Genomic DNA, 72,089 nt, shown 5'->3' with positions numbered 1-72,089 from the left:
TGCCTGCTTAACTTTGTAGATCCATCTCGAACCCACCACTGATTTCCCTTCCGGTCTAGGAACAATCTCCCATGCACTGTTTCTGACAATAGAATTATACTCTTCCACCATGGCGTCTACCCATGCGGGATCCTCCACAGCTTCCTCGAAAGAGGATGGCTCAGTCACAACACACTTGCTCATAAGAGCCATGTATCCAGTGTACCGATCAGGTGACTGTCTCTACCTGCATTGGGTTGTAGGTGGTCCTACAAATTTCTCTTCATATTGAACCAGTTTCTCAGCTTCTGTCAAGCGCTTTTGCCCTTTGATGGTTGGCGCTGCATGAGTGGTCTCTTCCACTCCATGAACCTCGTCCTATGGCTGATCCACATCCTGAAGCTCATCCTTAGGAACTAATAGCTCCTCATCTGCATGCAAGTGTAGCTCCCTCTCAAGTGAACACTTCATGGCTTTCTCCTCCTGAAATTTTATATCCCATCGCACGACAGTATTACCACTGTCTGGCAAATACACACGATAGTTGTAGGGCGTATCAGTGTACCCCACAAATATCCCAACCTCTGCGGTCGGCTCCAACTTCTTCCTAGCATCCTTCATCACATGCATGTAAACGTTAGCACCAAAAATCCTCAAATGAGAAAGATCAGGCTTCTTACCAGAATAAGCCTCCTCGGGTGTACTCATGCCAAGTATCTTATGAAGACAACGGTTCTACACATAAACTGCTGTATTGCATGCTTCCAACCACAAGTGAAGGGGTAGGCCCTGATCATGCAACATTGCCCATGCAGCACCCACAATCGTTCTGTTCTTCCGCTCAGCTACCCCGTTCGGCTGTGGGTTATGGGGATCTATGAGCTCTCTTCGAATCCCTTCTGCCTTGCAGAAATCCTTGAACTCGTCCGAGATGTATTCACCACCATTATCGCTCCTAAGAGCCTTCATCTTCTTCCTCGACTCCTTCTCGACCAGTGCTTTGAATTCACAGAACTTTGAATATGTCTTGCTCTTCTTCTGCACGAAGAAGATCCAGCACTTACGAGAGAAATCATCAACAAAAATCACATAATACCTGTGTTTTGCTGTCGAAGCAATTGAGAAAGGTCCACACACGTCTGTGTGAATTCTCTCAAGGATCGTCGTGGCACGACTATCCTTCTCGTGAAAGGTGGCTTTCACAAACTTCCCCAAAGTACACCCCTTGCACTGATCTGACTGTGCAAGTGTGCCTTTAGGAAGCCTTGTAGTGATCTGCTGCAGTATCTTCAAGGCTCCATGGTGAAGGTGACCCAATCTCCTATGCCAAAACTCGCCATCATCCCGGCTCACCAATCCTTCTGCCTTGCCCGCCATTGTTGCGCATCCATCTACATGCAACTGATAAAGGTTCCTCACTCGAACCCCTATCTTCCAGGTCTCACCAGTTGTCTTGTTGCGCAGGAAAGCCTTTCCCTCGCTGAAAACAACATCATACCCCTTGTCTTCTAACATCGCCACTGAGATAAGATTCTTCTTCAATCCTGGAACATGCATGACTTCCTTCAATACGAAGGGTTTACCAGACTCCCTCTCAAAGGAAATGGTACCGATACCGGTCGCACTGTATCTACCATCATCGCCCATCTCGATGTGCACTCCAAGATCTCTGTCCTCCAAATCAGAGAACAAATATTTATCTCCCCTCGTGTGAAAAGGTGCACCACTGTCCAAGAACCACACTGATCCCATCACACTTGAAACCAAGCATGCGATCAATGAAAAATCAAGCTCAAACTATGAGGCTAGAGCCTCTCCTGCTGAAGATCCAGCAGCCTGCTTGTTCTTCTTCTTCTGCGGACAATTAGTGGCATAGTGTCCGTGCTAGTGATAGTGAAAACACTTCACCTTAGACATATCCTGCTTCTTGCCTTTCGCACCAGATTGAGAAGCTTTCTTGCTCTTCCTGGTGGGCTCTAGTATTGTAGCAATAATGCTACAACTCCTGGGGCTTCCTATCTCTAATTTTATCAACCCGGTAGTTCGTACAAACTTGGAAGCGACGGTGCTGTATGCACAAGTACTAGCTCTTGTCGCAGCTGTCACTTGGTCAGCTGGCACAAGTCCGCTAGGGCTCAAGCCAACTTCTATATGCTCTCAGAAGAAGCTTTCTAAATGATGGACGAAGGCTATCTCAAAGGAAATTAATCTACTTTGCAAAAATGAACTGAAAGCCAATCAAAACATGGAAACCCTAGTAAACCCTAATCTGACTAGCTTAATCTCTATGATGCCATGGTGGGAGTGCAAATGTCTAAGAATGCTGCCACTACCTCTAGTAATATGAAATGCATGAACTTAAACTACTTCTATTGAAAAGAACATTGTTTTTGTGTTTTTGCTTAAGTGGTTGGAGTGATTATGATTTTGTTTCTTATTAGGGTTTGGCTATGCAGAGGTGGTGCGAAGGGAAGGAAAGCTTGGGAAAGGTTAGGGGGGCTAGGAGAGGTCCCAGGGGATCCCTAACATCATTCCACAGGAGTCCACAACGTTCAGATGCTCGGCAACCAAGTTTGCAGGCTTCTACAGGATGTCTGCAGGGGATCCTACAGGAAACTCAGGAATTCTACAGGAAGTCTGCTAACTTCTACAGGATGTTCTACCGTGGGAGTTTTGGGTGATGGTGAAGTGATGGAGCGGTATGGGTGGATAGGTAAGATGGAGATGGAGCTTGTGATGGCTCAGGGGCAGAGAAATAAGATGGAGAAAGAGTGCATGAAGTTGGTTGGTGGATAGAAGGATGGAAGCAACGAAAGGTCAAGAAAATGGAGCTATGTGGACAATGGAAGAGTTAGAAGGTAAACGAGATGAACAGAGGTCGAGTAGGTGGTTTTAGGCGTGGTTGAGAAGAAGAAGAAGGAAATGGAATGATGCTGAGCAGTGTAAATAAAACAAATTGCTTATGTCTTGCACCTAAAACGAGAATTCATTAACCTGTGCTACCAGCGCTATTAAACAAATGAACAGCAATGTCAATCGTGAAGAGAAGTTGTGCGTGGAGTTGGAATGCAGAAGTATGGTTCAAGATCAAAGTGCATGGATGGATCTATAATTAAAATGACTGTGTTGCAGCTTGCATGAAAGTAAAAAGACTGCGTTTTTTTGGTGGTTGGTACAGACTGCACCCCAATCTCTAAACAGAGATGGCAGTGAAGGCACTATCAACCTTTTCTTCGAGCTCCAATGGATTACAATCCTCCTATTCTAATCTAAGCAACTGAAAGCGTTTTACCCATAAGCTAATCCTACTCAATCTCATTAAAGAAACCAAATCAGCAGACTGTAAATTCTAAATGCATGTCAAACAGAGAAAATAAAGTGCTGCAAAGAAAGGCAAATAACACTACAAAGAAGAGGACGTCTATTGCTCTTAGGTTGGGCCCTAACCTGAGAGCTATAGCTCCCGTAAAAACTCAGAATTAGATCCAAATCTGCTTGCCTTTATTCATAATCAAGAGTCTAATGTCATGCCAAAAATGGCTTACAAAAACAAACACCGAGCTGTAACTCGTGCTCAGAAATTACAATAGTACTTCAAAAGTTCAAAAAGCTCCTATCAAAGGCTACGGCCTTCATATTTATACACAATGGAGATCAAGCTGGCTTCCTCCATTCGTGGAGCTTGGCTGTCCAACTGAAAGTTAAACTGTTGATCCTGTAGAATCTGTTGGCTGCCTTTAAGCTCGGTGGGGAGAGTTGTTGGAGCTCGGAGTTAAGGTGAAAATCACGAGGGAAGTCATTTAAGGCTGTAGACAACCTCCCTATAAACCTGCAATGCCACCTTTGCTGTCTCCTTGTCTCCTTCTGCGTGGTCTTTTGCTCTCTTTAATGCCAAAAACCTGAAATCATCATGTATTAGCCACATAGATATAATGCCTGCCCTTCTTCCTACAAATAACACAAATATACTAAGAAATGAATGCATAAGTGATAAAAGATGAATGGTTGAGCAAGGTAAGTAGGCCCAATGAGCCCAAATTGTACCAAAAATTGGGGCTCATCATCACCCCCCAGCTAAAACATTTGCTCATCCTTGAGCAACTAGTCCAACTCTTCATCCTTCATTGCTTTGACTGCTACCCTTACATCCCAAGCCTCTGTGGTAGTGTCCTCCTTGCTGATATGAAACCCAGCTTTCCTGTTCACCTCTTCCCATTGTTCACTGTCATCCTTCTCTGTGCTACCTTCAGCCAATCCTAGCAGCAGTGGTGGGCTGAGTTTAAGGCCAATCCAACTGGCCTAGAGGCTTTGCATGGATTTCTTGTAAAGGTCTACCCTTACCAAAGCTTCCCTCATCCGAGTTGGGGTATGGTACTCTCGGATCTTCAAACTGTGTGCCAAGGTATTCCATCTGCGTGCACATGCTTGGGCAGCAGTTTCTCCTAACAGTCTTTCCATGTCTTCAAAATGAGCTATGGCTTGGGCCTGTTGGTCCATAAATCTCAAGGAAGCTGTGGGATCAGTAGACAAGTGTTGGTGTGCTGAGATGAGTGCTACTGGATCCTCTGGTTCCGCTCGAATGAGCAATGGTTCGTTCACTTCTCGGCTCATGACCGATTTTTCTTCTGCTGCTCTTTGATCCTCATGGTTCAACCATGAAGCGAACGCCATTAATTGCATATCACCCAAGGCAGTATTGGGATCCCAGGAAGCTTCATTAGGCAATACCAAATTGTGGAGGTAGAACTCTGCTAATTTAGCCTTGTCCTCTGACGAACTAGTACTGCACAATTCAGAAAATTGCTGTGGGTGTCGGATCTGAGAAATACCTCTTTGTGCCAAGGTATTTATTTGGAACTACAGCCATTGGCCTTTCAAGTAAAAACCATAGGATTTTGCAGGTTGTCTGCACCTTATTGCCTCCATGGCCCAACTGGCCATGCAGGCCAATTGAGCGTCTTTTTGTTGCAGCTGTTGTTTTAAGACTTGTACTTCAATTTTTGCTTGCTGTCCAGCTTCCTGTAGAAGTGTCATTGGCTCCTCAAGACTGGTGGTCAGCTCCTTTTTGCCTTGTTGCTCTGCTGTGGTGTCTTTAGAGGATGTACCTGTCCCTGCCCTTAGTTCTTGTAGCTGCAATCTTAGCTTCTGGTTTTCTTCCTGTAGAAGCACACGTTGGCAATTAGCCACGTGTTTGGCCATGGACAATTCTCTTCTGACCTCCTTGAGCTGTTCTTGTAAAGGTCCTATGTCTGCCACACCCTTTGACTTGGCGATCTGCATCCATGTGTGGGTACGGACTCTTTCTTCCTCTAATGCAAAGAATAGAGGCACAGTAAATTTCTGCGGTATGATTTTGCCCGCCTTTAAAAAGGTGTAGTATGAACTCAGACTAGGCGAAGGGCTAGGTTCTGGTATATGTTCTTTTTCTACCTCTTCAGGTGGCTCTACCTCACCCTCCCTTGGTGGTGATGAGGGTCCTTCTTCTTCCCTCCTTTCTGTTTCATGTAGCCGGGTCAGAGTTTCCTGTAGAACATTTTCAGCTTCCTGTAGCCGAGCTTTTTCGGTCAACAGGTCTAACCTTTCTTGCCACTTAGTCTTCTTTGGGCTCCCCTTCTCATAGGTGACTGTGATCCTTAAGGGAGACTTTTCCTTGGGTGAAGTAGGGGTATCTTCAATAACAATCGGGCTGCTGGACGGAGGCTGTGGTTTGCCTGTCTTTATTCGGACACTTCTTCGAGCTTTAAAGTATAGAGGGGCCTCCCTCTTTCTTTTCTCTTTGGGCTTAGGTGGCGTGCTGAGGGCGGCCAGCACAGCTGCTGCCTCCCTCTCACGAATATCAGCCTTCTTCTCCTTGGGTTTCACTTTGTCAGGGCTTCCTGTAGAAGACCCTGTTTTAGCAATTTTCGGGCTTCCTGTAGAAGACCCTTTTTCAACAGCTTTCGGGCTTCCTGTAGAAGACCCTTTCCCAATAATTTTCGGGCTTCCTGTAGAAGACCCTTTCTCTGTTTTCGGGCTTCCTGTAGAAGCCTGTTTCTGCTTTCCTGTAGACACAGGTGTCTCCACCTTGGCTTGCTTTGCTGCCTGGGTTTTGCTTTTTGGTTTGGTTGCGGGTGCTGATGAGGTACTTGGGCTGATGTGGACCATCTCAGCTTTGTCCGTTCTGCTCTACAACCTCTTCTCTCTTGTTGACAAGATGGGCGTGTCACCTTTTTCTTTGTCATCCTTTTTCTCGTGCTTCTTCTTTTGTTCTTTCTTCTGCACTGTGGTCGGGGTCTTCTGGCCTGTTTCTCTCTTTCCCTCGGCCACTGATTCTTTTTCCTCACTGCTGGAGGAACCACTTTCTTCAGTCAGCATCCTTATGTCTCCGTCTCTTGTTAAATTCCTGAATGATTCCCATGAGAGGGGAACCTTATATGAATGAAGTGCATCCTCCACAAGAATTTTGATCAACCCATGGTGGGCTACCTGATCTGGGATGCCTTCTTTTAGCTTTGTAGCACACTCAATCAAAGACTGTAGCAGGAAATAAGGAATGCTCAGTTTCTCTTCTACAGGAAGATCAATTCGGTGCCTCAATTCAGTCCATTCAGCTGCAATAACCTCTCTTGTTGTGCATGGCTGAGATCTAGGTCCAGCTGAGCTGCCATCCTCAAAGTGTTGTACTCAAATTCAATGGACAGCAAAGCTTTCTTCCCATAGACTAGCTCATAAGATGTGAAGTCGGTGGTGGTCTTCCAAGTGGTGTTGTAAGCCCATGTGGCTTCAACCAGGCGATCTGCCCAATCCTTTCTGCTGTTGCTCACCACCTTAGTCAAGATCCCTTCTAATGCTCGATTGGTGACTTCCACCTGCCCATTTGCTTGAGGGTGATAGGGGGTGGAAGTCCTATGCTTGATCTTGTGATGAGCTAGTAGATCTTCAACCAGGTTGGATGTGAACTGGCTCCCTTGATCGGTGACCAGCTCTCTTGGATAGCCAAACTTATAGAAGATGTGTTCTCTTAGGAACTCGGCCACCTTTTCTTCTGTTGCTGCTTTGATTGCTTTAGTCTCTGCCCACTTTGTCAAGTAGTCAGTACACACAATGATGTAAGACATTTGCCTCGAAGGAGGGTTGATTGGGCCCACAAAGTCCATACCCCACTTCTCAAATGGCTCAAGAGTCACTTGAGGTTGGAGAGGCATCTCATCCCTTTGGGTCGGTTTCCCCATTCTTTGGCATTGGTCACACTCACTGACATATCTTTTGACATCTTGATGAAGTGTGGGCCAATAGTAGCCTGCCTGCAGGATTTTGAAGGCAGTTCTCTTTGCTGCAAAATGTCCTCCACAAGGCCCATCATGACAGGTGAGGAGGATATCAAAGACTTCCTCCTCCCTTACACAACGCCTTAAGATCTGATCGGGGCCAAGCTTGAACAGATTGCCCCCGATCCAAGTAAATGAGGCACTTTTTCTGATGATTCTGCTCTTCTCTCTTGAAGATAGGTGTGGAGGGAACTGTGTTGAAACAAGGTAGTTTGCTATATCAGCAAACCATGGAGAGAGTACTGAAATAGCAAACAGATGTTCATCGGGCATCTGGTCATCCACTGTTCCATCCTCATCTGCAGACAAATCCAATCTAGATAAAAAGTCAGCAACAACATTTTCTCTACCTGGTTTGTCAACAATGGTCAAATCAAACTGCTGCAATAAAAGTAACCATCTAATAATACGAGCATTCACATCTGGTTTATTCATTAAATATTTGATTGCAGCATGGTCAGTATGTACAAATGTTTGATAGCTAGTGATATAATGTCGGAACTTGTTCAGTGCATGGACCACAGCCAAGAATTCTTTCTCAGTTACAGTGTAATTCAGCTTAGCTTTGGACAAGTTTTTGCTAACAAAGTAAATGGCATATGGAAGTTTTTGCTCAACTTGTCCTAAAGCTGCACCTATGGCTTTGTTCGAGGCATCAGTGTGGATGTGGAAAGGTAGGGCCTAGTTTGGACCTCTCAGGATTGGGGCTGACACCAACTTGTCCTTTAATTCATTCAAACTCTTCTGACAATCGTCAGTCCATTTAAACTCCACATCTTTTGTCAACAGGCCAAACAATGGCGAGGCTAGCTTGCTGAAGTCTTTAATGAATCTCCGGTAATATCCTGCTAATCCCAAGAAACTCCGAACATCCCTTACCTTTTGAGGAGGTGGAACCTTCTTGATGAGAGCAATTTTGTTAGGATCCACCTGTAACCCTTGGCAAGAAATGGTATGGCCTAGCACGGTCCCTTCAGTCATTAGGAATTCACATTTTTCAGGACTGAGGGACAAGTTCATCCCAATGCATTTGGTTAGGACTTTTCCCAGATTGGACAATGCTTCCTGGAAGTTGGCCCCATAAGGAGTAAAGTCATCCATATAGATTTCTACTGCATCATGGACCAGCTCCGAGAAGATGCTCAAGACAGCTCTCCAGAAGGTAGCAGGAGCATTGCATAGCCTAAAGGGAAGAACTCGGTAGGCAAAGGTACCCCAAGGACAAGTGAAGGTGGTCTTATCTTGGTCTTCCAGGCTGATTTGGATCTGGTTGTACCCGCTAAACCCATCCAGGAAAGAGAAGAACTTCTTTCCTGCCAGTCCATCCAACACTTGATCTATGAAAGGTAGAGGGAAATGGTCTTTCTTGGTAGCTTTGTTCAGTTCTCGGTAGTCCACACAGATTCTCCATTTCCCATTTTTCTTGGGAACCAAGACCAGAGGGGACACCCACTCACTATCTGAGATGGGGTAAATGAATCCGGCATCCAACAGTTTTTGCAATTCTTCCTTGACAATGTCCTTAAGGGCTGGATTCATTCTCCTCTGAGGTTGCCTAACCGGTTTACAATCCTCTTTGATGTATATATGATGGGTACAGACCGAAGGATGGACTCCTTTCATCTCCTTATAGCTCCAAGAAAAAGCATCTAGGTGGCTGGCCAACAGGCTACACAGCTCCTTTTCCTGGGAAGGAGATAGGGAGGAGCTGATCTTTAATGCTCTCTCAGGGCCGAACTCCACATTCTTGACTCTGGGAGTGACAGGGTTGGTTGTACAAAGATCCACTAAGGTGCTAGCTTGGGCATCCTCCACCAATTTCTCTAAGGATAGTGCACTGGAAGGTGGATTCTGGATCAAGGCCTCGATCAAGTCATCCTCGGTTGGGGGGTCTCTTCTAGTGGTATCTAGGGTGCACAGAGGTGCTGAGTACACCTCGTCTTCCTCTCCTTCCTCCAACCAGAGTGGTAAGTCATGCTCTAAGGAGGGTTGGGCAGGAGGGTATAGAACTAGCTACTTGGACATGGGACCATTTTTGATGGTCATGTTTCCTGCATGACAACTTATGTAAGCATCTGCAGTAGCTAACCAAGGCCTTCCCAAAATGAGAGGATATCCAGTAAGCTTTGCCTTTGGTTGCAGAACCAGGAAGTCTGCAGGGTATTCCCAAGAGTCAATAGAGACCAAGACATCCTCCACAATCCCTTCGGGAGTCACGGTGGAGCGATCTGCTAGTTGCAGTACTGTCGAGGTCTTCCTCAAGGAACCCTGAAGATTGAGTTTGAGCATGGTATCCCTGGTCATCACATTAATGGTAGCCCCCAGATCAATCAAGGTGTGAGGTATGATGGTGCCATTGATGTGGACATCTACTACAGGACTTCCGGGATCTAGGTACTTTGGGCAGATGACTTGTCCTAACATAAGGTCAGACAGTTGTCCTATGACATTGATGGTTGAAGCATCTTTCTTCCGCCTGCCTGGGTGTTTGAAACAATTTTCCTTAACCAGTTTGTTGTATATTGGCACATCCTTGATGGCTTGGAGAAGTGGTATTTTCACACACAATTGCTTGAGCTCACCCAGAAGCTCATCCTCCTATGGGTTGGGTTGTGTGGTGGCTGTTAGTCTCTCAGGAAAGGGTGGAATAGCCTTTGGTTCACTTTCCTGTTTACCTTCCTCATCCTCTGGGGGAGGAGGTTGGCGATCTGGAAGAGTCTTTCCAGATCAAAGATTGATCTCCTGGATCTCCACAACATAAGTAGGGCATGATGTTTCCCCAGTGTATACCTGCTGAGCCTGTCTATTGTTGGGGTTTGGGTTCGGTTGAGCAGGCATTTGAGGTTGCCTGGGAGGAGCAGGAGGTAAAGGCTGAGGTTGAACTGGTGGTGGAGGCAAAATGGCAGGAGGAGTGTTGTATTGGGGCCTCCACCCCGACTGAGGTGCATTCCACTGAGGCTGTGGCTGGGCATGTGAATGATATGAATGAGAAGTAGGTGGAGTAGGGTACTGAGGTGGATAAGACCATGGAGGAGGCATGGACCAGGAAGGATGAGCAGGGGGACCCCAGGAAGGCATAGGAGTCGATTGGTTGGGGTTGTAATAAGCTTGAGGTGCCCCTTGCATTCCCTGCTGATAAGGTCTAGATCCTTGTGGCCTCCTTTGGTTGATGAAATAGAGAGGTTCAGTGGGGGCTTCTGTCCCTTGGTACATAGCTTTAAACCCAGGTAAGGTTGGACACTGATTTGTGGGATGGTCCTCCTCACAAACGAAACACACTTCAACCGAATGCAATGGGAATTCGTTCTTAGGGTGTCTCCTTGTGCACCTAGGGCAGAAGACAGCCAAGGCTCTCTTAGCTTCTTCTTTCTTCTGCTGGATCCTGAATGTGTCCAGCTGCATGGCAATGGTCTGTCTCACCTCACTCTTAATATCTTCTAATTGATTTGCAAGCTCATGTTTGGAGAAAGGGACACCAGTTGAGAGGAGGTTTCCTCTACCTCGTTTCCGTGCTGCCCTGGAGTGGTTTCTAAACACAGTCTTGATGTCCTCATAAGGCAGTTGGTAAATGTCCCCCCCAGCTAACATGTGAAGGGTATCTAAGAGGTCTTCAGGGACTCCTCGGAGCAGAACCAACTTGAGGGATTCAGGGTCAAGTGTGCACCTAGCCCGCTTATAGCTAAGTTGGAACCTCTCCTCATAATCCTCTAAGGACTCATCATTTCCCATGGTCATCCGAAAGATTTCTCCCTTGGTTTCCTTGGACCTACAGTAATCCCGGTACTTGGTATTGAAAGCTTGCTGCATCTGAGCCCAAGTGGTGATACTATTCCCAGGTAAGCCCATGAACCGGCGTAATGCTGCATCCTTAAGAGTTGAAGGGAAGAGTTTCAGCTTTTGCTCATCTTCAGTATAGTCATAGGTTCTACAAAGGACAACAAACTCAAACAGGAAGGTATCAGGATCTTCAGTGGTCAGTCCATGGAAGTGAGGTAAAGCAGAGGGGCTAATGTTCTTCATTTTCATCTCTCCATTGGTCTCTCGGATGGGGAAGGCACCCTCTATTCTCTCATCTTCTCCTCTATTGTCAGCCATAGCTTCAGATGGAGTGGTCTCTAACTCTTCTTCTTCTATAGGATCTTGGTATATCTCAGGATGTTCACCTATAGGTTCTTCTGGGTCACTGTCACCAAAGAAGAGAGAAGGGTGACTCAGTGATGTGGTGGGGGTGTTGGGTAGGAATTTGCCTGATTTATCTCGGTTCCTACGAGGCATGAAATGGAAAAAACTTCTTTTTGATTGCTTTTGCTTTTTTCTTGGTACCTGCAAAACTGAAACAGATTGATCTACAACTAACTATCTTACTAAAATAAAGATGCAGAATTGAATTGAAAGTAGGAAAGAACTAGTCTACTTTGCTCAAATGAAATTGCAGGAATGGAAATGCTAATCTATGCTTGCAAAATTGAAATTGTGGAATTGAAAGGCTAATCTATGAAAGTAGGAAATGCTAATCTATGAAAGCAGGAAATGCTAATCTATGAAAGCAAGAAATGCTAATCTATGAAAGCAGGAAATGTCTATGCTACTTTTGCAGAATAGAAATGAAATAAACTACTTAGCAGAAGGTAAGAGTAAGAAAATAGAAGAAAAGCAACAATTACTAATACTCTTACGCTTCCCCAGCAACGGCGCCAAAAAGATGGTGGGCTCCAGTATTGTAGCAATAATGCTACAACTCCTGGGGCTTCCTATCTCTAATTTTATCAACCCGGTAGTTCGTACAAACTTGGAAGCGACGGTGCTGTATGCACAAGTACTAGCTCTTGTCGCAGCTGTCACTTGGTCAGCTGGCACAAGTCCGCTAGGGCTCAAGCCAACTTCTATATGCTCTCAGAAGAAGCTTGCTAAATGATGGACGAAGGCTATCTCAAAGGAAATTAATCTACTTTTCAAAAATGAACTGAAAGCCAATCAAAACATGGAAACCCTAGTAAACCCTAATCTGACTAGCTTAATCTCTATGATGCCATGGTGGGAGTGAAAATGTCTAAGAATGCTGCCACTACCTCTAGTAATATGAAATGCATGAACTTAAACTACTTCTATTGAAAAGAACATTGTTTTTGTGTTTTTGCTTAAGTGGTTGGAGTGATTATGATTTTGTTTCTTATTAGGGTTTGGCTGTGCAGAGGTGGTGCGAAGGGAAGGAAAGCTTGGGAAAGGTTAGGGGGGATAGGAGAGGTCCCAGGGGATCCCTAACATCATTCCACAGGAGTCTACAATGTTCAGATGCTCGGCAACCAAGTTTGCAGGCTTCTACAGGATGTCTGCAGGGGATCCTACAGGAAACTCAGGAATTCTACAGGAAGTCTGCTAACTTCTACAGGATGTTCTACCGTGGGAGTTTTGGGTGATGGTGAAGTGATGGAGCAGTATGGGTGGATAGGTAAGATGGAGATGGAGCTTGTGATGGCTTAGGGGCAGAGAAATAAGATGGAGAAAGAGTGCATGAAGTTGGTTGGTGGATAGAAGGATGGAAGCAACGAAAGGTCAAGAAAATGGAGCTACGTGGACAATGGAAGAGTTGGAAGGTAAATGAGCTGAACAGAGGTCGAGTAGGTGGTTTTAGGCATGGTTGAGAAGAAGAAGAAGGAAATGGAATGATGTTGAGCAGTGTAAATAAAACAAATTGCTTATGTCTTGCACCTAAAACGAGAATTCATTAACCTATGCTACCAGCGCTATTAAACAAATGAACAGCAATGTCATTCGTGAAGAGAAGTTGTGCATGGAGTTGGAATGCAGAAGTATGGTTCAAGATCAAAGTGCATGGATGGATCTATAATTAAAATGACTGTGTTGCAGCTTGCATGAAAGTAAAAAGACTGCGTTTTTTTGGTGGTTGGTACAGACTGCACCCCAATCTCTAAACAGAGATGGCAGTGAAGGCACTATCAACCTTTTCTTGGAGCTCCAATGGATTACAATCCTCCTATTCTAATCTAAGCAAATGAAAGCGTTTTACCCATAAGCTAATCCTACTCAATCTCATTAAAGAAACCAAATCAGCAGACTGTAAATTCTAAATGCATGTCAAACAGAGAAAACAAAGTGCTGCAAAGAAAGGCAAATAACACTATAAAGAAGAGGAGGTCTATTGCTCTCAGGTTGGGCCCTAACCTGATAACTATAGCTCCCTTAAAAACTTAGAATTAGATCCAAATCTGCTTGCCTTTATTCATAATCAAGAGTCTAATGTCATGCCAAAACTGGCTTACAAAAACAAACACCGAACTGTAACTCGTGCTCAGAAATTACAATAGTACTTCAAAAGTTCAAAAAGCTCCTATCAAAGGCTACAGCCTTCATATTTATACATAATGGAGATCAAGCTGGCTTCCTCCATTCGTGGAGCTTGGCTGTCCAACTGAAAGTTAAACTGCTGATCCTGTAGAATCTGTTGGCTGCCTTTAAGCTCGGTGGGGAGAGCTGTTGGAGCTCGGAGTTAAGGTGAAAATCACGAGGGAAGTCATTTAAGGCTGTAGACAACCTCCCTATAAACCTGCAATGCCACCTTTGTTGTCTCCTTGTCTCCTTCTACGTGGTCTTTTGCTCTCTTTAATGCCAAAAACCTGAAATCATCATGTATTAGCCACATAGATATAATGCCTGCCCTTCTTCCTACAAATAACACAAATATACTAAGAAATGAATGCATAAGTGATAAAAGATGAATGGTTGAGCAAGGTAAGTAGGCCCAATGAGCCCAAATTGTACCAAAAATTGGGGCTCGTCACTTCCCTTTCTTTGCTTTGGCAGCCAAAGCACAATTCTCTTCATTAGCTCCCTTTGACGAAGATCTGTCCCTGGTACTCCGCCTGATCTCCTCCTGCACAAGATCTGACGATAGTCTTTCCCATCCTGGCAATTTCTCCCGACCATTGACAAAGTCCTGATAGGAATGCCAACTCTTCGGAAGACCAAGGAGAGCCAAGCTCACCAAGTCCTCATCATCGACAGTAACCCCCACACTTCCCATCTCATCTCGACACTTAGTGAACTTCGTGATGTTGGAAATAATACTGAGAGGGGGGGTGAATCAGTATTATCAAGTTCTTTTAATAAATCTTCCTTATTTATTCTTTGAATTATTTTTGCATGTCAGTACCATAAAATAATGAGCATGAACAAAGAAAACAGATAGTCACACCAAAGAACACAAGATGTAAGGTGGAAACCCAATGTGGGTGAAAACCACCTGCTGCAATATGTCTCTATCTTCTTTCAAATTAGAAACTCCTTTTACAATGGTTTTGTACTGGTGCAGTCCTTTACCAGTACGCAGGCTGCAACCTGCAGAGAGCTACAACTCTCTCTCGTTTTCCAGTCTCTCCTGGAAGGGAGCTACAACCCCCTACTTCTTTTCTTTCAAGGACCACTTTTCATAAATTTTCAAACTGGATCCAAGAACATCAAAAACCCATCAACTACACTTGCATCATCAATCTCTGATTTCACCAAAGCCAACCCGCATACAGATCTGCAAATATTGCCTTATAACTTTGCAGTTGTTACATCAGACATACCCAGATCATAACATGTGTAAAATAAAACATGCATCAATAATTCAGACCCAGATTATTAGATTTATAGATCAAGCGTATGCCACATATCACAGATCAAAATCATATAGAGATACCACTATTCCAGCCTTAAGATTTTGACCCATCAATAGAACTTATCCTTCTCCTTACGCTCAGGTTCCTTCTTCATTCAGATCCAGATCTGCACCAAAACCCAATCACAATATTCCAGATCTAGCACTTTTTCAGATATTCGATAATTCAGAAGATGCTTTGCCAAATGATCTCCTTCCTCTTTTATAGTCTTAGGCCTTTCACAATACCACGGGCCAAAACCATAGGATCAAAAAACTGTTGGAGTAATACCATGAACCAACCATGAAAGTACGTGAGATCAACACTTTTGACGAGGTACCATGGTCCATAACCATAGGTTCAAATACCAAGGACTAACTACCATGGACCAAAGGTAAGTTCTCCAACATATACGCGCTTTTCCTTGCATGGAAGTGCGTACCATGGTCCAAAACCATAGGTTCAAATACCAAGGACTAACTACCATGGACCAAAGGTAAGTTCTCCAACATATATGCGCTTTTCCTCATAGGTTCAAATACCAAGGACTAACTACCATGGACCAAAGGTAAGTTCTCCAACATATACACGCTTTTCCTCATAGGTTCAAATACCAAGGACTAACTACCATGGACCAAAGGTAAGTTCTCCAACATATACGCGCTTTTCCTTGCATGAAAGTGCGTGAACTTTTTCTCTACATGAAATAAACTTTTCTCTGCATAAAAGTGCGTGAACTTTTCTCTACATGAAATAAACTTTTCTCTGCATAAAAGTGCGTGAACTTTTCTCTACATGAAATAAACTTTTCTCTGCATATAAGTGCGTGAAATTTTCTCTACACTATAATTTATTATCTGAGATGAGTGGGTTTCCATCAAGTACAACATATGTATCATAATTCCAACACATGAGATACTTGGGAATACTGTCACCCTTCTCGCATTTGATGTTTCTAAGTTTATCTTTGAGTGCAATCTTCCTCTGATCGCTCTTGCTTTGGAATAATTCTATTAATGATTTCCACATCAAATATGGAGTAGAATTTCCATGGAGGCTGGACACAATGTGATCCTTCACGCCCTCCAACAGAATCCTTTGACATTTTGCGGTCTTCTTTTTCCAATTTTCCGCCTCAGCAGCATCAGTAGGCTTTGGGATATCCATATCTATGAACTCCTTCAGCCCGTTATCATCCAATACTGCCTCTATCCTGTCCTTCCATGCAATATAGTTTGAGTTGCCCTCAAGAGCATACTCCAATCGCAATCCGTTGAAAGACATTGCTGCGTTGTCACCAAGAAAACACTGCTGCAAATTTGAATTCCACCAGCAACCAACTCAACCGCCTCGGATCTAAGATTCGTGAGAACACAATATTTCTCGTACAGAGATTGACTATATGGGCATTCACCGGATATCTCACCTTCCAAAGGAAGGATGAATCCAGAGGCTACCTGGCCCGATTACAGACTCTGCCTGAAGAAATAGAATGTAAACACTTCCTGAATAGTAGATCTGATGATCAACAACTCTGATACCATGTAGAAACTTTTTCTACAAATCATCTAGCTCTGATACCATGTAGAAATTTTGAATAATTTAACACATATTCAACAGAGATTATCCTGATCATGTACTATTGCGGAATACATACACAATACATAAGCTCCTCTACGTTGATCATCAATATAGCAGCATCAATAACAATAAAACATCAAGAGCATTCACACATTAACACAGTATGTAACTCGGGGAAAGCATCTCGCTAAAAACCCCACACTATCTGTATATTAATGATTGAGAACATGTAACATTACAAAGTACAATGCTTATCACAAGCAATCCAGTACCAGCTCCACCTATTACACACAATACAACTCAGATTTGATCTCCAAATCTATTCCACTGCTTGCCTGCCTCTCTAGCTCAATACCTGCTCAAGAACTGATGAGAATGGTTTACCAAACTCGTATTTCACCTGCAAAGAATCACTCACACTGTGTAGGACGTGAGCACATGCTACAATTCTTGATATTGGCCAATTCATTGGCATACTCAATCCCTCTGATTGTGCAAATCATCATGCACAGCTATAGTCACAACTGATAGGAATCTGATCCTCTAACACCTGTCCCTACTGAACTGAACATGCACTGACATGCAATTGAGTTAACTGATGTATTCTATAGTTGCATTATGAGTTAATAACTTGTGAATTAATTAATAACTAATTCACCCAACTCATCTCCAGTCTATTTGCCAGTTAGACTAAATACAACCAGTTTAACAAAGCTAAACTGAACACAACTCCATCAACTGCACCTCCAGTCCACTAAACTCAACTCATTTGAGTTCTAACTGAAGTCCTGCATGCAAATATTAGTCATCCCATAGGTAACCACGTATTTCCCTCTGTGATCTGCATGTACCACATCCGTAGCTCATCCTGAAGTGCTCCAAGAGAATAAGATCAAGTTTATAGTCCAAATATTATTATGAGACAATAATATTTGACTTTTCTATTTTTGACAGCCAGTCTAAAAATAGACTTTGATCACTCATACTGTTATCACTCACACTGTGGTCACCCACACTGTGATCACTCATACTGTGGTCACCCACACTGTGATCATCCCTGCTGGGATCAAAAATAGAACTTGCGCCATAATTTGCCTGCGGGCCCACTTAGTGAAGGCGACTCTTTTCACTAAGCTCCATCATCTTGTTGCAATCTCAACATATTATATATGTGTGTTCATGTAGCGTAACTTAGTCTAAAATGTATAATTTGTGATATATATATATATATATACACACACACACAGAGCTAATTTTTTCATATTAGAAATTTATTTTTATTATTTTTCGAAGTTGGTGAAGTAATATTTCAATTGCATTTTGTAGACACGTGTTTGCGTAAGTTTTTTTACAAATATTTAAATAAATTGAATAACCAAGAATACCCTTTGGAAGATGACTCGTAGATAAAGATAGTGGTAATTTTTGAAAAAAAAATCGCTATGTATATTTTATGTTATTGATTTTTTATTCAGCCTCTTTAAAACTATCCAAAAAGATTTCAAACATTATGTTTAAAAGAAATTAGATGAAAAATATCATATGAATCCAAAAATGTCAAAATCATATGCCATTGGATAGAGGATTCCTTCATGAATCTAAAATGACCAACTCTACCACCTAAGGACAATTTGTTCCCTAAGTCTGCTAGTGTACAAAATGGTGTTGTAGAAAATTTCACTGAAGGGGTGATGAAATTATGGATTTAAGGACCTTAGAAGCTCGATCAAGTGCTTAAAATTCTTGATTGAATGCTTAAATTTTAAATTTAAATAGATCGATCAAGTTATTTTAAATTCAAATAGCTCGACGGAACTATTTTGAATTCAAATAGCTCGATTGAGCTATTTTTGTTGAATTTCCACGATCTTGGGTCTAGGACAGAATCTTAAAATCTATGATGCTACCAACCCAAGAAGCTCAACAAGAACTACTTTGCACAACGGAGAATACAAAGCAGTAAATCACATATGCACATAATATATACAACTTTTACAATTTTCAACCCAACTTCATTGTATTAATCAACATATAATACAACAATCCAAGGCTCCCGTACAGGGATAATGGTCCTCATACATCCACTGGTACAAGAATACAATTTGGAGCTTGGTTTCAATACATCGATGACCAATCTACTCTCAACAAGATACTCTTACCACCTCGTTGATGTAGCACACTCTCTCTGCTCCTCTCGGTCGTACCCTCTACTTGCTAGGTCCTTTGGCTCCCGATCTATAGCTCTTGCCTCTATCAATGGTCCAAGTCCATCTGGCCATTAAACGTCGGCTATGCAATCTGCTCAATGGTTGATCGTTCGTCCATCAATGCATCAACACATTGAGACTCCTGTTAAGTTGTTCACAACTCCACTTGTGAACAACTCTTAATCTTCCCACTATTGCTCCTCATCTACTTAGGGACTTCAACCCACTATGTTCTTCCTGCGCTGTTTGCATGAAGACCAACATAGTGGATGGAGGGATGCCACTTATCACTACAAGATATCCATCTCCCACAATGAACACATGATAGGAGGAATTCCCATCATTTGTTGTAGAAGTCCTTCTCCACACACAATTCTAGGGCTGCACAAACTACTCCTGGTTGATCAGACCCTTGAGCTCAACAATTGCCACTCTAGAAACTAATTTTTTCCTTCAAAGTGTTGCACACCCAGCTCCCACTTGGGAACTATGATGTTATCCTCCAACAGACGATAAATTCCCAATCATGTCCACACTTGGTCCACTCTCATTCTTCCCTCCAACAATCCATGAGTGACCAATCCTCGTTGTAGCTTCTCCCTTTGGCTAGGGCATCCTCACACCTAGGAAACTATCCTCTTGGATACCAATAGACTTCATCAACTATCCAACCCTTGGACATCCATCTAGCTAGAAACAAACTCTATCAAAACACGTACCTCCTCAAGTCCTTAAGGGATGATGCCTTCCTTTGCATGGATGTTACTCAACTACTACTACTCAGTCGTCGCTCAATTGTTGTTACTCGATCACTACTGCTACTCAGCCACTACAACTACTTGGTTGTATCTCAACTATTGTTAGAAGACCACTATTGTTACTTAACCATTGCTGCTACTTGATTGTCGCTCACCTACTACCCCTACTTGGTCATTTTTGCTACTCGGTCGTTGCTTCTACTTGGATGTATTTTCTCGAGAGATAAACACACTTTTATATGTTTTTCAAATGATCACAATCAACTCCTGTTTATACACAAACATGAGGGCTACAGGTGGTGTCAACAAGTCTAATTTGGACACAAGCCAACCCGCCCTTCTCTCCCAAATTAATCCACAACCACATATATTAACTTCAAAAATTCATAACTCCATTTCTACAACTTAGAATCAGATTATCTTCATTGTGTTGGATTCATCTCGACGAGAGCTATCATCCTCATCCATCACATGTCAAAATGTGCTCATGGTTTTGGCCCAAATCACAATGGGTGAAAAACCCCAAGCTTAGGTTTCAAGCTGACAAGGCCACTTGTGAAGCTCCTTCCTCCAAACCATTGATCCTCAAGGCTTTGAGTACCACGCAAGCTACAAAAATCAACACTCCCTCTTAGCAAGAGAGGTACTTCTAAGACTAGGAAGTAACCATCATCATCGGAGACACTAGCCCATCTAGCATCCATCACTGCAACATTCCCTGTAGAATGAATTTGGCAATCTCAGTAGTGCCTCTGCATCATAACATTTGAACCTGAAGATCCAAAACCTCAATAGGGTTTCTCCCTCTGAGGCTAGACTCCCTCTGAGCCTACACGATCTCCACTGGCTCAATCCTACAAGCACTCATTGTCTTGGATCAAATACCACTCATACAAATCCTTTCAATCTCGGATATGCAACATCACGATCTAATGAAGACTCTAGCCTCCCAATCAATAGTTCATCACATGAATCTATCTTTATCAACTTGATCTTGTCCATGCCAAAGAAATCCTCGAGTTGTCCCTACCATCCATGAAAAGTCAAAGGAAGTCCATGGTCTGCAAACCACCACACGACATACTGAAGTGCATAAGGTTCACCACTGATCCACTAGCACTTCCAGCCCATCTCGCCATGTAACCTATCAAAATCACATCTCCATGTCCTCAACTAAACCCTCTCCTCCATGATCTAGACACCCATAACTATCTCTAAGTTGCTTTGATGTACACACTCTGATTCACTATCCCTCAAAGTATCTTAGATATGCTATGATACCATGTTGAATTTCCACGATCTTAGGTCTATGATAGAATCTTAAAATATCTAACGCTACCAAACCAAGAATCTCAACAAGAAATACTTTTCACAGAGGCAAATATAAAGCAGTAAATCACATGTGCATACAATATAGACAACTTTTTACAATTTTCAACCCAACTTCATTATATTAATCAACATATAATGCAACATTCTAGGGCTCTCGTACCAAGGATAATGGCCCTCATACATCCACTAGTATAAGAATACAAACTGGGGCTTGGTGTCAATACATCGATGACCAATATGCACTCAATAAGATAGTCTGGCCATTTGGCTGATGTAGAGTGCTTTCTCACTTCCTCTAGGTCGTACCATGTACCTGCTAGGTTCTTTGGTTGCCAATTTGCAGTTCCTACCTCTATCAATGAGCCAAGTCCATATGGCCATTGAACCTTGGCTATCCAATCTGCTCATTAGTTGATCATTCGTCCATCAATGCATCAACACATCGAGACTCCTGTCGAGTTGTTCACATCTCCACTTGTGAACATTTCTCAAGCTACCCACTATTACTCCTCATCTACTTAGGGACTTCAGCCCACTATGGTCTTCCTGCACTGCTCCAATGAAGACCAAGATAGGGCATGGAGCACTACCACCTATTAGTGCAAGATTTCCATCTCCCACAATGAACATAAGCTAGGAGGAATGCCCATCATTTTCTATATAATTCCTTCTCCACACACAAGTCTAGGGCTGCAAAAACTGCTCCTGGTTGATCAGGCTCAACAATTTCCACTCTAGCAACTACTTTTGTCCATCAAAGTGTTGCAAAACGGGATCCAATATTGGCACTACCACAATGTCCTCCAACAGACGATAAATGCCTAATCACATACACACTTAGTCCACTCTCCCACTCTCCCACTACCCTCCAATAGTCCATGAGTGAACAATCCTCGATGTAGCATCTGCCTCTAGCTAGGGCATCCACACACCTAGGAAACCCTCCTCTTGGTTGTGAATAGACTCGATCAACTGTCTAACCCTTGAACACCCATCCAACTACCAATCAAATCTATCAAAACGCGTACCTCTGCAAGACCTTAAGGGCCAATGGCTTCCTTTGCATGGATGTTCCAAGCTGTTACTACTTAGTCGTCACTCAACTACTGTGACTCGGTCGCTGCTGCTACTCAGATGTATTTTCTCGAGAGATAAACACCCTTTTGGATTTTTTTTCAAATGATCACAATCACCTCCTATTTATACACAAACATGAGAGCTACATGTGGTGTCAACAAGTCTAATTTGGACATAAGATGACCTACTCTTTTCTCCCAAATTAGTCCATAGCCACATATATTATCTTCAAAAATTCATAACTCCATTTCTATAACTCGAAATCAGATGTTCTTCATTGCATTAGAATCATATCAATGAGAGCTATCATCCTCATCCATCACATGTCGAAATGTGCTCATGGTTTTGGCCCAAATCACGATGGGTTCAAAACCCCAAGCTTGGGTTTCAAGCCCACAAGGCCACTTTTTGAGCTCTTTCCTCCAAATCCTCGATCCTCATGGCTTGGAATACCTCCCAACCTACAAACATAAACATTTTAAAATTCAAATAGATCGATCGAGCTATTTTTTTAGCACTCGAGAAGCTTCATCGAGCACTTAAAAATGGTTTGATCGAGTGCTTAAATTGCTTGATCGAGCCCTCTTTTTTCACCTAAACTCGCCCTCTCTTGCCAAAAAGTGTAACCCATTCCATGATATCACCCTTAATTAAATTAAATTTTTTTATTCCAAGTAAATTTTTAATATGAGTATTTAAAATAAAATGTTGTTTTAACTTGATTTGTAAAGTGTTGTTGAGTCACAATAAATCTTACAATATTTTGAAATCTTTTATTATATATTATTTCATTTTCAATTTTATATTAATATTACTAGTTTAGTGCATAAAATGATGAAATAAATTGAAATTGGTATAACGATGCTAAGTTAGTCACACCACTCACATATTATCCACATATTAAATATAATATGTGCTCTATGAAAATCAGTATAGGAATTTAGACTATCTACAAGGTGAGGCCTATGTCCTACTGATAAAATTATAAAGAAAATGGTACTTGCTCTAGAGTTGCCATGGTTATTGTGGCGAATGACTAATAGAGGATCCTTTAGTTCCTTCATTCAGTGTCCAAATGTTGTGTTCAACTATGGAACTAGAGCAATACATTAACAAAGAAACCCCTTCTTATCCTAGGAACACAACTATCTAGAGTTAAGGTTAGAGTTCTTACATGTGCCAACTTCTAGCTGAAGTTATAATTTTACACCCTATACAATTTTCTTAAAATTCCACATGATATTAGCTCCAAAAACGTGAGTAATGTGACTTAACATGACACCTAGTTGGTATCCCCTTGGTAAACAAATTTACCAGAAGAAAAAATTTAACATGCTAACTCCAATTGAGGTGAAATTTCTCTCATTGAAAGACTCTCAATGTCAAGAACATTGTCCAAAGGTTTACAACTTTGTTCGTAATCTTTTGACCCAAAATTGATCATCTAGTTGATGAGTTTATGAAAATCTCTAATTTTTTCAATCTTATGAGAAATGATATATTAAAAAATATTATATAAGAATGATTCAATGAAGTTGCACACATAATACATGTGATATTGCAAAAACATTTGCATCCATATATTTATACTGATCATTGTAATACAAAGATTGTTATTATCCAATAATATTTTATATACAAGGTAATGGAAAGATTGTAAAATTAAATGAGATGAAACAAAGGTTAATTTTATTAATATTTTCAAATGATATGTTGTTATATGTTGGTGATTCAGATAACAAGTGTTGCAGGGAAGTTTTTTTTTTAGCTACTTAAGTTACAAATTATTCTTTCAACAAAATTGCAAATTGATATATGAAGTGGAAAAATTAGTTGCCTACTAAGGAGCAGGGACTTTGATAAATTTCTATTCATTTACATTTTTACTCATACTCATTAAAGCACTAAAAAACACATAAATAATGATGGTTAGTAAGTCCTTGTAAATATGTTCTTTTACATATTGCTCCTATCCAATTTTTATGCAAACATTTTCTTAAATTATGGTGGGTGGTAGCTAATGTTAAATATTTTATCTAAGTGAGTATGAACTATTTTGAAGGGTTTTAATTTTTTGTGGTTTTCATATGAAGCTTAATAATGAAAAACAACTGCCTAAATATCTATAAATTATAATATTGCAACTCTATCAAGAAATTATGGAAAAAAAAATCTGAGAGTTATCCACATAGCATCGTATGACTAAAGTTTCTAAAATACATCGTGTAAAATTAAATCTCATTTTTATATACCATACTCATATTACAAAAGTGACCCTTTCTAATTTGAATAGTTCTTGCAAACTATGATTAATAAACTTAGGGATATCTATAAAAAATTATAACATGGGTTGGCCATGAAACTTATACACATACTTTAAGGCGTTGTCTGCGAAGGTGGAGGAATTCTAATGACATTTGTACACATACTTTAAGGTGTTGTCTATCAGGGCAGAGGAATTCCCATGACGGTCAAAAGTGGTCGGAATCTAGGCAATTTTTTTTTAAGAAATCTTGTCTTAGCAGTATTTGAATCATTCTTTTGAAGGTGGAAATGGATTCAACGCCATCAAACACCTCTAGAGCACCCAAAATCTTGAAGTTTGAGAGTGGTAACCCGGATTTTAAAAAAAGTCCCTGCCCGATTTTATCAAAATCTTGTCGGAATTTCCATGATTTTCAGAGAAAAACAATCTAGTTAGACTACGATGTTCTTCAAGAGTAAATCAACCACTCCCAAAGCTGTAAACATTGAAAATTACTATACTATTGAGAAAAGTGTTTGAGGGTTACAATGATGATGAACATTCTCATCTCTAAGGGGACAAACTCTGAGTACGGAGACACATACAGCACTAAGTAGACAAAAAAAGTAAAATATAAAATTGTTTGTAAACAAATTTGTTGATGGTATTAAATATTTATGCTAATTAGAATGTAACAAGGAATGTTGTTTCCTAAATAGAATGACTATTATGCAAAAGAAGGCCGCATAGCTAGCGTTTTCCTACCACGTAGTTTAATTATTCAACTTTAAAAGATATGAACCATAGTAAGCTCTCAAAAATACATGCATGTATTATTTAATAACGATATCTATAAGTTTCTAAGCAAGATGGATAATGGTTTTAAAGATACACTATTATTTTATTAGGTAAAGACAAAATTATTATATTCATATAATGATATTAATCACTACCTCTTTTCATTTCACATCGAATAATATAATTTCACTAGACAATAATTGATACACAGAGCATTACAATTATATTCTAAATAATTATTTTGAACTTAATTCTAACATTACATCCCAACATCTTGTATTTTCTTTCCAAAACTATTTGAATAATAGAGATTAAACATTAAATTGTATTTGTTGAATTAAGGCTTCTATGATCTGATGGGACCAACCCTGATCACTTATGGCTTATCATTTATGGGATGATTTCGTGGATGATTTTATCTGTTAATTGAATTTATGGCACATACTGGCAAATTAAAGGTGTGAGGACAACTGTCCTATCCTCGGTCTTGTTTCTCCCGCCTCTTACTATGCCCAAGAAACCCTAATCTCGGTCATTTTATCACTATTTCACTCTGCTGCTCTGCGAGGTGAGGTCTCTGGTTCTGGTTCAGGTTGCTTCACAAGGGTTTCGTTTTACTAGTTCTGGGCATGAATTCCCGTGAGGGTTTCTACCTACACGCATTGGCGATGTTTCTTGTTCTGAGCTCAGTTTTGAGGTTCTGGGTCTGGAACCCCTGGTCTCGGTCTCTGGTCTCCATCTTGTTCGGCCCTGGTTATGATTTTGGTTGTGGGTCTTTGTTATATGCTGACTTCGATTATGCTGTTGGTTTCAAAGTGCTTGCTTCACTGTTTGATTATTTGCTTGGCATTTGTCACAGGTCATGGTTGCGGGGTGGCTCGGCTCTCGGCTCTCATCTGGCATTCAACCAAAGGTGAGTTTTCTTTCTATGCTTTTCGTTTCTGCCTCGTTTTCTTCTGTCACTGACTGTTCTTGCTCCTTGTGAGCAGTGGGCACTCTGCGGCTGTGACCTTGGTCCGCAGCTTCCTCCCTTGTTCACATGGGCTCAACTCCTTTGGTAAGTTTTTCTGTAAACCTTTACCTCTGCTTTCAATTCTTGTATTTATGGTTCTGCTTTGCTGGCTCTAATGGCCTGTTTGTTGGCCGTGCAGGTATGCGGCTGGGCTCTCCGTTTGCTGGTCTCATGCCCTGACTCCTACGCTTGTATCGGGTAGGGTCGCTCCTTGTTATTCCTCTATTTGTCTGTCTAAGGTGTTTGCTGTTGGTGGTGTTCTATGGGTCTATAGTTGAGGGTTTGGCTTCGGCCTTACTGTGTCTTCGGCCTCACTGTGTATTTATGCTTCTGGCTATTTAACTTATGAATTTTAATTATATCAGTCCTGTGGTGACCTCACGGTTGTTTTTGGCACTGTTAACTCTGTTTTCATGGCTTGTCTGTATTTGGTAACTGTATCTTGGACTGTAGATATTCGATATCGATATATATATACACAATGATTTCTTTTGATAATTAAATAGTAAGAAAGGATTGATATGAGTTCTATTGGTACCTGTAGCTATTTGTTTATTCCTTCGACAGTGATTTACTTGATTCTTCTACAAGCCCACTCCATTGTCTTGCTGAACTTGTCCGTGTGTTCTTCTTACTTTTGTGTTTACTATTCACTCTCTGTCATCGTTATGATATGGAAAAAATGAATTTAGTTAAATTAGGCAGAAAATACTTAAGCTACAATATATGGATTTAGATTTCTTGTTCTTCAGAATATTTTCATGCTTCTTTCTATTCAACACTATGATGATCCTTACAGTAGCGTTTTCCTCTTCTTTTTGTAAAGATCACTGTACAGTTATTAAACTGCTAGTAGTTACATTTAGTTATTCATTGATCACTATTCATTCTTGACTGTATTCTAAAAGTAAACTTTAGACAAAAATAAAAACAATGTAAACAAAAACAAATAGTGGGCTGAGACAGCCTTAAACTTAACATAAGGTCCTAAATGTTGTTAACTATAATTTTAAATGAAAATTAAAAAACTAACTGAAACTTCTTTTGTCTGCAAAGACAAATACTCCAACCATGACCTCCCTTAGTTGGATGCTCCTACATTAGGCTTCCGGGGTAGATGAAAATTCATGGCTCCGGTCCATGAGCTCCTCGATAGAATACCCTGCACGTTGTATCTGACCTGTATCAAGCCACGAACTGTCCTCAATGGGACGGTTCTTCCACTTGATGAGGTACTGTAGGTACTCCTTTCCTCGAGTCCACATGTCCACCTATGTATTGAGGATTCTTTCGATTTCAAGTGGCTGAGCTGAAGGCATTTGTCTCATCCACGAACTACTCGCTTCCTGGGTATCTCGCTTTGGCTGCGCCGAACTGTCCCCTTCAGGACTCACAATGTATGGGAATAAATCTGCCACATTAAAGATGGGTGATATTCCTATGCCTGGAGGCAATTGCAGCTCATAGGCATTTGCAAAAAAGTTATGCAGAATTTTGTAAGGTCCAATTTTCTTAAATTTCAACTTATTGTATTCGCCCTTAGGGAATCTTTCTTTGCACAAATGTGCTAGAACTTGATCCCCTACATTAAATTGTACCTCCCGTCATTTCAGATCTACTTTCTGTTTGTACCTTTGACTGTTGTCCTATAATTTTGACTTCACCTGCTCATGTAGGTCGTTAATTGCTCTTGCAAAATCTTCCCCGTTAGCACTTCTTCTTTCTAACTATCCCAAATCTCGTAACTCATGCACTCCTCGAGGATGCATTCCATACAAGATCTGGAAATGACTATTTACTATGCTTCGATTTGGTGAATCGTTGTAAAAAAATTCCGCTTGGGAAAGTACACGATCCCACATTCATGAATTTTCTCCAACTAGACTTCGTAGCAAGTTTCCTAAGCTCCTGTTCACCACCTCCGTCTACCCATTGGTTTGTGGGTGATAAGCAGAGTTGAAATTTAACTTTGTATCCAGCTTTTTCCACAAGGTGCACCAGAAATGTCCTGTGAATTTCACATCCCTGTCGGAAACAATGGACTTGGGTAAGCCATGTAGTCTGACGACTTCAGTGAAAAACAAGTGTGCTACATGGGTAGCATCACTGGTTTTCCTACAAGGGATGAAGTGTGCCATCTTGGAGAAACGGTCCACCACCACCATGATGGAGTCAAAACCCCACTGTGTTTTGGGCAGACCTAGGACAAAGTCCAGACTGACTGAGTCCCATGGTCTGTTTGGAATAGGCAAGGGTGTATACAACCCCGTGTTCTGACTGTGCCCCTTCGCCAACTAACATATCTTACACCTGGTCACATATCGTTGCATGTCTCTTCACATCTTTGGCCAATAATAGAAATGATTGAGCTGATCCAAGGTCTTATCAATGCCGAAATGTCCAGCTAGACCTCTACTATGCTTTTCCTAGATGATGTTCTCCCTCATCGAACATTCTGGAACATATAGCTGACGTCCCTTGAATAGTAGCTCCTCCTATAAGTTATAGTCCAGCCATGGACTATTTTTCCTCAACAAGGGATTTTGGTAGGCTTCATAAGCCTCCTTGAAATCTACATCTATTTGATACAAGTTCTTCAGGTGTTCAAAACCCAACACTTGTATCGTGCTCTCTTGCAAGAGTAAATTCTTCTTCTTAGTGCATTTGCTACCTTGTTGGCTTGACCACTCATATGCTTTAATATGAATGTAAAAATCTGCAAGTACTCAACCCATTTTGTGTGTTTATGATTCGGCTTATGCTACTGCATAACATACTATAATGCAGAATTATCAGAAAACAAGACAAACTTATTACCCAACAAATAATGTCTCCAATGCTTCAATGCTTGGACAACGGCATAAAACTCCTTGTTGTAAGATGTGTATTTTTTCCTGCTTTCATTTCATTTTTCACTGAAATAATCTATTGGTTTGTCTTCCTAGTTGAGTATGGCTCCAATGGCTATACCACTGGCATCACAACGAACTTGGAAAAGTTTGTTAAAATCAGGCAACCTCAAAATTGGCCTTTTAGTGATTTTTTTCTTCAATATCTGGGAACTCTTCTCTGCAGCTTCAGTCTAATGGAAAGGTTGACTTGCCTTTTTGATGGTATCCAACATGGGTGTGCAGATTCCACTAAAATTCTTTATGAACTTGCGATAGAAACTTGCTAACCCGTGAAAACTCCGAACTTCAAACATACTCTTAGGGGATGGCCAGCTAAGTATAGCTACAACTTTTTCTGGGTCCATTTTCAGCTCATTTTCTGCAATCACAAAACCTAAATAGACTAACTCCTTCTGAAAGAAAGAACATTTTTTCAAATTTATCAGCAACTTATTTTGCTGTAACTTCTCCAGAACATATCTAACGTGTCGAAAATGTTCTTCCTTGGTCTTGTTGAAAATCAGTATATCGTCAAGATACACAATCACGAATTTCCAAATGAACTCCTTCAACATCTCGTTCATCAGGCGCATGAAAGTGCTAGGGGCATTACTCAACCCAAATGGCATCACTAGCCATTCATACAGACCTTCATTGATTTTGAAAGCTGTTTTCCATTCGTCTCCTTCTCTTATTCTAATATGGTGGTATCCGCTCTTCAGATCTATCTTCAAAAAATATGCTGCTCCACTCAAGCAGTCCATCATGTCATCCATTCGTGGAAATGGAAACCTGTACCTGATAGTAATTTTATTTATTGCTCTCGAATCCATACACATCTGCCACTCGCCTCCTTTCTTGGGAGCTAAAATGGTCGGAACCGCACAGGGACTTAAACTTTCCTGTATCAATCCTTTGTCCAACAATTCCTGTACTTTCTTTGTGATCTCTTCATTGTCCTTAGGACTCATCTAGTAAGTAGCTTTGTTTGGTAAACTAGCTCCAGGGATGAAATCTATGTGATGATTGATACTTCGCTTTGGTGGTAACTTATCTGGTAAATCATCCACCACAATGTTGCTGAATTCCTGCAACAAATCCTAGATTTCTTCAGGTAAGTCAGAAATTTCAGTGTGCAACAACACTGCTATTGGTCTCCTTACAACAGCATACTTTATCTCGTTATCTTCAATTTGTTTTAAAAATTATTTTCCCCCCATCAGTAGCACTTTTGTCCCACTAGTTTCTGTTGTTTCTTCTTCCTTGATGGGTACTAGTGTATGCTTAACCCCATCCTTGACAAACTTGTAATAGTTTGTTTTCCCGTCATGAACAACTTTTCGGTCATACTGCCAGGGTCTACCTAGCAGAATATGACACATGTCCATGGGCATGATATCACAAATCACTTTGTCCCTATACTTGCCAATATGGAATTCCACCTCACACTGCTCATCAACTAGCAGTTGGTGACCTTTCTGTAACCAAGACACCTTATAGGGAGTTGGGTGCTTGAAACTTTTCAGACCCAATTTCTCCACCATCTCTGTTGCAAACAGATTATCAGTGCTTCCACTGTCTATAATCAATTTGCAGGATTCTCCATGTGACTTGCACACAGTCTGGAATAATGCCTTTATTTGGGTTTGTTCATCTGTCTCATTTACCGATTTTAGCAGTACCTTATTCAAGACTAAGGCCTCTCCTGTCTCTGGTACATTCTCTACCTCTTGAGGTGGTGCCTCTACTTCCTCCACTTGAGCAACATATGCTCCTCTTTGTGTAGCTTGTTCACCTTCAAGACACTCAAAGGACCTGTGCCCCCACTTGTGGCACTTGTAACACTGGTAGATAGCCCCTCTGCCTCTACCATTACCCCTTCCTCTCTGGTATGGCCTTCCTCCCCTAGTGCTACCTTCCTTTTCTGTTGTCCCTGAGGTCTTTGAAATATTTCCTTCTTCACTGTTGTTGGCAGTCCTTCCTCTGCCACAAGATTGTCCTTTCCCTCTGCCAGATCCATGTCCTCTTCTGGCATTCTACTTCCTTGCGATCTTTTCTTCTGCCTTTAAGGCAGTCTAGTATGCTTCCTTTATGGTTTTTGGAGAAAGAATACTTATCTCATCTAATATCTCCAGCCTTAGGCCATTCACAAACCTTGTTATTTTTTCTGGGGTGTCTTCAACGTAACCTGCTCTCAGATTCACTCGATAAAATTCTTTGGTATATTCTTTCACCGTCATTCCTCTCTACTTCAAATTCTGCACCTGCCGATACAGAGCAATCTGGTAATCTTTGGGCAAAAACTTACCCTTTATTTTGGCGACCATTCTGGTCCACTTTTTAATGGGTAACTTATTTAATCTTCTCCTCTATGCTTGGACACTGTCCCACCATAAGGTCGCATGTCGTTTTAACTTGGTGGCAGTGAATTTAACTTTCCTATCTTCGCTGATCTCCTCACATTCAAAGTATTTGTCTAACTCACTGATCCAGTCCAACAACACTTCTGTGGATAAACTACCATCATAGTTTGAAATCTCAGGCTTTGGCTTACTGCTAGCCAATAAAACTGACCTTAATAATCTGATTTTAGGTCCTTCCTCATCTGATCCATCTGTCGTAACTGTAGCTTCTTCCTCACTGTCATCTCCCCATTCTGGATCCCTTCTCCTTCCTGCTTCTACTACTGCCAAATGGGCATTCAGGATCCTAATCTCTTCTCTCAATCCTTCATCTACTACCCTTCAAATAGCTCTACCACGACTTCTTCTTCCAACTTCCATTTGTAAAGAAAACAAATTAACTTCAACCAGATCTAATACCAAAATTGATGGGACCAACCCTAATCACTTACGGTTTATCATTTATGGGATGATTTCGTGAATGATTTTATCTATTAATTGAGCTTATGGCACATACTGGCAAATTAAAGGTGTGAGGACAACTGTCCTGTCCTTAGTCTTGTTTCTCCCGCCTCTTACTATGCCCAAGAAACCCTAATCTTAGTCATTTCGTCGTTGTTTCACTCTACTGCTCTGCGAGGTGAGGTCTCTGGTTCTGGTTCAGGTTGCTTCACAAGGGTTTCATTTTACTAGTTCTGGGCATGAATTCCTATGAGGGTTTCTACCTGCACGCATTGGCGATGTTCCCTGTTCTGAGCTCGGTTTCGAGGTTTTGGGTCTAGAACCCCTGGTCTCGGTCTCTGGTCTCCATCTTGTTCGGCCCTGGTTATGATTTTGGTTGTGGGTCTTTGTTATATGCTGACTTCGATTATGCTGTTGGTTTCAAAGTGCTTGCTTCATTGTTTGATTATTTGCTTGGCATTTGTCGTAGGTCATGGTTGTGAGGTGGCTCAACTCTCGGCTCTCATCCGACATTCAACCATAGGTGAGTTTTGTTTCTATGCTTTTTGTTTCTGCCTCATTTTCTTTTGTCACTAATTGTTCTTGCTCCTTGTGAGCAGTGGGCACTCTGCGACCATGACCTTAGTCTGTGGCTTCCTCCCTTGTTCGCACGGGCTCGGCTCCTTCGGTAAGTTTTTCTGTAAACCCTTACCTCTGCTTTCAATTCTTGTATTTATGGTTCTACTTTGTTGGCTCTAATGGCCTGTTTGTTGGTCGTGCAGGTATGCAGTTGGGCTCTCCATTTGCTGGTCTCATGCCCTGACTCCTATGCTTGTATCAGGTAGGGTCGCTCCTTGTTATTCCTCTATCTGTTTGTCCGAGGTGTTTGTTATTGGTGGTGTTCTATGGGTCTGTAGTTGAGGGTTTGGCTTCGGCCTTACTGTGTCTTCGGCCTCACTGTGTATTTATGCTTCTGGCTATTTAACTTATGAATTGTAATTATATCGGTCCTATGGTGACCTCGCAGTTGTTTTTGGCACTGTTAACTCTGTTTTCATGGCTTGTCTGTATTTGGTAACTGTATCTTGGACTGTAGATATTCGATATCAATATCTATATATATATATATATATATATATATATATATATATATATATATACATAGTGATTTCTTTTGATAATTAAATAGTAAGAAAGGATTGATATGAGTTTTGTTGGTACCTGTAGCTATTTGTTTATTCCTTCGACAGTGATTTACTTGATTCTTCTGCAAGCCCGCTCCATTGTCTTGTTGAACTTGTCCATGTGTTCTTCTTACTTTTGTGTTTACTATTCACTCTCTGTCATCGTTATGATATGGAAAAAATGAATTTAGTTAAATTAGGTAGAAAATACTTAAGCTGCAATATATGGATTCAGATTTCTTGTTCTTCAGAATATTTTCATGCTTCTTTCTATTCAACACTATGATGATCCTTACAGTAGCGTTTTCCTCTTTTTTTTGTAAAGATCACTGTACAATTATTAAACTGCCAGTAGTTACATTTAGTTATTCATTGATAACTGTTCATTCTTGACTGTATTCTAAAAGTAAATTTTAGACAAAAATAAAAAGAACGTAAACAAAAACAAATAGTGGGCTGAGACAGCCTTAAACTTAACATAAGGTCCTAAATGCTGTTAACTAGAATTTTAAATGAAAATTAAAAAAAACTAACTGAAACTTCTTCTGTCTGCAAAGACAAATACTCCAGCCATGACCTCCCTTAGCTGGATGCTCCTGCATCATGATCCATATCAAGTTTATTGAAAAGAGTCATGAAAATCACATCATAATTTTTTTTGACGCGTTTCGAACCAACGAGTGTGGTTCATTGTCAGGACGAGTTGAAGAACTAGATCATGGCTACATGTTAAACAGAGAGAGCAGGTCATCCAATGGCTATATTTGACTGGGAAATGACTATATTTGACTGGGCAACTAGACTAGACCAACGGCTACTAAGCAACGACTATGTTTGACTAGGAAACAAGACCAAGGGATAGGGAAAGGAAAAAATAATTAGTTAATTAATTTGTAAGTTAGTTTAGTTATATTTATTACCATATGCTAGTAATTAATTATTAAGAGTATGAATCAATAATCTATTAATAGGCCTTTTTATTAAAACTAAATAGATAGTTAATTAATTTAAGGGTTAGTTTGTTATATTTATTTAATTGCCAAGAACCATAACCTATTAATAGGTCCATTTATTATTATTAAAACTATCTAAATGAATAAAACATATATCATTAAATTATATGAAATAATAAGAAAAATTAAAATAGATAACCTATTAAATTAGTTAAATAATGACCTCATACTAACTAAAAGGAATCCAACAATATTGGATAATTATCGATTTTAACCACTTAATTACAAATTATATATCTATCTATCTATCTATCTATCTATCTATATATATATATATATATATATATTGATAACCTATTAAATTAGTTAAATAGTGACCTCATACTAACTAAAAGGAATCCAACTATCTATCTATCTATCTATATATATATATATATATCTATATATATATATATATATATATATATATATATATATATATATATATATATTGATAACCTATTAAATTAGTTAAATAGTGACCTCTTTTTTTTTGCTGAAGCAAGAGTCAATCCTTCTATTCCATTAAAACTTAAAATATCTTACATAGTATACACCTTTCCAAAAGGAACTGTGGGCCATAGAACAATCAACCTCTACTAGCCGATGGCCCCGAGCTAAAGGCTTAACCTACATTGTCCACAAAACTGTTAAGTCCACAAAAAGTAAACAAATTAACCCATAAAATTAGGAGACGAACCCAGTGATGAAATAGGGAAACCCCTAAACGGATTTCAGGTCCAGAAGGGGGTGATAACTCTCGAGCATCCGGAGCGCATGAACGCCACTGATTTCCATCCAAACACATAACCTGCCCAGAAGATATTTTATCTTGATCCGCGCAACTATCTTTGACCATTGATCCTCCCTACCAGATCCTACGGCGGAGGATAATATCGCACTGCCAAGTAGCCCGCAGGATACTCACACAGTGGCCACCCTGGACCCACAAACAAGCCCACTTGTTCCTGACTGTAGATCTATCCTGCAAGATCCGACGGCCAAGGACCATATCGCACGGGCCTAACCCACTGAAGAATAACACGCGATGAGGGCGGTATTCCAACTCCGTACCCTGCCACGTGTAGCGCGGTGAGTGGAATCGCTCCCAACTCCACAATACCGCTTCCTGTGCTAAGGGCGTGCGATGGATGCCAAACCACCTCCCGGGCTGAATTGAAACCGCCAAAAGGAAAATGGGGGGATACAGGCTGCCAGGAAAGCCAGAGATCTGGTCCCTTTCATCATCCCTCCTCCGTGGGCTAAGAAACTAGTGACTAATGAGAACCTAGCTATTCGGCCCACTATCCGCGGAACTGTATCTGCACTTCAGCTTCCATCTGACACTTCTGAGATTGTATTGTCGAAGGCTGGGGAGGCTGACAGTAACCTTCATCCCCATAATGATCCTGTTCTGGAGAAAAAACTGCATAAATATACCGAATCAACAAGACACCGCCCTCATGTCATTGTATCGAAACACCATTATATCCTCGTCTGCCTGGTCATGACATTGCGTCTTCAATCTAGACAGAGGAAACTCAGGCCACTTTAGCACCACCTTACTTTTAGTACTGAGTACTCCTTGGTTAGCCAAAATGTCTGCCAATTTGTTAGATGTTCTTCTCACATGGTTAAAACTCACCATGCAGACTCCCTAGAGATGAAGCTAGATTCTCTGAAAGACCTGTAGCAGTCTCCATTGTTTAGAGACTTTTTCCGGCTCCATGCCATAGCTTATTCTTTTGACCGAGTTTATGATTAACTCAGAGTCCGCCTCGACTATAACATTCTGTAGATTGTCCTGCTTCAGAATTTCTAAACATTGCTCAAGAGCCAGAAGTTCCACCATATTGTTAGTGGCTCTTCCCAAATGGCAATGGAAAATGTAAAGGAGACTGCCATTATCATCCCTAAGTACCCCGCCATAGCCAGCAATACCTGGGTTATCTTTGGAAGCCCCATCAATGTTGAATTTCAAAAAACCTTGAGGGGGGGGGGGATACCAATAATCCAGTTTAGAATCCATCCTCAAAACCTTTCTGTCCAGGCCTTGTGGAATAAACCCCTGCATACCTAACTTAAGAAGAATCTGCATTTCAGCTACAGAAGGAGGATTCTTAGGCATTGTATGCACAATGGTGCTTACAGTCTCCTTAAGTTGTCTTAAGATTTGTTCGAGCAGGCGTTGAGAGGAACTTTTTACATTTTTGAAGATTCTATTGTTCCTTTCTTTCCAGACTGTCCATATTATGAAACCTGGCGTTAAAGCCCAGGCTGAGCCTAGAAGTTCCAAATCAGAGAAGTTGTGTCTCCAATTGATTAGGGTCTTAATGATGCTTCCTTTGTCCCTGTCTATCTGCTGGAAGATAGTGGCAAAAGCATCCCACACCCAAGAGGTGAAAATACAATTATTAAGAAGGTGCTCCATTGTTTCCTCTTGGGCTTCACATAGCTGGCATCTGGAGGGGCCCATAACACCCCTCTTCCGAATGTTGTCCCAAGTCAGAATTTTCCTATGATGCACCAACCACATGAAGAGCTTAATCTTCATCCATCCTTGATGTCTCCATATGTTCTGCCAAACCCTATCCTGTTCATTGGAATCCAGCTCAAGGAGTATGTGTTTTGCCTCCTTGAGATTAAAGGTGCCTGCAACATTATTTCCCCATCTGAGTAGGTATTGCCCCCCTATCACTAAAATCTTCCTTTGTCCCAACATTGTTAGAATTGCCTGCACCTTGGCTTTCAGTGGGTTATCTTCCCTGTATTCTAGCTTTTTCTAGGTTCTCCATTTTCCTTCACTGTTGGTTTGATCCCAGAAATCTTGCACCTTATATAATATTTTGGCGTCCGTATCTTCCTTGAGGTCCATTAGGTTCTCTCTCAACAGTATAGGTTCTTGTTGCCATTTGTCCTCCCAGAACAAAGCAAGCTCACCATCTCTAATTTCCCAGAAGCTGTTTTTTTGTACTAACTCTCTATTTCCCCAGGCTTTGTTCCAGATATGTGAGCCCTTAATGATGCCAAACATTCTTATTAGATCAATATCTTGCCAATTGCTAGCATATTTTTCTTTCCATATTCTAGCCCACTGTGCCTTTGGTTCTTTTACCCAGCGCCACCATAATTTCACCCCTAAAACTTTACTCAGTGCTTCCGGATCATCCAGTCCAAGACCCCCATATTTTTTAGGTATGTAGATCTTCTCCCAGGCTACCAAGGCCCACTTCTTTCTTTCCTCCCCCTTGCCCCAAAGATAATCTCTTTGAATGTTTCTAAAATGATGCAGCACTCCTTTTGGTGCTGGAAGGGCAGATAGCATAAAGACAAGAATTGCTTGGAGAACAACTTTTGTAAGCACTAACTGACTAGCCAGGTTTAAAGATCTATAGGTCCATTTTCTGATTTTATCCTGCATCTTATTGATCACTGGTTCCCAGATGCCCTTGTTCAGAGGCTTATTAGTAAGAGGAACTCCCAAATATTTGGATGGGAGGACATCCCTTTGAAAGCCTAGAATCCTGGAGATATTTTTTTGAATAGCAATATTGGTATTAAAGAAAAAAATCTTAGATTTGGAAAGATTAACTTCCATACCTGTAGCCAAGGAAAAGACAGACAGGATATGCTTGTATGCTAAAGCTTCTTTAACTGTGGGAATTCCTTGCAGCATAGTATCATCAACAAATTGTTGATGTGTCAAAGCCTGACCATTTTCTGAAAGTTGGAGGCCTTTGATATTACCAACCTCTTTGGCATGCTTGATAAACCGACCTAGCCCTTCCATCATGAGGATGAAGAGAAAGGGTGAGAGAGGATCACCCTGCCTGAGGCCTCTGGAAGGAGAGAAGGTTTTGGAAGGAGAACCATTGACCAGAATTGAGAAGCTGGAAGAAGTTACCAAGGCCATGACCCATCTAACCCAGTTATGATCAAACCCAAAAGCAATAAGGACCTTCCTAATATAGGTCCAATTTAGCTTATCATAAGCTTTGGCTAGATCCAATTGCATAATCATACCAACCTTCCTATTACTAGTCAAAGAGTGCACCACCTCATGTGCTTGAATGATGTTATTGAGAATTTTTTTGCCCTCCACATATCCAGATTGCTCCACAAAGACTAGCGAAGGTAGAAGTGGTTTGAGTCTGTTGGCAACAACCTTGGATATTATCTTGTAAACCACATTGCACAAGGCTATGGGTCTATACCTGTCAGGAGTCTGAGCATTATCCTGTTTAGGGATCAGTGCAATGAAGGAAGTGTTGAGTGCCTTCAAAATAGTTCTATTCACCCTGGAGTCTTCCACAACGTTCAGAATATCCTGTTTAACTATATTCCAACATGCTTTGAAGAAATCCATATTAAAACCATCTGGTCTTGTCGCTTTACCATTTTGCATCTCTTTGATGACCTCACTAACCTCTTCTTCTGCTATTGGCCTATTGAGATTAAAATTATCCTCTCTCATTACTAGTCTAGGAATATGCCCTATTAAATCCCTGATGAAATGCTCTCTGTCTGAAATAGTTTCCTGTGCTATTCCATGAAAGTGTTGGACTAGCACTTCTTCTATTTCTTCATGGGAATTATGCAAATTACCACCTTCATCCTTGATCAAGGAGATTCTGTTATGAGATCTGTTCGCTATGGTAGATCTGTGGAAAAATCTGGTGTTACGCTCCCCTTCTTTCAGCCATTGAACTCTGGATTTTTTCCTCCAAAATATCTCCTCCTGTTGACATAAAATCTCCCATTCTTGATGGTGTTTGGTGACTTGGTCATTTCTCTCAATATCAAAGCCATTTGTGATAAGTTTTTGATTGAGTTCCTGCATTTTATCCTCCATAGCTTTTTTTGCTGTAAAAATATTCCCAAATACATTCTTGTTCCAATCTTTAAGTTTGAGCTTGATGTGCCTAAGTCTTTTGTGAAGCAGGAACATACTTGTACCTTGAATATGTAGGTCTTCTGTCCACCATTTTGAAATGTTGTTGATGAAGTCCAGGTGGGAGAGCCAGATATTCTCAAATCTAAAAGGTCTATTTCTGGGGGTACCAATGCCCTGAACTTCCAGTTGAACATGCCAATGATCCGAGCCTCCAAAGGGTAGAATTCTCGCTATCATTTCCTTGTTGGTGAGCATGAGATCTTCTGAGATTATGAATCTGTCTAACTTTGAGGCTACTTGAGACTCCCCTCCTCTTTTATTGTTCCAAGTAAAGCGACCATTACTCATGTCAGTGTCAACTAGTTTCATACTATCTATAAAGGTTTGAAAAGCTGTGGAGTCTCTACTTAAAGTTCTAGTTCCTCCTTTTTTCTCTAAAAGTGATTTGATCATGTTGAAGTCCCCACACAAGATCCATGGTACATCTACATGTCTGTCTCTGAGCTCCATAAGAGAATCGAGAAACCTGATTTTGTCATCCATTCTTTGAGGGCCATATACATTTGTGACTAGATAGGTCTCCCTATCTCCCACCGGCTGAATAACCACTGATAAATAATTTCTAGATGCCTCAGCATCAATAATACCAATCTTTTGGGGGTTCCAAAGAGTGAGTATGCCCCCTGCTGTATTATCTGCTTTAACTTCTAGAAACTCAAATCGATTGAGCCATTTGTTGTGAATTTCTCTTACTTTTTGTATGGAACATTTAGTTTCATGGATAAAGATCATATCCAGAGCTTCTTGTTTCATTCTATTACTAAGAATTATTTGTTTTCTCTTGCTACCTAGACCTCTGGTATTCCAAGATGTAAACTTCATTATTAAATATTTGTAAAGGAGTAGCTGGTAAGATCTTTCATCTTACCTGAATTTATCATTAGCTTTCCACATTCCATCAATAACTCATTTTTCTTTTTCCTACCTCTTTTCTTTCCTGGAATTCTAGGAGCTAATCCCGATGTATTTTTCATGGTTTTCACACCTTTGTTGCCATACCTTTCACTTTTTCCTTGTCTGTCCCGCCCTATAGCCTGAGTTTTCCATAGGAATAGCTGTTATACCCTATTAAATTCTTCTAGCGGTAAAGAGTCTACCCCATTCATGGTCCCCTGTTTCAAGAATCCTTCCAGATCTAGGTGTTCCCTGTCAAGAATCTCCTGCAATTCATGATCTTCGGTTTCCATCTCACTCTGGGTCATTTTTTGGTCCATCTCCGGTTCTACATCGCTCATTATAATCTATTTCTATTTGATACTATCCCATGTTTGAGTTGTATCTTCCTCTTTCTCCTTTTCCCTTGGGCTTCCTTCCATTACCTGATCTATCTTTGTGATCTCTTCTTCTTCTTCTTCTCCGAGAACTTGGAACTTATTCAGATTAGTTTATGGTCCTTCTGTCGGCTGCTTCTTTGGCCCCCTCTTGCCCCTTTTCCTTTATGAACTACTTTGCGAAAGCCTTCATTATCTTTCATTATGTTCACCTTACTTATGTTCTCTACTTTGCTGAGAGGGTAGTCTCTAAATAGGTGCCCATGCTCATGGCATTTTCTGCATCTGAAAGGAATATGTTCATAGTCAAATGTTTGCACCCATTCTTCATCAAAAACTTCTAAAATGACCTCATCCGAAAGAGATCCAGAGAGATCCATCTCCACACATATTCTTGTGAAGGAAGTGTACTTACCTCTCTTGGTGGCTTCAAAAGTTTTGATAAAACACTCGAACTTGTTTCCTATAGCAGATAACGATTCAGTTTGCTAGTAATCAAGGGGTAACCAGTAGAGTCTTACCTAAACCGGGACAAAAGTGAATGTTTCTCTCTCAAGGAAAAAATTCATCATCCATGGTCACGTATAAAGGCCTGTTGTTGCATAGAAGTAGGGCCCTCCTTCAAACACTTTGTCTTTGTCCTCAATATTTTTTAAGACTACAGTAAAGAAACCCTTAGACCCAAGATGAAGGTCAATGCTTCCTTTTGGTTTCCAGTTATATTTAGTCCATGAATATAAAGCTTTTTCAGTGGGCCATACTCCCATGAATTTACAAATGATAGCATATGTCCTCATGTGGTCTCTATGCGCCTGTAGAGTAGGATCATTTAAAACTACTCTAGGAGTGACCTTAGCTTTTGGTTTACATGGCCTATTTTTTGCTTTGTTATTCACTCCCTGTTCCTTGTCTTCTTGCTCATTTTCCTTATTGTTGTTATTCTCCTTTGTCTTGTTTGAATCTTGTTCCTCTTCTATAATCCTTGTCCCCTCACCTGAAGGACCTCTGACACTTTCTAATGGTTTCTTTCCATGACTAGCCACTACCTGCCTATAGGAGGGAGTGGAGCTCCCTCCCTTGTGTGCTTCCATGGAAACTCCCACGAACTTCTGCAAACCCTAACACTTCTAGGAAACTCGCGCCTTCCTCCAATCGATGATAAGGTAATAATTACTCACTAGGGTCGTAGGAAAATAATTAATTTTTAAGTTAGTTTGTTATAATTATTACCCTAAAGTTGAGTAATAATCTATTAATAGGCCTTTTTATTAAAACTAAATAGACAAATAGTTAGTTAATTAATTTAAGGGTTAGTTTGTTATATTTATTACCCTAAAAAGTAAAAGTTTGTATTTAATTAACAAGAACCATAACTTATTAATAGATCCATTTAATATTATTAAAACTATCTAAATGGATAAAACATTAAATTTATATGAAATAAGAAAAAATAGATAACCTATTAAAATAGTTAGATAATGACCTCATACTAACTATAAGGAATCCAACATAATTTGATTTTAATCGATTTTACCCTAATTAACATGGTAATTAAATTAGAAAGAATATAGTGTTTCCAATAGGTTAGTTAATTTAATTATATCTAAAGGGTTGGAAAGAAAAAAGTCATACCTTTGGAATTCCTTAGTCACAATACTTATTTCAATTGTTTATTATGTTAATTAGAAGGATTTTATTACTTATTCAAACATTTTGTTCTAATATTTAATCTAGAAGGAGTGAAATAAAACCCTGAAAATGTATAAAAGCCCAAGAGACGAGAAGGAAAAAAGGAAAACAGGCGATCTGGAAGACGAGGGAAAAACAAAGAAGACCCAAGAAGACCTCATAGAAAAGAACAACCCAAGGGGCAGGGGCGAGAGGGGGAATGGGGTAGCTAGGAAGAAAGAGCATGGATCCAATAGCTTCTAATTTTCTAGCCGTCATCACTATTGAGATTCCTTGGCCTTTTTTCAATTTCAATGGCCTCCCTAAATTTCTGGTGATGAAAAGGAGAAATCTTGGCAATGACTTGGGCCTCCTCAATGCATATGTGATGCATGGTCTTTAAGATCAAGTCCTCCCATGTTTAATGTCAATTGAGTGTTCATGAATTATTTGATTAATAGAGCGCCTTGTCTCACCAACATAGAGGTCTCACTAACATAGGGGTCCCACAGGAGCAAGGAATAACATAGACACCTATCTTTCATGTCCCAGTTGATCCTAAGGACACATTCCTTCTAATTTAATTTTCATGTTAATTTAATTAGGATAAAATTGATTAATATCCAACTATGTTGGATTCCTTATAGTTAGTATGAGGTCATTATTTAACTAATTTAATAGGTTATCTATTTTAATGTTTGTTATTTCATATAAATTTAATGATATATGTTTTATTCATTTAGATAGTTTTAATAATAATAAATGGATCTATTAATAGATTATGGTTCTTGGTAATTAAATACAAACATTAACTTTTTAGGGTAATAAATATAACAAACTAACCCTTAAATTAATTAACTAACAAGTTGTCTATTTAGTTTTAATAAAAAAGCCTATTAATATATTATTGCTCAACTTTAGGGTAATAATTATAACAAATTAACTTACAAATTAATTATTTTACCCAGACCGAGTGAGTAATTATTACCTTATTACTTATTGTACTTTTATATATATCTATATATATATATATGTGTGTGTGTGTGTGTGTTGTGTGTAATTGAGTGGTTAAAATCGATATTTATTCAATATTGTTAGATTCCTTATAGTTAGTATGAGGTCATTAATTAACTAATTTAATAGGTTATCTATTTTAATTTTTCTTATTATTTCATATAATTTAATGATATGCGTTTTATTCATTTAGATAGTTTTAATAATAATAAATGGAACTATTAATAGGTTATGGTTCTTGGCAATTAAATAAATACAACAAACTAACCCTTAAATTAATTAACTATCTATTTGTCTATTTAGTTTTAATAAAAAGTCTTATTAATAGATTATTGTTTTTTTGGTAAGTAAGCACCCACGGGGATTCAAACCAGTGACCTATAGCTTTGGTCAATCCAAAGCCCCGTGGGCTTATTAATAGATTATTGATTCATACTCTTAATAATTAATTACTAGCATATGGTAATAAATATAACTTAACTAACTTACAAATTAATTAACTAATTATTTTTTCCTTTCCCTATCCGATGGTCTTGTTGCTCAATCAAACATAGCCATTGCTTAGTAGTCATTCGTCTAGTCTAGTTGCCTAGTCAACCATGATCTGGTTTTTCAACTCGTCCTCAGGATGAACCACACTTGTTGGTTCGAAAAGTGTGCAAAATAAGTTATGATGTGATTTCCGTTGAAGAGTCTTCTCAATAAAATTAAATTGTATATCAATAATTGCTTGTAAAAAATAAACTTAACTAATAATAAAAAACTTAAAATTATAAATGTTCTATTAAAGATACACTATTATTTTATTAGGTAAAGACAAACTTATTATATTTATATAATGATATTAATTACTACCTCTTTTCATTTCACTTCCACTAATATAATTTCACTAGTTAGTAATTGCTACACAGAGCATTACAATTATATTTTAAATAATTATTTTGAACTTAATTCTAACATTACATCCCAACATCTTGTATTTTATTTCCAAAACTATTTGAATAATAGAAATTAAACATTAAATTGTATATCAATAATTGCTTGTAAAAAATAAACTTAAATAATAATAAATAATTTAAAATTATAAATGATTTATTTATTCATGAATTTACCATACCCATTTATGATTACAATCAATTAAAAATATAATTATTAAAAGATAATTAAGATACTTATTTATAAATTTCTTAGAAAAATAATTATTTATAAATAAAATAAATATTTAATACTAAAAAAATAATTAAATAAATATTTAATATTTAATTTTTACTCTGAACCCATTAAATTTTACTAATTTTCACTCAACCTAACACATTAATTATTGAGTTGAAAGATTTCTCATGATAAAATTAATGAATAATTGATTTAAAACATGTTTATATTCATTAACGACAAATTAAACAATTATACTAATTATCTTGTTATAATCTATACTACTTATATTGCTATAATCTATCTTAAACCTAGGGCATAAAAAGATGACATTAGGTTAATTACGTAGAATAAATGTAATTTAAAGTATAAAAAAATGATTATTGAAGACATACCTATCAATGTTTTTGGTCTCCATTAACCAATTTAACTATTTTATTATATTTACTTTTTACTAATTTCAAGTTGATCAATATTTTCTTAAAAATCACTTTACCAAATAACTTATCTGTTATCATTTTCTATTTAATTACTTACAAGTCTTTTGCTGGTTTTACTATTGTAGGGTGCTAAGAAACATATAGCAAGCATTAATGAACAAGTCCTTTCCTTGTTTTACTGTTGTAGAGTGCTACCAAACATATAGCAAGCATTGATAAGTGTGGCATCCCAAAAAAAAGCAAAAAGTGGCATTCAGAAAGTAAAAAGTGAACGTGAGTCAAATCAATTGTTTTTGTGCACTCAGTCATATTTATTTCAACGAGCTTTACTGTAATGGAAATCTGCCTAATTGGGTCATGCCTCATATTTGTTTCACAAAACTTTTACTGTATTGGAATTCTGCAAAATTGGGTCATGCGACATGCCTCAGATTAAAAGAGTAAATCAATGACCATTCACAAAATAAAATTTAAATATTATTTATTTTATAGAGTGTGATTTAATTTTTGGTCAAAACAAAAATTAATAGACAAACAATGCTAAATCGAATATATATATATCTCTGTCGAATAAATGTGTTTAAAGTATAAATGATTACACAGGGTGAATATGTTTTAAAGTTTTGTTGAACATCAATTCTTTTCTACAGTACAAATTCCAAGCAGGAAGGACTTCATATAAAGTTCTACACATTCATCCCAAAGCCAAAACAATTTCATCAAAGCTAGTTCCTCAATCAGAATTAATTGGAAAATGAGGCTCCTAGCTACAATTTAAGAACAATTAGATGACCTTCACATCACAGATCCAACAGAGATTGGCCTTGTCCGACTCACGAACAATTTTGGCTGGCCTTGTCCGACTCACAAACCATTTTGGCCAGCAATTTGCAGCAGAGCTCACTTTCCTTTAATGAATGTTATCCCATGGTTAGATATAAAGGGCATTGGCTAATCTCTCTTTCTCTCTCTATAGTTTTCCACTTACCTAGGTCCTGCACTGTCCATGGAATTTTGTTAATTTGTTTTCTGATCTATTCATATATATATAGTGGTTGTTTAGGGATTAAACACTTATTCGAGCCTATAATATATCTATCAAAGTGAATCTTAAATTGAATTCAAAATATATTCATGCAAGATAAACTTTAATCAAATTCAAAATATATTCATTCCAGATAAACTTTAAATCAAACAAACAACTAAACATTCTAATTCTCAAACCAAGGGCATTCATTTCTTCTTTTATTGAAAATAAATATCTCATTAAACTTTTTTCTTGAGAAAAAATAAGTCACAGAACTTGTGGAGACCAGACTTCCACATGTCACAGTTTTCAAGGATGAAATATGTGCCATGGCATCCAAAAATCAACGTGTGATAGACAATCCCATATACCAAATCAAATACATATGTTCAAAAATGCAAAAAATAGCAAACCACAGAAATATTTCCATAGCAACAACGAGCATCAGAAGGACGTGATATAAAAGATGAAATAGTAAATCAGGATCCATCATTATGGCAAGTGGACCTCGCCAACCTCTCTGATATGGTCAATTGGCTATCAATGACAAACTTGAAATGACAAAAATATTAGTGAAAAACTTGGAATGAAAAAAATATACATAGAAAATCCTTTATGCTTCCCTTTCTTCCAGTACTCCTTTATACTTAGCATTCAAATGCTCAAGATACTTCATCTGTCTTTCAGATTATCTTAAACCCACATTATCCTTCCCTTCATCAACTGTGACATCTTCAAATGGAAATAATGTAAAGTAAGTTTGTCATTGTAATGCTTTTCAAAAACATCAGCAATCAAGTTAACATCAAAATATTAAACTGACCATTATGTCTTTTTTTACAACCCATTGATGAGAGATCGAGTCTAATGGGAGTGAAAAATTTTGGCAAATTTTCCTTACTAATTCTTTTTGGCTACCATATATTCATAGTGCACTTAATAACTAGGTCCAAGAACACAGCTAGGGCTACCCTCAATAGCCAAACAACTTGCAAAATTACCATGTCTTCCCAATCCAAACCTAGGATGTTTATGAGTCTCTCCAACTTTGTCAGACCTTAAATGAATACTTTACAGCTTTCAATATTTAAGGATTAAATTTAATTCAAACAACAGTAATGCAGTGCTCTTTATAAATATGTTGAAGAACACAACTAAGGCTACCCTCAGCAGCCAAACAACTTGCAAAAATACTTTTTTTCCCAATCCAAACCTAGGATGTTTGTGAGTGTCTCCAACCTTGTTAGACTTTAAATGGATACTTAACACTTTTCAAGATTTAAGGATTTGCTTTAATTCAAACAATAGTAAGGTAGTGCACTTTATAACTAGGTCTAGGAACACAGTTAAGGCCACCCTCAATAGTCAAACAACTTGCACTTTATAACTAGGTCCAAGAACACAGATAAGGCTACCCTCAACAACCAAAAAACTTGCAAAATTACCATGACTTCCCAATCCAAACCTAGTATGCTTGTGAGTGTCTCCAACCTTGTCAGACTTTAAATGGAGACTTTACATTTTTCAAGATTTAAGGATTAAATTTAATTCAAACAATATTAAGGCAGTGCACTTTATAACTAGGTCTTAGAATAGAACTAAGGCTACCCTTAGCAACCAAACAACCTACACTTTATAATTAGGTCCAGGAACACAGCTAAGGCTACCCTTAGCAACGAAACAACCTTCACTTTGTAAATAGGTCCAAGAACATAGCTAAGGCTACCCTCAGCAACCAAACAACTTGCAAAATTACCATGTCTTCCCAATCCAAACTTGGTATGTATGTGAGTGTCTCCAACCTTGTTAGACTTTAAATGGGGACTTTACAGTTTTCAAGATTCACAGATTTAATTTAATTCAAACAACAATAAGGCAATGAACTTTATAACTAGGCCCAAGAACACAACTAAGGTTATCCTCAACAGTCAAACAACTTACACTTTATAACTAGGTCCAAGAGCACAACTAAGGCCACCCTCAACAACCAAACAACTTGAAAAATTACCATGTATTCCTAATCCAAACCTGGTATGTCTATGAGTGTCTCCAAGCTTGTATAACTTTAAATGGAGACTTTACAGTTTTCAAGATTTAAGGATTAAATCTTACTCAAACAACAATAAGGCAATGCACTTTATAACTAGGTCCAAGAACACATCTAACGCTACCCTCAGCAGTCAAACAACTTGCACCTTATAACTAGGTCCAAAAACACAACTAAGTCAACCCTCAACAGCCAAAAAATTTGCAAAATTACCATGTCTTCCCAATCCAAATCTAGTATGTTTGTGAGTGTCTTAAACCTTGTCAGACTTTAATGGAGACTTTACAGTTTTTAAGATTTAAGGATTTAATTTAGTTCAAACATTAGTAAGGTAGTGTACCTTATAACTAGGCCCAAGAACACAGAAAAGGCTACCCTCAACAGTCAATCAACTTGCACTGTATAACTAGGTCCAAGAACCTAGCTAAGGCTACACTCAGCAACCAAACAACTTGCAAAATTACCATGTCTTCCCAATCCAAACCTAGTGTGTTTTTTAGTGTCTCCAACCTTGTCAGACTTTCAATGGAGACTTAATAGTTTTCAAGATTTAAGGATTTAATTTAATGCAAACAACAATAAGGAAGTTCAATTTATAACTAGGTCCAAGAACACCGCTAAGGCTACCCTCATCAGCGAAAAAACCTACGCTTTATAACTAGGTCCGAGAACAAAACTAAGGCTACTCTCAGTAGCCAAACAACTTGAAAAAATTCCATGCCTTCCCAATCCAAACCTAGGATGTCTGTGAGTGTCTCTAACCTTGTCATAATTTAAAGGGAGACTTTACAATTTTCAAGATTTAAGGATCAAATTTAATTGAAACAATAGTAGGGCAATGCACTTTATAACTAGGTCCAAGAACACAACTAAGGCTACCCCCAGTAGCTAAAAAACTTGCAAAATTACCATGTATTCCCAATCCAAACCTAGGATGTTTGTGGTGACTATGAGTACCAATAATGACAAATATGAGGCTAAACAAATTAATTCACACAACAGTAACTTCCAGATCAACATCTTAACCGGAAAAGGAATCAGGTGTCACTTTTTATAGTTGAAATTCCTCCTAGAGCTTCCTTCATGTCTAAAGAGTGTTATCTATAGGAATAACAATAGTATTGACAAACTTAGAACTATTTCCTATAGATATTCTATTGAGCTTCTATTGACTATCATGAAACTCAACAATATTGACAAACATGAGGCTAAACAATTTAAGTCAAATAACAATTTATAAAAAAGAACTAAACTAGATCAACATTTTAACCAGAAAGATCACTTTGTTTAGTTGAAATTCCTCATATAATGCATAATTTTTTTTATTGAAAACATATATTGACATAATTGAAGACAGACAACCAATTCTAGGTCAACCTAAACACACTCGCAATATTTTCGAAGTACAAATACACTAATGGTATTTTAAGTGTAAAAACAAGTTATCAAAACAACAATCACCGATAATTTTGAAGACATACAACAAATTCATTCTGTAGATTTGATTTTTCAATGATTCTGTCAAAAAGGCATATGTATGAAAATCTCTTAAGCTGCTACTAACATACATGTTGATAATTTCTTGTAATAAAGCAAAAATATTTTTGGCTTGTATAAAAGCATAATTTTCAATTATTCTTAACTAAATGCATGCAATAATTCTGCAGGTAGTTGCATCTATGGAAGGAGTTAGTTATGTTGCTCGTACAAGGAGAAGTTATAGGAGAGTGACAAGGGGTGCTCAGCTATGATGCCCTTCATCGGATGAGGACACAACAAGTGATGTGAATGTCAACAATGCTTGAAGCAAAGATTTTGTAGATGACCATGAGACTAACGCTGATGTTGTCACACCATCACCCACAGAGCCATGTCAACCATAGTCCAAGGGGCAAGTTCAACTAAAAATATGAATGTTATAAGAGGTTGGAAAAAAAAATTAGCTACAATTGATGACATAGGTTTTAATGGTTATTCAGTTCAGGCATCTGCAAAAAAACATGGCATTTCTCCCTCGTCAATACATTATTTGATAAATGGGCTCACTCATACAAAACGTAGAGGGATTCTTACAGTTATGACTGAAGAGGAGGAGGCCGAGGTGGTTTAGTGGTATAAAGAGATGGACCAATTGGGACATGAGCTAGAGTCGACACAACTCAAATACACAGTTGCTCAAATCTGTTAAGGGAGGTGAAACCCTTTCAAAGATGGGTTTCCTGGTAAATAATGGTAGTTTTGGTTTTAAAAAGTCATCCAGACCTTGTATTGTGTAAATATGAGGGCCTTGACAAAGATAGGGCATTAAATTTGTGCCCTGTAGTTGTATGTAAGTTCTATGCCACTCTTTCTAGTGTTTACGATAAACATTCTTATGGTGCAGACCATATATGGAACTGTGATGAAACAGGTTTACAGGCAGGAAGGAATTGTGGAATGCAGGTAATTTCCAATAGAGGGAGCTGAAATATGCCAAAGATTTTTCCTAAGAGTAGGGTGTGGATAACTATTCTATGTTGTGTCATGCAATTGGTACTTCAATCCTAGGATTTTATCTATTCGAAGGTAAAAATAAATTGAAAGCCTATATAGAAAATTGTGAACCAAGTGCATGCATGGCTACACATCCCCATGCATGGATGACTAATTTTTTTTTTTTTTAATTTTCTTTGTCACTTTGCTGCATCTATACCAGGTGGTGTCTCACCTAATAACAAACACCTATTGATATTAGATGGCCATGGAAGCCACATTGTTGTACAAACAATTGAGGAAGAAAACAATTTGGGCATTGACCTGTTAACATTGTCCGCTCATACCACTTACAGATTGAAACCCCATGTGTTAGTGTGTTTTTATCTTTCAAGAACTATTTCAGGTTAAAGCGTGTTGCATGGATGGAAAAGAATATAAGGGTTGAGGTGAAAAGCTTTGAGCTAGTAGGGCTTGCAAGTAAAGCATTTAAAAGGGCTCTGACACCATCAAATATCAAGGTTGGATTTAGGAGGACAAGAATATGACCACTGAATTATGATGCTCTTATGCATGATACTAGTTGTAGTCAGGCATTTAATGTGGATGTTCAAGAAGAAGGGCATGTCCAAAGAGGTGTTGAGGTGCAAGAAGAAGTAGATGAATAGGATGATGTGGTTGTGGCTGGTAATATGATTTCCCTCTCTCAAGGAAATTTATATGGTGATGATGATGAACATGTATTTGAAACACAATATAATCATGAACAAATTCAGAGTAACATGGAGGTCATTCTACCAACTCAAGCACATGAAACTTCTGTTGTTGATATTGTTAATAACATTGTTGAACATGTAGTTGACAATGAAGATGTATTTGAAAATAACATTGCTGATATTGCACTAGGAAGTAGAAATGACCAATTGACATTGCCAAGCCAAGTAACACCAACATCAGGGTTGGCAAAATCCATGATTAATTTGAACAAACATAGTGTCTCAAGAACCAATGAACAAAGAATGAACTTGCCTTCACAACCAACAGAATTGAACAATGAAATTGTTCATTTTTTTGTGGACAATAAATCAATGGAAGAAGATGAAGCACAAAATGAGGCATCAAGTGAAGATAATCAATTGTCTCGGATATTGAAAGGGAAGTACCAAGAAATGACATGCAAGTGAGAGGGATGGAGAAGTTACTTGGTCGGTTGCTAAAGCTACTCGTAGAGAGAGTGTCAATGAAAAAAAACAGGGAACACCAGGTAGTCTTTATTTCGGCCAAAGTTCACATTTACTCACCTCAGAAGACTATATAAACCTATTAGTTAAGTCTTAAAAAAGAAAATTGAAATTCAGGAATTAGAACAGAAAAAGAAGGATCTAGCCAAGGAGAAGAGGGAAACAAGGATTATTGCAGCACAATGTTGAGCAGATGAAAGGCTTGAAAGAGAGAAAGCAAGGCAAGAGAAGGACCAACAAAAACAAATGGTAAGCCAGGAAAAGGAATCAAGAAAGGCTAAACAAATGATTGAAAAGTAACAAGGGATGACCAATATGGTTGACAATGATGCATGTAAAACTGATGAAACCAAGATTATTTCAAACACATTGGACAATATTGCAAATAATACACCATTATTCCAAGACCTCATAAACATTTAAGTGACTCACTATCAAAATTGGGGTTTACCCACTTTCCTTATTCCTAGCAGAGGAGGTGTCAATTTTATGTATGCTCATCACACACCTCCACTTAATGCAGGGGTTAGTAGTGAAAATGTAAGGTATGGGTACTCAATTCATCCATGGTTGGAAGGTGAAAATTAGACTAAATCATATGGAAGAAATCAACCATTTCCTAATCAACCCTTTTTAGGTAGGCCAACCTACTTGGCTCAAGCAGGTAACTCAGGTATTTTTGGCACTAAAGATTCTCAAGGCCATAAATAATAGGGGTGTCATATGTTTTTGGTTGTAACCACATTATGATGTGGATTATGGATGGATTTTCTCTTTTTCTTGTCACATAAAGATTTTGGTTTACAACCTAGGCTGACTTATTTCATATTGTTTGCGACATTGTAACCAAAATCCATTTTAGAAGGAACATTTATAGTCTATTATAATGTATAAATCGTACCTGAGAATGCAAATGGGATTTTTTGTTATGCCTCTACACACCAAATGGTTTACAACACAGTTATAATCGAGTTGTAAATATTATGACAAATGATTGAATAATGAAATCTTGAACAAGTAACTTATTTTAATATGAAAATTCCATAATACATTGAACAGTAAAAGTACCTAACCTCACACCTCATATGAAACCTCGTTTACTATAAGTTGACTTAGAAGAAAAACAGAGTGCATGTGCGGTGAAGCATCAACAAGCCAAATAAAACATCAACAATCCAAGAGAATAATTAAATGGCAAATGAGGGAATAACGAAATAAACAAGCATCAACTCTGTTTTTAATTAAATGATAAAGCATCAACAAGCATCAACTGAGTCTCTAATTAAATGACAAATGAGTGAATAATGAAATATTCAACAAGTCACTTGTTTTAATATGAAAAATCCATAAAACAGTGAACAGTAAAAGTATCTAATGTCACATCTCATATGAAACCTCATTTACTATAAGTTAACTTGGAAGACAAACAAAGTGCATGTGTAGTGAAGCATCAACAAGCCAAATAAAACATCAACTCTCCAAGAGAATAATTAACTGACAAACGAGTGAACAATGAAATCAACAAGCATCAACTTTGTTGTTAATTAAATGATAAAGCATCAACAAGCATGTTAGGATATTCCGACACATAGGAAATAGTTAAGTACAACTTGGTCTAGTGTAGAGTTAGGTATAGAGTTAGGTAAAGTGTGTTTCTTTACCGTTGTACATTTTGTAACTTACAATCTGACGGTCACGATATGTAGTGATCCGACGGTTCATTCTCTCCTCGGTATTACCGACACTTGATCCGTGGCTTGACACCCGATTGGTCCATGAATTCTATTTAAAGCGCATGGAGGGTCATTTGTAGGGTAATCCGTGCATGAGAGAAACATATGTAAATTTTCATTCTTTTATTAATAAATTTCCTGAAGTGGCCGCATTGGCTCAGGCCGTGGACTGTTTCCCTCTTTGAGGGTTTTAACCACGTCAAAATACTGGTGTATTGATCTGCGATTTGGTTGTGAGCGGTGTCCTTTTGGAATTCTGTCTGAGGAACTTACCCTGTAAATTCCTACATGGTATCAGAGCTATTTGAGGGCCGCGTCCGTTGGTGATCCAAATCTGAAGCCGGTAGAATTGCATCCGACTGTTGTTTCCTAGATCTATTGTTTCTAACTGCTTTCGGGCTGAGAGGACTGCTCGATTGTGTTGGGAGCATCTGTTCCAGTGAGGAACCCCATTCGTTTCACGCGAAAAGGTTTCCGGTAGCCCTAGCTGCGTCATTTTTAAGATCTGGAGGTATACAGTGTTTATTTGCACTTTACTGTTATTTTCTCTCTGCTTATTTCGGTTTCGGTTTATTTAGCTTTTTTTAACCGGATCTATACCTTTCATTTCTGCGTATGCTCTTTGCCCTGCGACTCTGTGCGATCTGGGCAAATCAGAAACAGAAAGGAAGGATTTTTCTCATGCATATGCTCTTTTCCCTGCACCTTAGTGTGATCTCGGAAAATCAGAAACATTGAGAAAAATATTTAGTTTTTCGGCTAAAGCTAACTTTGAGCCGCAAGGTTCATTTTTGAAAATATTTAGTTTTTCAGGTAAAGCTAACCTCGAGCCGTAAGGTTCGTTTTCTTTGCATGTCCATGTTGGGTTTTGTGTTTTTTTGTTTTGTAGGGAAAAAGAGATTTCTCAAAGCAAGCACGCAACCCAAAGCACCCCCCCCCCCCTCTCTCTCTCTCTCTCTCTCTCTCTTCTCAAATTTTTTGTATAGATCAATTGGTTCAAAGCTATTTTAAGAGAGTAAAGGTCTTGGGTTCAAGTCTCCATTTTGTGGGGGCGGACTTTTTCATTTCTGCACATTCCCGCACTTCGTCGGCAACTTCAACAACTTTTTTTTCAAAAAGCCATAACTTATTCATCCGGAAGCCGTTTTCAGAGCTGTTTGTTTTAAACCAGCCTAAATTTTTGAGATCTATCCATTGGAACACTTATTTTCAGCATCTTTAGCTTTAGTTTCCATTGAAATGGAAAGTCAATACCAAGTTACCCTTGACAGCACCAACTACTTCCAATGGTTGGCTTACATTGAGGATTTACTTAGAAGTAAAGGTCTCTACAGAATAGCCTCAGGCCAAGAAAAGAAACCGAAGGATGAAGATAAGGCTGCTAAATGGGAAAATAGGCAAGATCAAGCACGTGGATTGATAGGGATGTCTATTTCTCCAGATCTTAGATTCCATATTGCAGAAATTGATTCTCCTGATGAAGCAATGAAAAAAATCAATAAAGATTTTGGGATTAAAAATGAAATTAGAGCCCATCAACTTGAAAATGAGTTGCTTACATTGGACCCTAATAATTTTTCTTGCATTGAAGATTTCTTGTCCAAGTTCAATACCCTTAGATATCTTTTGGAAGGTGTTAAAGTTAAGAAAGAAGATAGTAACCTTATCTATTCCATTCTTACAAAGTTGGGACCAGCCTACTCTGTGTTTGTTTCCACCTTCCATTCTACAAGAGAAGCCTTCATTTCTCAAGGAACAGACTACAAGCCCCCTTCCTTTGACTCTTTTGGTGATTCTTTAATAAGAGAACAAGAAAAACTCTTACACCTTGGTCTTCTTAATCTTGGAAACTCTTCCAAGAAAGCATTAGCCGCCCAGCAACAACCAAATTCAAAGAATCCTAAGAAGTCATATCCTAAAAAGAATGGTCCTAAACCAAACAAGGGTCCTAAGCAATTTCAGCCCCAAAATGAAAAATCACTTCAACAAAATGATAAGACAAATAAAAACAAAGGGAAGAAGACTGATAGACATTGCAATTTTTGTAATCGAGATGGCCACTTAGAATCAAAATGCTTTAAGAAGATGGAAGCCTTGGAAGCAGCAATGAAGAAGCATAACATCCATTTGGGGCAATCTTCAACTTCAACTTCATCTTCAGGAATGGCACTTTCTGCATGTGGTTATCAAGCATCTCGGTCTGGCTATGCATTAAATGTATCTTCTTCTTCTCATTCTCATGAGTGGCTCATTGATTCTGGAGCTTCTTATCACATGGCCAAAAAACAAAGCCATGTTTTCTTCTTTAAATGATTGTAACACCAAAAATATATATGTTGGTGATGATAGATCTCTTAATGTTGTAGGGACTGGAACTGTTCATCTAGACAATGATCAGTTTAATGATGTATTATGTGTTACAACCTTATCCTGCAACCTTCTATCTGTATATCAGATAACTCATTCAGGTGAAGGTAAAATCGTTGAATTTTCACCTCATGATTTTGTAATCAAGGACTTAAGAGATCCTAAACAGATTTTGGCTACTGGCATTGCTGATGATTCTACAAGGTTGTATAAGTTTCACAACTTTGGGTCATCAAATCTTCCCTCAGTATTTGTTGCTCATAACGATGAAGTGCGCAAACATTGGCATGAGCGATTTGGTCACTTAAACTATAGCCCCTTCAGCATCTATGTAAAGAAAATATGGTGACAGGTCTTCCTATGGTATCTTGCAGAGATGGTGTTTGTTCCGGATGTGTACTCAGAAAACATCATCGGGACAGTTTTGAAAAACGTGCCTCTTGGCACACCTCAGCCCCTTTACAGCTTGTGCATAGTGATTTATGTGGTCCACTTCTTGTTGTTTCATTCTCTGGCTGCAAGTATTTCTTAACTTTCATTGATGATTTCTCCAGACGCACTTGGGTATACTTCTTAAAACTCAAGAGTGAAGTATTTAACACATTCTTGGCCTTCAAAGCCTTTGTTGAAAAACAATCTGGACATCAAATTCTTAAGTTAAGATCTGATAATGGCGGAGAATATGTTAAAAACACATTCATCAAATATTGCACCGAGAATGGAATTCAAATGCAACATACTATTCCATATACTCCACAACAAAATGGTGTAGCTGAAAGGAAGAATCGCACCTTAAAGGAAATGGCTAATTGTATGCTACAATCTAAAGGACTTGGTCTTAGTTTTTGGGCAGAAGCAATTAACTGTGCAAATTACATAATAAATCGCACTCCTACTAAGGCTTTAAAGAATATCACTCCAGAAGAAGCATGGAGCTCAATCAAACCAGATGTAAGTCACTTTCGTGTTTTTGGAAGTGAAGCGTGGGCCCATATTCCAGATGAAAAGCATAAAGCTTTAGAACCTAAGAGTGAAAAATGTACTTTTGTTGGATATTCTGAAGATGTCAAAGGCTATAGACTTATTCCATTTAAGTCCAAAAATGTTATCATTAGAAGGGATGTAAAATTTAATGAAAATATATCGGCCTGCGAGCCTAGTCCGGCTTTTGTGCCACCTCTCCCTATCTCTTCTATTTTTGAAAACATTTCTTCTTCAGATGATGAAAGTGAGGATGACAATCCTCCCCCACCATCTCAGGATCTTCCTTCAGCTCCTGAGCTTCCAAAATGGGTTCGTGCTACTCGAGATGCAGCAGGTGATCTTGCCGGTGATCCTACAGATCAGCGACACACACGTTCTCAGTTCGAGAGAGCCTCTTCTTTACTGGCTCAAGCTCTAGTAAATTATGATCCTGACACCTTTGCAGAAGCTTCAGGCCATCCAGATTGGGAAGCAGCTATGAATGAAGAATATCATTCATTATTGGCAAATGATACATGGGATCTTGTTCCTCTACCAAAGGGACGAAAACTTGTTAGATGCAAATGGGTTTACAGAACCAAGTATGGACCAGATGGGAAAGTTGATAAACATAAAGCTCGTCTTGTTGCTAAGGGATTTTCACAGGTTGAAGGCATTGACTACACTGAAACCTTCTCCTCTGTTGCCAAAATGAACTCTATCCGCCTTGTTCTTTCCCTTGCTACCTCTTTCAAATGGGAAGTCCATCAGATGGATGTTAAATCTGCCTTCTTGCATGGGGACTTGCATGAAGAAATCTATATGGAACAACCCATTGGCTTCATACAAACAGACTCCAGCCTTGTTTGGCGACTTAAGAAATCCCTTTATGGTCTCAAGCAATCTCCTCGGGCTTGGTATGCCAAAATGGATAGCTTTCTTTTAGAATCTGGCTTTTCTAGGTGTCATTCTGACAATACTGTCTACACCAAGAAAGTGGGCAACTCTCTTATCATCCTTGTTCTTTATGTTGATGATCTTATCCTTACTGGTAGTGATCCCAACCTTATAAACCATGTGAAGTCTAGCCTTAAAAGGAAATTTGAAATGACAGACTTAGGACACTTACACTATTTTCTCGGTCTTCAAGTCTTGCAATCCAAGGAGGGTATTTCCCTTTCCCAGTCCAAGTATGCTTGTGATATTCTATGTCATTTTCACATGGAAGATTGTAAGCCATCCCGTTCTCCCTTTCAGTCTGGAGTCAAACTCTCAGTCACTTGTACTTCTCCTGAAGTTGATGCTACCTTATACCATCAACTTGTAGGAAAATTTTTTTATCTAACCCATACTCGTCCTGACCTTTCCTTTGATGTTGGCCTTGTTGCTCGGTTCATGCAAAACCCCCGTGAAAGTCATTGGAAAGCAGCTAAAAGAATACTTCGTGAAGCATCTCCTCTATTGGTTGGTTTCACTGATTCCGATTGGGCTGGTGACCCTGATGATCGGAAGTCTACTGCTGGTTATGTGTTCACTCTTGGTTCAGGACCTATTACATGGGCTTGTAAGAAACAGGCTGCCATTTCTCTTTCATCAGCAGAAGCAGAGTATCGTGGTGCCGTAGAAGCTAGTAAGGAAGCCTTGTGGCTTCGTCAGATCCTGTCAGAGTTTGGCTTTCAGCAGCAGCATCCGACTACACTTTGGTGTGATAATCAAAGTGCCATTCAGCTATGCAAAGATCCAGTCCAACATCAGCGCAGCAAACACATTGAACTGCACATGCACTTCATCAGAAAGCTCATTCACGACCATGTTCTTGAAGTGCAATATTGTTCAACAGATGATCAAGTTGCAGACATCTTCACAAAGGCTCTCACAGAGGTGAAGTTCACTAAACTTCGATTTATGGTTGGAGTTCAGGAAGTTGTCACTAAGGGGGGATCGGCTCTAGTGCCTCCTTCCTTCTCCTATTGTGTCATATTTGTAAATCCTTCAATCCTATTCCAAGTTGTTCTTAAGGGGGGATGTTAGGATATTCCAACACATAGGAAATAGTTAAGCACAACTTGGTCTAGTGTAGAGTTAGGTATAGAGTTAGGTAAAGTGTGTTTCTTTACCGTTGTACATTTTGTAACTTACAATCCGACGATCACGATATGTAGTGATCTGACGGTTCATTCTCTCCTCGGTATTACCGACACTTGATCCGTGGCTTGACACCCGATTGGTCCATGAATTCTATTTAAAGCGCATGGAGGGTCATTTGTAGGGTAATCCGTGCATGAGAGAAACATATGTAAATTTTCATTCTTTTATTAATAAATTGCCTGAAGTGGCCGCGTTGGCTCAGGCCGTGGACTGTTTCCCTCTTTGAGGGTTTTAACCACATCAAAATACTGGTGTATTGATCTGCGATCTGGTTGTGAGCGGTGTCCTTTTGGTGTTCTGTCTGAGGAACTTACCCTGTAAATTCCTACAAAGCATCAACTGAGTTGTTAGTTAAATAAAAAACGAGTGAATAATGAAATCTTGAACAAGTCACTTCTTTTAATACGAAAAATTCCATAAAAAAATGAACAATAAAAGTACCTAGCCTCACATCTCATATGAAAACTCTTTTACTGCAAGTTAACTTAGAAGACAAATAGAGTGCATGTGCGGTGAAGCATCAACAAGCCAAATAAAACATCAACTTCCCAGGAGAATAATTAAATGACAATCGAGTGAATAACGAAATCAACAAGCATCAATTGTGTTTTTAATTAAATGATAAAGCATCAACAAGCATCAGCTGAGTTGTTAATTAAATGACAAACGTGTGAATAAAGATGGATAGTCATTTTTAGATTTCATGAAGATGGAGGAAAATGGAGGATAAAACCAAAAATATTTTTAAAAAGGAAATGAGGCAATATTGTTTCATAAAGGTGAAAAAGAATCAAGGTTGCTGAGAGAACCAGAGGTAGAAGAAGAGATGCCCATTGCATTTGAAGGAAAAAGATGATTTTTGGTGGTAAAAATGATTATGTATATGCAAGGCTTTTAAGTCAAGAGAATGATCAAATTTTCCTCCAAAATGACCATAAGAAAAAGAATTCCATAGGGGATAGACAATCCAAAAATGTTTTCCTAAAAGAGGAAGAAAGTGCAGGAATTGCTTCTCAGAAGCAGAGGCAAGAAGAAACAAGTTTTCAACCCTACAAGCAACATATAAAGATAGTCATGGCATCAAAAAGAACAACAGTGACTTGTGGAAGTTTTCATGCTAAAGGAGGAGAATAGCTCTCAAAAGATAAAGTGGAGAACCTCATAAAAAGAGAGGAACAACTATTAAAATTTATGAGAGACTTCAGCTTTGTAGATGATGGATATTCATTTGTAGATTTCATGAAGATGGAGGAAGATGGAGGACAAAACCAAAAGTATGTTTAAAAAGGAAATGAGGCAATATTGTCTCATAGAGGAGATAAAGAATCCACTATAGGCGGGCCTCCTTCGAACTCTCCTTTACCATGTGTTGTCAAGATGTATAAAAGGAAGATTTGTAAGTTAATGTGTAAAGTCAAGATGCAACTGGCTAGTGGGAATATAAACATAGCTTGTTAGTTGCTATCTATTCCCTTGCGTTATAGGTACATGTTCAAGTTCTTATAGGAGCTCAACAGAGTAAATTCTCCTTTTGTTGGTTAATGTATATGTAGGGGTTTTAAGTCAAGAGCATGAACAAAATTTCCTCCAAAATGACCATAAGAAAAAGAACTCGACAGGGAATAGAAAATCCCAAAAACATTTCAAAAGAGAGGAAGAAAGTGCAGGAAATGCTTCATTACCATTTGGAATTGTTTCTAAAACAAAGTTATGGATCATTTTGTAGTTAAGGTAATGCCTTTTTGCCCTTAGAAATTATCATATATTAAAATTATATTTTTTTATAGAAAAACAAACGATAAAAAATATAATAATATCCAGCCTCATAAAAGAGAAGGAAAATATTTTAAGGTACTACAAATGTCTTCAAGGAAAAGGAATAAAAGTATTGCTAACAAAGTTGTTGGCTAGATAACCATTTATGAAAATTATTTCTTCTATGAAAAACCTATTGGAAAAATCCAAAGGATGCTTCCACACATTTGTTGATGGCATTTCCCGTCAATGTTAACTGGTATACATAACCCAAGGATATTCAAACAAAACACCTATGGATATAGACTAACCAAATATGCAACAACATTGGCAATAACTGGTTGAGTTAACCCCTTGAGCTTATTTTATGATCAATATTACATTTGTATTCAATAATAAAGTGCAAGAAATGCTTCTTAGAAGCAAATTCAAGCGGAAATCGTATCAGAGGAAGAAAGTGCAGGAAATGCTTCTCAGAAGTAGAGGAAAGTAGAAACACATTTTCAACCCTACAAGCAACACCACATATAAAGATATTCATGGCATCAAAAAGAGCTAAACCAATGAATGAATAACCATAAACCTACTACCATAAACCATGCAACGAGAGCTAAATTCCCAACAACAAATTGAGCTAAACCCATGAATGAATAACCATAAACTTGCTACCATAAACCATGAAACAAGAGCTATATTCCCAACAACAAATTGAGTGAAACCCATTAATGAATAACCATAAACCATGCAACAAGAGATAAATTCACAACAACAAAATGAGCTAAACCCATGAATGAATAACCATAAAACTGCTACCATAAACCATGCAACAAGAGCTAAATTCCCAACAACAAATTAAAGTGTTGAAAAACAAAACAGTGCAACAAGAGCTAAATTCCAAAATTCCCAATAGAAAATTTAAGTGTTGAAAAACAAAGTGGCTGGTAGGATTTAGAATCATACCGGAGAGCCATAAAAGCCACCACCATGTCCAAGCATTTCCCCAAACCTTGCCATACATCTTCTATGATAACCATACAAATTACCCACAACACAAACTTGCAAACATAGAAAAAAATTAACATTTGGGTAAAAACCTAAAAACAAATTACAACAAATTCGCAAAAAAAAACCCATGAATTTCTAGACTTACCTTCATGGACCTCGAAACCTGCATGTCAACGACTGAACTTGATAGAATCTCCCGCTATCTCATTTTCAAACAACAGGCCACGAGGATGAAATAACAACAAAGGTATTTGTAAACCCCCGACAGTGCAGAATGAACAACAACAAAACCACTGTTAAACCCCCCTCAAAACAAGTAAAGAAATCACAACCTAAGCCCTAAATGAGAAATGAACCACTGCAAACAACATTCCCCGGCATGGTAAAGAAACCACACCCTAAACCCTAAATGAGAAACAAACCACTACAAACAACATTGCCCGGTGAGCAGTGCCAGAATGACAGACAAGGTGAACTAGTACTAGAGCCGAGAGGAGCCATCATTGGCAAAGCACATTTCCCACACACCAGACCCAAACAAAATAACATAGGGAAGCAAAGACATTCCACAAAACTCTCTTGAGGAAACCCTAGATGGCTGGAAGAAAAAATTATTTAAGGCACCCACCCACTGCAACAGGGGGCGCATCCCATTCAACATGTGTCATATGGTAGAAAAGGGAGTCTCCACATCAACAACCAATGTGGACGGGAGGGTGCACAGGTAATGGTGTCCCTCCCCTAGAAGGGGTTGAGATGGATATTAAGGATGGGGTATAATTGTTTTTTATATGTTAAGATTATAATGGAAATTTGAAAAAACATTATTGTAGTTTTTCTATCAAATTTAAAGGAATTTAAAGTCATTTTAAAAAATATTGATATTAACATTTATGAATCATATTATTCTTTTTTTAGGTTAACTAGTTGGAGTAATTTAGGAGACTCCACAAGGGTAGGGGAACATACTCCTTGAGCCTTATCATAAGGGGTCAAATATGTACCCCCATGAGTTTTGAAACCAAGAGGAGGGGATAACATCCAATTATACCAACCACTCAATCATCCCACTAGATTATTTTGCCAAAACTTAATTAGGCCTTCGAAAGTTATGATTTTATCAAGATTCTTTTTCAACATTCATCATGATAAAGGTTAGGGTTCTTTATTTGACACACTTTTATTACACCCAAATGTGTTTTACAAAGTAATATGAGGAAGATGTTGTCACATAACATTAGGTAAAGTTAAATTAAAACATAATTTAAAAATACTTATGTTGAAAATTTAAAAAAATATATAAATAAGTTTTCAATTAAAAAATATAAGCAAAGCTTTAAATTAAAAAAAAAAAAATCTAAATAAATTTAAATTTACTTTTAATAGGAATTAAAAATTAAAAAGATAATTTTATATCCTATTAATAATTATTATAAAAAATTACTTGTAGTTATAAATTGGTTTTATAAATAGAGAAAGAAGTTTTTATTTAATTAATTTGTGATTAAAAAATAAATAATAATGAATACTTATTTATGTTCAAGAGTTAAGCCTCCAGGGTTAATTTGGTTGGTCAAGTCTCTGTCATTAAATAACCCCTACTATTGAGAGATAATGGGTTTAATTTTCTCGATACATGTTCAATTTTATCGATACACTTAGGTTTAAACTGGTTAAGCTAACAAGAAGTGATCATTTTGGGTAGATTTACCTAGTATAAATATTCATCTTCAAGATCATTAACCACATGTAATTTTAGCACTAATGCTCATACCTTAATGCCTCCCTCATCACATTAGGAGATATTTATTTAAGGGTATAATGGATGTGATGTGGAATAATGCGGGTTTAATTTGCAACTAAGTGTTGGGAATATCAAAACACTTCTCTATAAATTAAGGTCCCCAATGCATGTTGAGTGTTTGAAAAGGCATTACTCCTAGTTGGTTCTTAGAGCATAATATGCCATGTTCAGCTTTGGATAAAATTATTTGTACTCTTATATAAACCTCAAGATTCTCATTTGAGAATGGATAACATTCTAAATGTGTATGCATTAGTGTAAGTTCTACTTAGAGGCTTTAGAATTCCTTGGTGGAAATTTGGATGCTTATACTACCCTAGTCTTGATCATCACTCCAATATTGTGTATGTACATGATGAATAGTCAAAACCAATATATTTAATTTATAAACAAATATCAAATGATATTAAAATACATCATTGGTTGTAGAAGAAGACAAAAGGCATAAGGGATATGACTCTACAAAGGGGGCAAATAAGGAAGCTTAAAACTAAGGAAATGCCTTGATAAATGATTTAACCCAAAGTATTTGTAACCTTAATTATCTCCCTTGATTAATAGCTAATTTTCATTTAACTGAACCTGGGGGGTTATCACATAAAGGCGTTACACAGGCATTTCCAAGGTTACATTGATCCTTCATGCCATGCAACTGAAAGATTTGCATTTTACCATGAAAAAAAAAACCATTGTTCTAGCTAATGTTTTGAAAAGTAGGTTTCAAATGTCAAGTATCATATAAATTATTAGAGGGTTTAACTATTAGAAGCTTGAGTTACCTTGTGAACTATCCTTTACTTAAGGAAATTAGAGGAATTATGCTCGAGTAAAAATTGTCATGAGAATGATGTAAGTGAATTATGAAAATCTACAACTAAGAATTAAGTGCGAATTGTGGCTGTATGAAATGATAATAATTGTCATTGAGGAAATTCACTATAAATGACAATTCCCTAGAATCCCAATGGCCAACCCATGTTGGAGCCTTAGAGGAAACTGGGTTAGTGGCATAGCCTTAGGAACTACTGAGAAAATAAGGGAATCCCATTTCTTGGGTTATGTAGACTAATGGAGAAGAAGGTTGTGAATTTGGGATTGTTATATATGTAATTAATGATAGTTAACTTGGGAAATGGGTTGTTAAAAGATAAATTACAATTGTCCATATGAATATTTTGTCCTTGTGTATTGATAGCCTTAGCTCGAGGTTGGCGTTTGTTGTAGAGAGAAAAAAAATAGTAGAAAGCCTTTGGTTGGGTGGAATCTTCATCTTTTACCACTAGTTTAACAATTCTAGATAGATAAATGTTTAGAAATTTATATGTGAATTGTGTTGAATTAATATACTTAAATGTTATGGTTTATGTCATGGTTGAATTAATTTTCAATTCACTATTTTGTTTGCCAATGTTAGCCTATATATATGATTTATGGTTTCATGAATAATTTAATGGTTGCATCTATGTTGCATATATATGTATTTCCATGGTTGCTTAATGGTCACAAAACAATGAGTTTGATAACTTAGTAAATTGGTACGAACTTGGGCAGTTAAATGAAGTACGTCATATCCTCAAAATGCATAGAGGATATTGAGTACACTACAAAATGGTATCAAATCTACTAGTCACAACATTGGGATTGGATAGGCTAGAAGTTAGTTATATATGAAGAGGTTTTAGTTTGTGTGACAAGTGTTTGATGAAAATTCTCTTTGAATAGTTAGGGAAAATAGTATCTAAAGCTTACAAATGTGTAATTGAGTTTTATAATTACCAATTTGAAAGGTTGATACAATATTTTAATAGCTTATGAAAGCATAAACAAGGAAATTCTTGAATTTCAAAGTTATATTTTTGAAGTTCTCGAGAAAATGAAGTTTGTGGGCTAATTTTTTGGGAAAATGTCCATGATGAGAATGGACTGTATAGATTTGTACCTCCCAATTTAGAAGCCCAACTTGGGCATGGGTGTCGTCATTTGAAGGCTAATTCAAAAGGAAACAATTTTGATGGTTTAAATCTTAGAGAAGTGATTTAGAAATCCTCAAAATATGAGAAGATGAAGAAAATGTTATAGACCTAGAATTGAGATGCATTTGATATTTTATTGGTATGTAGACTTCTTACAGAGTCAAAGCTACAACAAGGATAATCAAAGAACAAAATTGAAGAATTATTTTGAAGAGGAGACATGGAATATGGGAAAACACCTAACACATATGAAGAAGTTGGAGGCATGAATGTCATCATAAAATAGATAGATTCTAAAAATTATAGAGAAAGAATGGAGTCAATGGAGTTGGTAGAAACTATAAGGAGATTGAAAATGGAGATGTAGAGTTGATAATGAGAGGATGCTAAAATATAAAGAGGATAACAATTGAATAAATACTCAACTATTATATAGCTTAAACTAATTGCAAAAATAAATTAGTAATGGATCAAGTCCAAGGTATGAGGAAGGAGATAGAGTCCATTTGAGAAGTGAAAACCATGGAAGATCATCGCATATAATAAGTGCTACGAGGAATAAAAAGAATTATTACTCAATGGAAATTTTAAAGAGGAACCCATACACATCTAAAGAATCATAGAGAAATCCTTAAGATAGGAGAAGATGAAGAATCTTGGTTTTTAGGAATAAGGAAATACTCTATGTTGCATAACTACTCATCAAATCTAGAAGCCACAATTGTTATATACAATTTATAGGGGAAATATTATATTTTATAGCGCCAACTAGTGCATGTTAAGCACATCATTGAGACGATAATTTCCTAGCAACAACTCAATAAGCATTTCTACTAGAAATATATTTTTAAGCATTACTATGACAATAACATGCAAACATTTTTCAAGCTCAAATTGAGAAATATGGCCATGAAAGAGTATGAAAAATGAAAAGGGAAAGATACATATATTCTTAAGTGGGTTTCCTTCACTCCACAAATATCAAACTAAATTTTATGAACCTAAGATTGTTGAAGAGATAATCAAGAAGGGAAAATTCTTGTATGACTAGAGCAAAGGAAAATAAGAATTTCAAATTATTTAGAGAGATAAGAAAAAGGAAAAGAAAGATTAGAGGAGGAATGGATTCCATCCTCCTCTCTTCGGGAATGATCATAAAACATATTAGTAGAGCTATGTAGCTCAATATGGGTCTATGATGGAAAATTTCTTAGGAAAATGGGAAAGGAAACCAATAAATTGTTGGGATGTGAAGGAAAAGTTGTGTACACATATTTCTCAAAATGAAATGTAGAATTAGGAGCATGCACAACATACAAGAGGAAACTATAGTGGAATATATATGTAAGAATATCCCAAGAATATATGACATCCTAGAAAAGTGACTTTAAGACCATTAGTCACACATGATTAAGGTTAAAGGTAAGGTTGCCAATCAACCTATTACAATTTTAATAGATTTGGGAGGAATTCATAGTTACATTACCCTTGGTTTGGATAAAATATTTCGTGGAAGTAAGAATGAGAAACCATGTTTAGCTCAAATCTATGCTAGAATTAAAATTAAGGAAATTAATGAGATTGTGGTTGTCCATTAGATATGGATGGTGTCATTGATTGTTACAAAAATAAACATGATACCACTTCGTTCATATGATTCTCTTATTAGAATGGATTAGTTGGTTGCTCGTAATGTTATCCTATATTGTCATAATAAGATTTTTACTTGTCTTGATCAAGAAGGAAAGTTGAGAATAGTGAAAGGAATTCGTAGATCGATTTCTATAAGTGTTGGCTGGATAAATCGATCTTGCAGACAAGGCCGATCTCCCTAGTATCAACAGATATCTAGCAACAAGCAGGACAAGCAATCTACCTTTCTCTAAACATATTGCGATTCATTAATAAAAACTAAAGAGGTGTTTAGACCCTACCTTAATTCCAACGCTAGTTTGTGGCAGCCATGCTTTAACCGTCCGAAAGAGTTTCCTTTTGAGAACCTGCAATCACAAACAAGCACACATCAAATAACACCTGCATAGCTAATATAAAAAATCATGTTCATTATGGTGATCAAGGAGTCCATAAAATAAACCATAAAACACAGCTTATTGAGAAAAATAAACTTGATTGTATTAACTTTGAAATAGAAGAACTTTACAACCTTTGGTGCCTTGATGCTGTACAAGCTCTTCCTAGGGTCCAAAATAGGAATCTGCTCTACTTTGACAAGCCTCACACTCTTCCAAATGAGATCAAAGAGGTATGTAATCTTTCCTCACAAAAGCTCAATTAGGAAGACTAAGTTCCAGCAGCATTTCACCTCAAAAATATTCAACTTTCAACTTCCTCAGTAACCAACACAAGGCTTCATTTTATAGTGCAAAGGAAAGAGGTTACATGTCCACCTATGAAGGGATAGAGTCCTCCTTCAAAGGGATAAGCTCCTTGCATCAAGGGGTTAGCTCCTTAAGGTATGGTATGTATGAACCTTTAAGGAGAAAACTTGCCACCTCAAGATTCTTTCCAGAAGCTTCCAGAAATGACTCAAAGTGAGCTTTTAAGAATATACTTGTGCCTTTTTTACTTTTACAGGGGTCTGCACCCATAACATAGAGACAAAGCGGTCAGGTGCACAGGGGACATGACCATTAGGTGCAGGACCGCAGGTAATGCTAAGAGAAAGTGTGAAACCAGACTTTTAGAGACTTTTAAGGGCTTTCTCTTATTTTCAAGGCTTGATATGAAGAACTGAGGCTTAAGACTTGCAAAGGAGGAAAATATGAGTGGTGATAGACTCACACAAATTGCAGAATGTCAAGGTGACAATTTTCGTGCAACAATAAGGGAAATTTTATCTTTACAAATGAATAAATATTATACGAAACGGTGCCAATTGTATGCAACTCATGTGGAGGAGAAAGTAAAATGTATAAGCCCAACTCTTGAGGAATTTCTAATTCTAAAAGCTTGGAAAATTGTATTTGGGGAGATGCTAGATTTACCACCAAAAATAGATTGATTATTCTATTAATTTTCTACTTGGAGCTGCTCTAGAATATAAGCATCCATACATATTAGTGCAACCAAATTGGAGTACAAATTCCAATTAAAAGAATTGGTAAAGAAGTGGTATATACACCTATGTGTCTCTCATTGGAGATCACTCGGACTATTTGTAATGAGGAAATATGAGACTTTGAAACTATGCATTGATTTTAAATAGTTGAATAAGGTCAATGTGAGAAATAAATATCATCTTCCAATAATTGATGAACTATTTGATTAGTGAAGAAGATAAAAGGTATCTTCAAAGATATATCTAAAGTTAGACTACTATTAGATAAGGAAAAATGTTGAAGACATTAATAAGATAAATTTTGGAACTAGGTATTGACACCATGAATTTGTAGTGCCACCATTTGGATTATCAAATGAACTATTTACCTTCTCATGGTTAATGATTCGAATATTATTTAGATAAATTTTCATTTGTTCCTAGATGAAATTCTTATTTAATCAAAGTTGGATGAGAAGCATGAGGAGAACTTAAGGTTAGTACTGCAAGTGATAATAGAGCATAAACTATATGGAATGTTAAGCAAAAATTTCCTTTTATAAGCCTCCATACATAATTAGTACAACCAAATTGGAATACAAAATTCATTTGAAAGAATTGTTAAAGAAGGGACATATACACCTAAGTGTCTCTCATTGGTTATCACTAGAACTATTTTTAATGAAGGAAGATGAGACTTTGAAACTATTCATTGATTTTAAATAGTTGAACAAGGTCAGTGTGAGAAATAAATATCCTCTACCAAGAATTGATGAGCTATTGGATTAGTGAAGAGAATAAATGGTATTTTCAAAGATATATCTAAGGTTATACTACAATTAGATAAGGATAAAGGGTCAAGACATCAATAAGATGACTTTGAAAACTAGATATGGACACCATGAATTTGTAGTGGTGCCATTTGGATCGAAAAATGCACCAAATTCCTTCATGTTGTTAATGAATGGAATAATTATAAATTATTTAGATAAAATTGTCATTTATTCCTATATAAATTCTTATTTAATCAAATATGGAGGAAAATCATGAAAAGCACTTAAGGTTAGTACTGCAAGTACTAATAGAGCATTGACTATATGAAAAGTATAGCAAATGTTCCTTTTATCAGAGGATAACTTATTACACGAGACACATTATCTATCAAAAAGAATATAGTAGATCCAAAGAATATTAAATCTATTAAGAAATGGCCTACATCTAAGAATGTAGTTGAGGTAAGGTCCTTCATGGGTTTTTTCTAGATATTATAAAAGGTTCCTAGAATTAGTTTTTGAGATTGTTCATCTCGATACATATTTAGAAAATAAGGGAATTAAATTGGAATGAACACAAAAGTGTGAAGAAAGCTTCCAATTTTTAATGAAATTATTTACTAGTGCATACATTTTTAGGATTTCTAAACCAAAGGGAGGAGGAAGTGTTTAAAGAAGTGGAAACATAGTTGAAGCATCTGGAAGTAACTGATGGGGGGGGGGGATACTTGTTAGAGGAATCAAAGAAGAGGATCGTCCATCTATAGAATACTAAGAAGAAAATATTGGTTGATAAGGGGTAAACATGGAGGCAAAAGAATAGAGTTATTTGGTTGAAAAATGGAGATGAAAATATGAAGTTTTTTCAGCAATTTGTAAGAGGTCATCGAGCTCAAAATAACATATGGGATTTGGATGATCCAAAAGGTGGTAGAGATTTAAATTTTGAACATATTGCAAGGATGGGAAAAAAACACTTCATAAACATGTATAAGGAACTTTCCAAAGTGACCATTATTGAATTTATCTCATTGGATCAATCATTCCCTAGGTATGAAAATGAAGAAGACAATCGGTGCTTAATGAATCTCTTATCTCAGGTTGAATTACAAAAGGTTCTCTATAGTTTCTAAAAACAAAAAAAGCCCTGGACTAGATGGTTGGTTGGTTGAATTCTTCTATGGGCTATATGATATCTTAAGGGGGGATCTCTTAAAGGTGGTCGAGGATTGCATATAATGAGATAGGATGCTTGATTCTTTTAACTCTACCTTTATTTCCCTCATCCCCAAGACTGACTCTCCATGCTCTTTTGAAAATTTCGGGTTCATAGCTTTATGCAATTGTATTTATAAGGCCATAGCCAAAATTATAGCCAACAATCTTAAGTCGATCCTCTCTAAAAAAATTCTAAGGAAAAATTTTCATTCATCGAAGGACGACAGATACATGAGGCAATTGGGGTTGCATAGGAATGTATTAATAGTTTAAAAGATAATAAAATTAAGGGCCTGGTGATTAAAATTAATTTTTCCAAAGCATATGACATATTCAATTGGATATAGATTAGATTTTTATTGACTTATTTGGGATTTGAAGTTCATTTTATAAATTGGGTCATGTTTTGCATAACCACTGTAGCATTTGATGTGCTTATTAATGGGGTGCCATCAACATTCTTCAATGCACAATGTGTCTTAAGGTAGGGTTGTCTTCTTTCTTCACTACTTTTACTTCTAGTGGCTAAGGGCCTCACTGGATTGTTGGTTGAAGCAAAAAGGAGGGGTGACTTAAAGGGTGAAATGGTAGAAAATGATTTAGAAAGCACTCATTTGTTGTACATGATATTCTCTTGTTCTGTGACAGGGCTAAGAGGGATTTAGCTTCCATCAAAGGAGCCTTATCACTCTTTGAGAAAACTATAGGCATGTAGGTAAATATTCAAAATTATATTCTCTCCTTGCTTGGTCTATCTAAGGATGAGTCAGCTAATGTTCATATTCTGTTTCCAATCTAACATTTTTTAATGAAGTGCTTAAGTATCTTAGGTTCCACCTAAAACCAAATTATTATAGAAAGGATGATTAAATCTAGCTTACAACAAAAATTGAGAATAGACTAAAAGTCCTAGAGCTTTAAAGGGTTGTTTAGAGCTAGTATATTGCTCCTCATAATTTTTTGGTAAGTAAGAGATGAACCTTCTATTAAACAAAAAAAGTTACATAATGTACAGGAAACCCTAAAAGATAGGGTGGTAGGGAAGCAAAGCCTCCAAGCCAAAGAAGCAACAACTATAGCCTCTCACACCACAGAAAGGAGCGTGGAGCACACAAAAGAGCGAAACCCCAGCTTCACAAAAGGAGACACAACAACTCCGAAAAGGAAGGGTAGTAAGAACTAGGAGAATCGTCATGCCGGATCCACCAAGGGATCCACCGACAAAAAACCATAAGAAAACTGCACGATGAATCCTGACTGTTGAGAGTGGCGTCCCGATCCTACGACCCCTGACGATATCGCACAACCGAGATGCTCGGGAGATATCGCGCGATGAGAGTGGTTTTCTCTTTCATCTCGGTGCCACGTGCCACTAATTTTACTTCTCCTCATAAAATTAGTACTGGAAGTTATTCCATTTTTTTGGATGTCCTTATCTTAGATACCAAAAGGTGTTTTGAATGTTGCCCATAAGAGTTGTTACATATTTTTATGGATGGGATAAAAAGAAGGTTGGGATTTCCCTTGGGTTAAAAGGGACAAATATCATTTCCAATGATGTGGGGAAGATGGAGTCTGAAAAACATGCATATGTTTTCTAAGGCACTGGCAACAAAATTTGGTTGGAAGTTGTTATCCACAAATAGTCAGTGGACATAAGTGGTGTCCAGAAAGTACACTGATCTAGTTACTCTTGAAGAATGGACAAGGATCTCAAACAGGTAGAGGTTGAATGTATCAGTTATATGGAAAGAAGTTTTAGCATATCTTTCAGTGGTTGAAGAAAGTTTGTTTTGGAAAGTTGGAAATAGAGAAAAGTTGAGGATTGGTATCAATTCATGGGTGGGTTGCAATGAAAGCTTTTATTTACCCTGAGAGGTGATTGAATTTATTAATACTAATGGTAGGGTCACTCTAAACTAGATGGATGATAATGCTCACTCTAGTATGTGTACACAAGGCTTGATTGATTCTAATCAACTTAACTTTCCCATTGAATACATAGGTCACTAGCATAATTATAGTATAACTCTTAACATCTCCCACATTCGCCTCAGAGACAGGGAGGGCTCTTTGTGATGGGTTCATTCTCCTATTGGGAAATATTCACCAAAAGAAGGTTACAAGTATATCATTGAT

The sequence above is a fragment of the Pinus tabuliformis genome, chromosome 8, assembly GCF_031772625.1.
Source record: "Pinus tabuliformis cultivar Carrire ecotype Pingquan chromosome 8, CPIR1, whole genome shotgun sequence".
Taxonomy (NCBI): domain Eukaryota; kingdom Viridiplantae; phylum Streptophyta; class Pinopsida; order Pinales; family Pinaceae; genus Pinus; species Pinus tabuliformis.
This window is presented reverse-complemented; position numbering follows the sequence as displayed.